Here is a 66,307-nt window from a genome sequence, read left to right as displayed (position 1 = left end):
GGCTCCCTGGGGCTGGGGGGCTATGGCTGGGCAGGGCTGGGCCGGGGGCTCGGCGGGGCTCTGGGACGTGGCAATCTCTTATGCTGAAGCCCGTGCATTGCCTGCCTCTGCTCCAGCACCAGCAGCCTCCACGAAAGCCCTGGAGACAGCCCCGAGAGCGTGGCTGTGCTCTGCAGAGGAGCCGAGCTCCGGCCGCTCCGCCTGCAGGAAGGGGCCTGTGCTGCCCTTCTCTCTCTGCCCAGGAAACCTCTGGCTTCCCTTCTCTTGCTCTGCTTTCCCATCACTTCCCACCTCTTACCCAAGCTTTACTCGGCCTCCAAAATGCATTGCTTAAGTTCTAATCTGTTCCATTTCCCTTTATTATCTCAATAAAGACATCGGGCATCATCTCCGCGAGAGTCATCTTTCTTTGCTCCTTCCCTTTTCCCCAATCCTGACTAGCAGAGTATCCAGAAGCGTTACTCCCTGGTAAAACTATGGCTTTCTCCATAGTTTCTGGCCTTGAAAGAGCCTCCTCTTTTGCTCTTGTCATCCGCCGGCAATGATGATTGCCTTTCCACAAGTGCAACGAGCTGGATGGCTGGGCGCTCCATGGCTGTAGCAAGAACTGTTCTTGCCTGGCAAAGGTAGAGTGCAGCACTCAGGGATCTGGATGGTTGGGAACTCCCTGCCTGTACCCAGAGCACTTCTGGGCTGAGCAGGCATTTCCTGACAGCCTGGAACAGAACTGTTGTGGAACACACACACCACTGAGGTCAGCATGGAACTGATGCCCAAAGCCAATCCTCTTATGACCCTGTAAGTCATTGTCCCAGCCGAGAGACACTTTGGGCTCTCCTGGACTGCAGTGAGCTGCAACCAGGTCGCTTCCTCTGAGTGGGGCACCCCTCAGAGTTCATAAACTCTCAAGGTTACATTCCACTGCACGCACCGTTGGCCAAGTCTGAGACTAAGATAGGAGCCAGTTCTGAATGTTGTCACTTAGGGGAGGGTTCCCCTTACCCTTGTCCCCTTCAGTGTTCATACAAATCATCCTAGATTGGTTCTACCTTGATTTTTCTTTATGCATTCCATGAGACCCAAATTGTTGAACAAGTCTCAGAATTAAGACAAGATCCAACCACATCCAGGCTCTGTCAGGAGTTTAGAAAGGAGGGGGAATCTGTTCTGAACCTCATGACTCAGCAGCAGGGTCTCCCTTGTATCTTTATGACTTCAAGCCCTATACCAATCCCCTTTAGCTCGGTTTTACCTCGATTTCCCTCTCTACAGTTCATCTATGTAATAAGTAGTAGAGTGAGCCTTGCCATCCAATTCTGTTCAATCATGACTTATTTATAAACTGCTGTTGCTAATATCTTTGATGGTCATTTTTTAAGTGACTCTAAACCAGTCATTTTCCACCACAATCTCCCAGACCAAACAGAATAAAGAGCCAGGAGCAGCCACAGCAGCATCAGGAGGAGGACACTGACGAGGTGGCCGAGTGGTGAAGGCGATGGACTGCTAATCCATTGTGCTCTGCACGCGTGGGTTCGAATCCCATCCTCGTCGGTCAGCTCAGTTGTGCCCCACATAAGGCTTTGTTTTGAGAGGACAGTGGCCTGGAGGGACCTTTTAAGGCTTTCAAGTGGCTCGGCACACACCTCAACCTGTTCTGTGTGCACCTAGGCAAGAGAAACAAGAAGGGAAGCAAGGGAGATCCACAAACTCACAGGAATCTCACTGCCTCCTTGATGCCTGCAATGATGAGAGAGCAGAACACCTGGGAAGTGTTTTACAAGAACAGGTAGCAAAGCATGGTGCTTGGGATTCGGAAGCATGGGTTTATGAAGGAGAAGTCATCCTTACGATGCTGGTAGTTTCTACAGGGAGGTGACTAGCCTGATGGAGAAGGCAAGAGCAGTCGATGTTGTTCACCTTGCCTTCAGAAAAGCTCAACAGGCGATAGGATCGAAGAGGAAAATACAAGTAAAGCACTTTCTGTCACACAACATTTGAAGTAAGATTTTGATGGGAGACATTTCTCTTACCTCTTCACAGAGTCTCAGAATAGCTGGGGGTGGAAGGGACCTCCAGAGATCATTTAGTGCCAGCCAACTGCTCCAGCAGGGTCACCTTGAGCTGCTTGCTTAGCACATAATCCAGTTGGGTTTTCAGCATCTCCGATGATGTTCACCACAGGAACTTTATCCCCCTCTACAGTAAGTAAAAGTTCTGATCGTGCTGGGCCAGCCCTGTTGGCAGATCCCCTCGTGCTGACCAACCCTGTGGCTTATTGGTAAATGTGTATCCCCATGTCTGAAAGTCCCACCACTCATTGCTTTTAGTGTAGGTTTTAACAACTCCATTATAGTGTTCGATTTTCCCAGAGGCTGTTGCATGGTACAGGATGTGATATACCCACTCAGTGCTGTGCTCTTTGGCCCAGATGTATGAGGTTGCTCTGGAAATGAGTCCCATTGTGTGACTCAGTTCTCTCTGGGGTGCGGTATCGCCTCAAAATCTGTTTCTCAAGGCCCAGGATAATATTCTGGGCAGTGGTGGGAGTGTGATATAATCGATCTGCCAGGCCTCCCCATAGTTGTTCTTCAGCCATTGTTCTCCATACCAAAGAGGCTTTAACCAATTGGCTTGCTCAAATGCAGCACAGGTTTCACACTTGTGAATAACCTGGGAAATAGTGTCCATTGTTAAGTCCATCCCTCGATCACGGGCCCATCTGTATGTTGCATCTCTGCCCTGATGGCCTGAAGTGTCATGGGCCCACCAGGCCAAAAATAATTCACCCTTATGTTGCCAGGGCTAAGAATAATTCCCCCTTACATTGCCAATCTAAATCCGTCTGAGCCACTTCAGTCTTAGCAGCGTGATCTACCTGTTGATTGTTCTGGTGTTCCCCAGTGGCCCGACTCCTGGGTACATGAGCATCTCCATGGCGTACCTTCACCACCAGGGTTTGCACCCAGGCAGCAGTATCTTGCCACAGTGCAGAAGGCCAGATGGGCTTACCTCTGTGTTGCCAGTTGCTCTGCTTCTATTGCTGCAACCACCACCACAGGGCATTTGCCACCACCACCTTGCCACAGTGCACGATACCCACAACCTCTTGGAACAACCTGATCCAATCTTTGACCAGCCTCAGAGTGCTGCTGATCCCACCCCCAACCGCCTGCCCGTGCAGCCTCCCCCAGCTAAATGGGAGCACTGCCCACACTGCCCTGGCTCTGAGGGATAGTGCGGGGGAAATTAGATGCTTCATCAGCACCTTCATCGAAGTGGCCAGGCTCAGGGAGGAGCAGGAGAGCAGAACTCTCTCTCAGAGATGAGCTGGCACCATGGAGCCATGGGGCACCCAGCCATCCAGATCGTTGCACTTGTGGAATGGCAATCTCCATTGTCATGGGATGTCAAAGGCAAAAGAGGAGGCTCTCTCAAGGCCAGAAACTATGGAGAAAGCCATAGTTTTACCAGGGAGTAACGCTTCTGGATACTCTGCTGGTTGGGACTGGGGAAGAGGGAAGGAGCAAAGAAAGATGACTCTCGTGGACCTGATGCCCGATGTCTTTATTGAGATAATCAAGGAAAATGGAACAGATGAGAACTTAAGCAATGCATTTTGGAGGCCGAGTAAAGCTTGGGTAAGAGGTGGGAAGTGATGGGAAAGCAGAGCAAGAGAAGGGAAGCCAGAGGTTTCCTGGGCAGAGAGAGAAGGGCAGCACAGGCCCCTTCTTGCAGGCAGAGCGGCCGGAGCTCGGCTCCTCTGCAGAGCACAGCCACGCTCTCGGGGCTGTCTCCAGGGCTTTCGTGGAGGCTGCTGGTGCTGGAGCAGAGGCAGGCAATGCACGGGCTTCAGCATAAGAGATTGCCACGTCCCAGAGCCCCGCTGAGCCCCCGGCCCAGCCCTGCCCAGCCATAGCCCCCCAGCCCCAGGGAGCCCCCAGAAGCGATGGGCACGCTGGCAGCGCTAAGAGAGCTGCCCACGGCAGCCGAGGCGCTGGATCCCACGGCTGTGCTCTGCGGGAAGGAGCTGATCGGGCCCGGCAGCGTCACCAGCACTGGCGAGGGCTGGATGGCAACGCTGGAGTCGGCGCAGCGCAGGACGCACGGCTCGTTGCAGCTGTTGGCAAGCGGGGTTGGGCCGCAGGCAGCGGGCAGGCACGGGCTGTAGCACGACATGGCTGCTGGAGGGAGGAGAGCCTGCGGGACCCAGACAGGGAGCAGAGGCCATGAGCTGCCGGGCCCTGTCAGGCACCAGCTGCGCGCCTCTGGCAACGGGCACTGCCTGGCCAGGGCCAGGGAAAAGCCTTCCCTCTTCCCGCACCGTCCCAGCTCCCAGCAGAGGGGAGCACAGGGCATTTTCCAGCCTGGAGCCCTGCATCAGAACCACCCCGCACAGGACACAAGCAGCCCCCTCCAGCTGCCCTGCTGCCTCTGGGTGCTCCTTCACCACGGGACTGGCTGCTGGCACTGAGGGCATTTCATTGCAATCCCCCTGCTTGCTCTTGAAGGCTTGGTAGGTAAGGTCCCCAGAAAGACTCCTCATTTAGCCCCTATAAGACCTGAGCCCTGGAAAGAACCACGGCTGGCAGAGACCAACCCATGTCCTGATCCACATCCCAGCCCATTCACCAGGGAGGCCCTCACCACAAAAACCTGTTCTGCCAACCTGGGAGACAAGAGGCAAACTGAACTGAGACTTACCAACTTCGCGGAGCAGAGGAAGGCACGAGGAGAGGATGGAGGAGCTGGCAGTTGGGCCGCTTTTATACTGCAGCCCAGAGCCCCAGGGGAGCTGAAAAATGACCCAAACACGAAGCATGTTGAGAAACGGCAATTTTGGCTTCCCAGAGCTCAGCTGGAAGATGAAAGACATGCCTCCTCTGCCTGAAATGCTTGGTCCCTTTTCATCCTGGAAAAATCACTCATGTCACTGTGTTGATAGCAATTGTGGTTCTCCCGCAGACCAGCGCTCCTTTGAGGTCCCATTCCAGGTGCTGGTGAGGCCTTGGGGCAGATTGAGGCCATGACTGGGTGTTGTGCAGGTCCTGCCCTTCCTGGGCAACGTGGCCACTGCTTACTTAGCACTCTGCCTGTGCAGCAAGGCTGAAGGGCACTCAGAAGGGTCTCTCTTTGGTGGGCTCTGGCTGGCCCTGAGCAAGACCAGTGCCTGCAGGCTGTGGAGATGCTCAGAGCCCAGCCAAGCCCCTAGGATGGCTGCTCTGCTGAGGGCATTGGGAACACCGGGGTGGTTGGGAGGTGATGGTTAGACAGAAAGCCCTCCTGGGCTCGGGAGGCAAACCCTCTTCTGAGTAGAAGCAGTGGCTCAGCACATCCTGGAGAGCCATGAAGGAGCTGTTGACTCATGCCTGAGTGAGACAGCACCAGTGAACCTGTTGGCTTCAGCACCTCTCCAAAGAACAAGGCCTCTCTTGCATCACTGGAGGGTGGCTTGTGCAGGTCACTTGACCCGGAGGGTCCGGCTTGTTTTGCCCAGCTCAGGGACAGATGGGCACCTTTAGGGCCCATTAATTGCAAGGGGGCAGGAGCAGCCACCAGAAAGAGCTGAGCCACTCGGAGAGACCTCAGCTCCACCTCAGGGTGAATCACCCATGACCTGGCCCCAGGGGCTCTGGGGCAAATGACCTCAGCTATGCAGAGGTGCAGCTTCACAACCACATGCGTTCCTGCAGACATGCAGCTTTTTGCACAGTGTTGTCAGGACTGTCAGCGTCTTGCCCAAGCACATGGGGACTCCTTGGAACCCTGTCGTGCTCCTGGGTGAAACAGCAGCCAAAGGAGGACAGCACAGACGTGCCCTGACACTCCCACTCCGAGACGTTTCCGCAGCGCACACCAAGGGGAGGCAGGCAGTGAGCACCGTGCCTGGGCTGCTCTCCTCCTTGGCCTGCCCCTGCCCTGCTGCTGGATGCAGAAGGCTGGGAGCCATTCCTGTGCCATGGGGAGCCCGGCCTTGGCTGTGCCTGAGCAGAGCTGAGGCAGCTGGAGAGGGCACACACATCCACTGCCTCAGCAGCTGTGTGGGAACGCCCGAGGGCAGGAAGCGGACACCACAGGCCCGCACTTGCTCCCCGGGAAGCCTTCTGCTTTGAACTGCAGGCACCAGAGGACACGTCCTTGCCAGGCCGGCCAAGGACACCCAAAGTGGAAGCACCCTCAGGCAAATGCCCACGGGTTTGCTCCTCTGCCCCTTTGAGCTGGCACCCCTGCGGCTGATGATGCACTTTGGGAATGAGAATTTGGGGACTGAGAAATGACACAGTGCCCTGCAGCAAGACCTTTCCCCCTTCAGCCTTTTTATCCCTGCTTTGAGGCCACCTCTAGGAATACTCCCAGTGCCCCCTTCATTCACACAGTGGTGCTTCTCTCCATCCCACAAAGGGTCCTTCTTTGGCCTTCACCTTCCAACCACCCCTGGGGATCTGAGTCCCCTTCTTTCTGTGTCCTTCCTCCAGAAAGGCATCCGGCCGGGTCTTGGCTGCTTACTGAGCCCTTCCGTGGCCCTGCAGGACCTGTGCTCCTCAGCCTCAGCCCTTCCACAGGTGACCCAGGCAAGTGCCCTTCATCAGCAGCACTCCACAGGTCAAGGCCAGGCTGAGAGGGGCCCTCACGCTCCCCAGCAAGGATGTGCACAACCCTCACACAGGGCCTGGAGCTGCTGAAACCCTTTCTGGAAGCTGGCTGGGACCTCCAAGGCCGTTGCTTACAGGAGCAGCATCGCATGCATCACCGCTGCACTCTCACCCAATGGGGAAATGCAAATCAGACCTTTCAGATGAAAGAGATGATTCTCCATCTCACGGCTGTGCTCTGCAAACCTCAAATTGCTGTTTGTTACCGTGCTTCACAAACACACACGTGTTCCACGTCTCCCGAGGCGCTGGCTCACTGTATAAAAGGCCGTGCTACTCCAGGCCCTTCCATCCACAGCTCTTCCCTTCCTCTCCTTGGTGACCTCGGTACGTCTGAACTCCCTTCTTGTCTCCTTCGGGTATGGGGGCAAATGCTCAGGTCCTGTGCGGGGTGGTTCTGATGCAGGGCTCCAGGCTGGAAAATGCCCTGTGCTCCCCTCTGCTGGGAGCTGGGACGGTGCGGGAAGAGGGAAGGCTTTTCCCAGGCCCTGGCCAGGCAGTGCCCGTTGCCAGAGGCGCGCAGCTGGTGCCTGACAGGGCCCGGCAGCTCATGGCCTCTGCTCCCTGTCTGGGTCCCGCAGGCTCTCCTCCCTCCAGCAGCCATGTCGTGCTACAGCCCGTGCCTGCCCGCTGCCTGCGGCCCAACCCCGCTTGCCAACAGCTGCAACGAGCCGTGCGTCCTGCGCTGCGCCGACTCCAGCGTTGCCATCCAGCCCTCGCCAGTGCTAGTGACGCTGCCGGGCCCGATCCTCAGCTCCTTCCCGCAGAGCACAGCCGTGGGATCCAGCGCCTCGGCTGCCGTGGGCAGCTCTCTCAGCGCTGCCAGCGTGCCCATCGCTTCTGGGGGCTCCCTGGGGCTGGGGGGCTATGGCTGGGCAGGGCTGGGCCGGGGGCTCGGCGGGGCTCTGGGACGTGGCAATCTCTTATGCTGAAGCCCGTGCATTGCCTGCCCCTGCTCCAGCACCAGCAGCCTCCACGAAAGCCCTGGAGACAGCCCCGAGAGCGTGGCTGTGCTCTGCAGAGGAGCCGAGCTCCGGCCGCTCCGCCTGCAGGAAGGGGCCTGTGCTGCCCTTCTCCCTGCCCAGGAAACCTCTGGCTTCCCTTCTCTTGCTCTGCTTTCCCATCACTTCCCACCTCTTACCCAAGCTTTACTCGGCCTCCAAAATGCATTGCTTAAGTTCTAATCTGTTCCATTTCCCTTTATTATCTCAATAAAGACATCGAGCATCATCTCCGCGAGAGTCATCTTTCTTTGCTCCTTCCCTTTTCCCCAGTCCTGACTAGCAGAGTATCCAGAAGCGTTACTCCCTGGTAAAACTATGGCTTTCTCCATAGTTTCTGGCCTTGAGAGAGCCTCCTCTTTTGCTCTTGTCATCCGCCGGCAATGATGATTGCCTTTCCACAAGTGCAACGAGCTGGATGGCTGGGCGCTCCATGGCTGTAGCAAGAACTGTTCTTGCCTGGCAAAGGTAGAGTGCAGCACTCAGGGATCTGGATGGTTGGGAACTCCCTGCCTGTACCCAGAGCACTTCTGGGCTGAGCAGGCATTTCCTGACAGCCTGGAACAGAACTGTTGTGGAACACACACACCACTGAGGTCAGCATGGAACTGATGCCCAAAGCCAATCCTCTTATGACCCTGTAAGTTGTTGTCCCAGCCGAGAGACACTTTGGGCTCTCCTGGACTGCAGTGAGCTGCAACCAGGTCGCTTCCTCTGAGTGGGGCACCCCTCAGAGTTCATAAACTCTCAAGGTTACATTCCACTGCACGCAGCGTTGGCCAAGTCTGAGACTAAGATAGGAGCCAGTTCTGAATGTTGTCACTTAGGGGAGGGTCCCCCTTACCCTTGTCACTTTCAGTCTTGAGATAAATCATTTTAGCTTGGTTCTACCTTGATTTTCCTTTATGCATTCCTTTGGACACAAATTGTTAACCAAGACAAGATCCAGCTGCACCCAGGCTTTCTCAGGAGTTTGAAAAGCAGGGAGCGTTTGTTCTGAAGCTCATGACTCAGTAGCAGGGTCTCCCTTGTATCTTTATGCCTTCAGGCACTGTACCAATACCTTTAGCTCAGTTTCACCTTGATTTCCCCCTCTACACTTCATCTATGTACTAAGTAGTAGAGTCAGCCTTGCCATCCAATTCTGTTCAATCATGTTTTATTTATAAACTGCTCTTTCTAATATGTGTAATGGTAATTTTTTGAGTGACCCTAAGCCAGTCAAAGTTTTCAACTGGCTCAACACACACCTCAACTTCTTCTATCTGCACCTAGGCAAGAGGAACAAGAAGGGAAACAAGGGAGATCCATAAACTCACAGAAATCTCACTGCCTCCTTGATGCCTGCAATGATGAGAGAGCAGAACACCTGGGAAGTGTTATACAAGAACAGGTAGCAAAGCATGGTGCTTGGGATTCGGAGGTATGGGTTTATGAAGAAGTCATCCTTACGATGCTGGTAGTTTCTACAGGGAGGTGACCAGCCTGATGGAGAAGGCAAGAGCAGTGGATGTTGTTCACCTTGACTTCAGAAAAGCAAAATGTTCTGGTGTTCCTCAGTGGCCCGACTCCTGGGTACATGAGCATCTCCATGGCGTACCTTCACCACAAGGGTTTGCACCCCGGCAGCGATATCTTGCCACAGTGCAGAAGGCCAGATGGGCTTACCTCTGTGTTGCCAGTTGCTCTGCTTCCATTGCTGCAACCACCACCACAGGGCATTTGCCACCGCCACCTTGCCACAGTGCACGATACCCACAACCTCTCGGAACAACCTGATCCAATCTTTGACCAGCCTCAGAGTGCTGCTCATCCCATCCCCCACTGCTTCCCTCTGCAGCCTCCCCAAGCTAAATGGGAGCACTGCCCACACTGCCCCGGCTCTGAGGGACAGTGCATGGCAGATGAGATGCTTCATCAGCACCTTCATCGAAGTGGCCAGGCTCAGGGAGGAGCAGGAGAGCAGAACTCTCTCTCAGAGATGAGCTGGCACCTCGGGCAGCCCTGGAAGTTCCCTCTCTTCTGGATGCTCCTGCACACAGCGCCCAGCAGACCTTCGGCTGCCCCAGCTCCAGCCTGTCGTGGATCAAACCCAGCCAGTACCTCAGCACCACACACTCTCCTCCCAGCCCAGCCTGGATGAGGAGAATCAAAGGGACGGAAAACCACGGGGTGTGATAACAGCAGTTTAATAACCAAAATAAAGTATGATATTGTAATGATAACAATACTATACTACTAATAAATGAGAACAACAATAAATATTAACATAGAATTAATTATAATGATAATAAAGTACTACACAATGATAAAGTACAATTATGATAATACAATAATGATGGTAATGATAATAAAGATTTTAATAAGGGTGATGATACTAATGAGAATAATAAAGATAATAGTAATAAATATAATGATAATGAGGATAATAATGACAAGAATGATGATAATGAGAATTATGAGAATAGCAATAATAATGCTATAATAATGAAAATAATAATAGTAATAGTAGTAGTAGTAATAAGAATAATAATAGTAATAATGGATATAACAAGGGGAGAGAATCTGAAGCTACAAAGGGGACAGACAAAACCCAGCACTGCTGCACAACACAATTGGTCAGCACCCACCAACACATACCCAGCCCAACCTGAGTAGTGATTGGTCCCTTCCAGGGATTCCCCCCCAGTTTCTATACTGGGCATGATTTGCTTTGGAATGGAATGGCCCTTTGGCTAGTGGGGATCAGGTGTCCTGTCTCTGCTTCCTCTCAGCTTTTAGGAGGAACAAGAACTTTATCCCAGGTGAAACCAGGACAGTATTGGGCAGCTTATTCTCCAAAGGGGACGGTGATTTAAACTTTGCTTGTGTATGGCCAACCTCTTCCTTCTGTTTTTCCACATGCTTTCAATTGTTCTTGCTTTACTGAGTTTTGTTTCTCAGCCTGTGTTGTTTTCTTTGCCTTGGTATCAGGCTGATTGGTCACATTCAGTGGAAGTCCCTCCGTGAGCTTCTCCTCAGCATGAGAAGAATGGTGAGCCAGCCTATGATGGGCTGCCAGGGACTGCAGCTGTAGCTGAATCGCAACAGAACTCGCTCCATTTTATTGAGTTCCTGAAGTCAGTGGGGCTTAGGAGCTTCATTAGTCCCCCTAGGAAACGTCTCCCATTTGGATTTTAATTAAAATGCCCCATGGCCTGTATGGATGTGAGATACCTTGCATTCTTTTCTTACAAGAAAGGTAGTGCGAAGGCTCTTTTCTTGGGGAGGGTCCTTATAGCTCGTGCTTTGTGTCACACAGACACTCAAATACAGGAGTTAGCGGGCTGATCTTACATCTCTGGAGTGCCTCTGATTCGGATCTCCTTGGTATAAAACCCCACTGCAAGAAGAGAAGAGCTAAAATGGTTTAAAGATGAGGCCTGATCTGCTTGTAACCACTCTCTCCTTTTACAGGTTCACGAGTCTTTCCACAAACACCTGAAGCCAATGCAAGCCAAGCTGTGAAACCTGCTGAGTTTTTTTCCTGAGCTGAAAACTGTGTTCTTCCTTCAGGCACCTCAATCAAATCTCTCAAACCCTGGTAGCTGTAGGACAGTGAATAACTGTAGCCTTTCTTTCCACTTTCCTAAGTCGAGGAGGTGTTTGGGGAGAGTGCACAGGGATCCATGCCTGTTTTTAAAGTGCAATTCTAATGGTAAGATTAACCTTTTAGAAATCTGGGAAAGCTTTATCTATTCACACAAGGATTGCTTTTGTGAAGCTGCTAACTGGAGACCAGTTGCTGTCAACTGGAATGGTAGCAGGATTTTACTACTAGGTGGTTAACATCCCTAAGGCCATGGCTTCTAAAGAGCAGTTATGTCCTCCCCCCAAAAAAGCATCAATGTCTTGATTTTGGTTTTATTTTTATGATTAGCACCACCTCTCTCCTTGTTTAGCAAATATTTGTGCAGCCTGAAGCCTCCTGCATAGCTTTGTGCACATCAGTCTGCATGGGCACTCCTTTCCTGAGGTAGCTGGGAAGGAAATACTCATCCTTCTGGGAAGTAAATACCTGTCCTCCTCTGGAGCTCTGCTTCCTTCATCCTTCCAGAAAACATCCTCATGTTTTCCAGTGCATCCTCTCACTGCCCTGCAGCAACAGCTTTTGCTGTGTGCCTTCTCCATTGCTGGCACCAGACTCTGAGTGAGAAGGCAAAGGAGGATATAGCGATGCTGATCTGAAGGGAAAAAAAGAAATGTCGTAATAGTAAGCAGATAGGTGCTGCTAAGAGATATTTTGCCCTTCCTCTAACTTAGTGTTTTCATGGAACTATCTCAAAGCACTTTACAAATGTTACGCAATGGATATTTGATGTGAAAAACTACGTGGAGTGCTAGAAACTGCCAATTTGACCTGGAATGGTGAAGCCAGTATCTGAGAGCAGAACTCAGTTGACCAACATCCTTGGTTCCTCAGGGAGGTCCTTCTGGTTTTTAAAGACATTCTTGAAGAAATGGACAATCCCAAGTGTCCAGATTTTTTCCTGCCTGTGCATCTTCAAGGAGCTTTTATGATTTGATTAATTTTAGTTTTGTATTGACTTGGGATTCAGGCAGTGCTGTCTGGATTTAATGGGACTAAGACTGAACTTGGAACAGAACCTCCTGATGCCCTGGGACATCAGCGCAACTGCCACTGAGCAAACACATTGCTATTCCTCAACACCACTAACTCTGTCCAGTAACAATAAAAGCTCTCTTCATGCAGAGAAGAGCATCTCTGAGCTTCAAATGGTAAAAAGTTTTCAGTGTAGACTGAAATCCTGCAGTTGTGAGGAGCTGGTGCTCTGACAGCCTTGGTACCTGGGAGTCTCTCGTGTTGGATCAGTTTTTGGGATGACTTTTTCCTGGCACTATTAGTGATCAGACCCAATGTTTGCCTCCACCTGCAGTAGGTGGACAGAAAGAGATGTTAAATAAAATGATTAAACTTGCCTTTTGGATGGAGCGTCTTTTGGGTTGAATGGGTACCAAAGGAGGCAAAGGGGCTTTGCCTTTTGTTCAGCTGATAGACTGCGGAGAGGTGATGGAGCAGGTTAAAATTACATTGCTGAGAAGGGTATTGGCGAGCTATGTACAGATTTAATAAACGACCAAACTGTTTTCAGACAAAATGTGTCTGTTTAGTGCACTGCCTTCAGGACCTCATGTAAAGAAGCAGAGGTGTGATGGTGGTGTTGGGCAGGAGCAGCTTCAATTCACAGAGCTGTTGATTCATTGTTTCAGCCGTGTTTCTGGATAGGGATACGTGTGTTAATGCTGTGCTGCCCTGCGGCGGGGCAGGGCACTGGTCACTTGGTTCATGTTGCCGCTGGTGGCGGTGGTACCCGAGTGCCCCCCGCCGGACCGTGTCTTGCCGGGCGCCCCGGCCAATAGCGGCGGTTTGCGCTGCCAAGCGGTGCCCGTGCTCTGTCTGTCGGCGCTGCAGGCTCATTCCTCTCTGCACAGGGTGTGCAGCGCTGCGGGAAGGGCAGCGGCCGGTCCCGGCTGCCGGAGCCGGCGTTTCCCATCGCCCGCGGGGGAGGGCAGCGGTGGGAAGGGAAGGGAAGGGGAGGGAAGGGGAAGGCGGCGCTGGCAGGAGTGGGACCGAGCTTGAATTTGTCTCGTTTCAGGCCCCCTTCATTCCACAATGTCTCTGGGTTTCCTGGAGTGCCCAGCCGGGCCGAGGCAGGAGAAGGAGAGCCCTGGGCACCAGCTCGCAGGGCAGTGAGAAGTGAGTACATTTCAGACACAGCCTCTCCCACCTGGAGATCCCTCTTGGCTGCCCAAGTCCAACGTGGCCTTGAACACTGCCAGGGATGGGGCAGCCGTCTTGTTGACCTCTGGGGGAACAGAGCCAGTAGGGTTGCATTTAAGATACATCTGTCCCCAAAGTGTCCTGCTCTTCCCCAGGCTCTGTTCTGGAGATGATTCCTGGGGGCATTTGCATTTTCACGTGTGCTTCGGTTGTTAATGCCCGTCTGTAACACTTGGGAGCCCTGTGTCAGGGGGATTCTGCCCAACTTCCACACTCGGGCAAGGTTTTCCTGGCACGGGTGAGATCTGGTTGTCAAAGCCTGTGCTTTAGCCAAGATCAGCATCTCTTAAACCTCGAATGTGCTTTAGGTGATTTAGGTGGGCTTTCTTCTCCCCCCTTGCTTTGCCTAACAATGTCCAAGCATTAAAGCCCCCAACGTGGGAGTTCTTTTCTTCTAGGAGAAAGAAAATGTGGAAAAGGTGAACAGGAGTGTGATTCTTGACTGTTTGAGGTACGTTGTACATGTCATTGCTTGTATGTGTAGTTGTCATTGCTTGTCTGCTGCTTTTTGACAATTGAGTACATTCAGGGTGAAGTACGGTACAATCCTAGAATGGTTTGGGTTGGAAAGGACCTTAAGATCATGGAGTTCCAACCCCCTGCCACGGTCAGGGAGACCTTTTACTAGAGCAGTTTGCTGCAACTGATGATAATGCTGATGATGATCCTGGCTTTTTATTCTGCTGATGTGGGAGAGTGTGGTGGAAAATCACTGGTTTAGGGTCACTCAAAAAATGACCATCAAAGGTATTAGCAAAAGCAGTTTATAAATAAGGCATGATTGAACAGAATTTGATGGCAAGGCTCACTCTACTACTTATTATATAGATGAAGTGTAGAGAGGGAAATCAAGGTGAAACCAAGCTAAAGGGCACTGGTATAGGGCTTGAAGGCATAAAGATACAAGGGAGACCCTGCTGCTGAGTCATGAGGTTCAGAACAGATTCCCCCTCCTTTCTAAACTCCTGACAGAGCCTGGGTGCGGCTGGATCTTGTCTTAGTCTCAGACTTGGTCAACAATTTGGGTGTCATGGAATGCATAAAGGAAAATCAAGGTAGAACCAATCTGGGATGGTTTGTATGAACACTGAAGGGGACAAGGGTAAGGGGGACCCTCCCCTAAGTGACAACATTCAGAACTGGCTCCTATCTTAGTCTCAGACTTGGCCAACGGTGCGTGCAGTGGAATGTAACCTTGAGAGTTTATGAACTCTGAGGGGTGCCCCACTCAGAGGGAGCGACCTGGTTGCAGCTCACTGCAGTCCAGGAGAGCCCAAAGTGTCTCTCGGCTGGGACAATGACTTACAGGGTCATAAGAGGATTGGCTTTGGGCATCAGTTCCATGCTGACCTCAGTGGTGTGTGTGTTCCACAACAGTTCTGTTCCAGGCTGTCAGGAAATGCCTGCTCAGCCCAGAAGTGCTCCGGGTACAGAGGGGGAGTTCCCAACCATCCAGATCCCTGAGTGCTGCACTCTACCTTTGCCAGGCAAGAACAGTTCTTGCTACAGCCATGGAGCGCTCACCTATCCAGCTCGTTGCACTTGTGGAACGGCAATCTTCATTGATATGAGATGTGAAGGGCAAAAGAGGAGGCTCTTTCAAGGCCAGAAACTATGGAGAAAGCCACAGTTTTACCAGGGAGTAACGCTTCTGGATACTCTGCTAGTCAGGATTGGGGAAAAGGGAAGGAGCAAAGAAAGATGACTCTCGCAGAGATGATGCTCGATGTCTTTATTGAGATAATAAAGGGAAAATGGAACAGACGAAAACTTAAGCAATGCATTTTGGAGGCCAAGTAAAGCTTGGGTAAGAGGTGGGAAGTGATGGGAAAGCAGAGCAAGAGAAGGGAAGCCAGAGGTTTCCTGGGCAGAGAGAGAAGGGCAGCACAGGCCCCTTCTTGCAGGCGGAGCGGCCGGAGCTCGGCTCCTCTGCAGAGCACAGCCACGCTCTCGGGGCTGTCTCCAGGGCTTTCGTGGAGGCTGCTGGTGCTGGAGCAGAGGCAGGCAATGCACGGGCTTCAGCATAAGAGATTGCCACGTCCCAGAGCCCCGCCGAGCCCCCGGCCCAGCCCTGCCCAGCCATAGCCCCCCAGCCCCAGGGAGCCCCCAGAAGCGATGGGCACGCTGGCAGCGCTGAGAGAGCTGCCCACGGCAGCCGAGGCGCTGGATCCCACGGCTGTGCTCTGCGGGAAGGAGCTGAGGATCGGGCCCGGCAGCGTCACCAGCACTGGCAAGGGCTGGATGGCAACGCTGGAGTCGGCGCAGCGCAGGACGCACGGCTCGTTGCAGCTGTTGGCAAGCGGGGTTGGGCCGCAGGCAGCGGGCAGGCACGGGCTGTAGCACGACATGGCTGCTGGAGGGAGGAGAGCCTGCGGGACCCAGACAGGGAGCAGAGGCCATGAGCTGCCGGGCCCTGTCAGGCACCAGCTGCGCGCCTCTGGCAACGGGCACTGCCTGGCCAGGGCCTGGGAAAAGCCTTCCCTCTTCCCGCACCGTCCCAGCTCCCAGCAGAGGGGAGCACAGGGCATTTTCCAGCCTGGAGCCCTGCATCAGAACCACCCCGCACAGGACCTGAGCATTTGCCCCCATACCCGAAGGAGACAAGAAGGGAGTTCAGACGTACCGAGGTCACCAAGGAGAGGAAGGGAAGAGCTGTGGATGGAAGGGCCTGGAGTAGCACGGCCTTTTATACAGTGAGCCAGCGCCTCGGGAGACGTGGAACACGTGTGTGTTTGTGAAGCACGGTAACAAACAGCAATTTGAGGTTTGCAGAGCACAGCCGTGAGATGGAGAATCATCTCTTTCATCTGAAAGGTCTGATTTGCATTTCCCCATTGGGTGAGAGTGCAGCAGTGATGCATGCGATGCTGCTCCTGAATGCAAAGGCCATGGAGGTCCCGGCCAGCTTCCAGAAAGGGTTTCAGCAGCTCCAGGCCCTGTGTGAGGGTTGTGCACATCCTTGCTGGGGAGCGTGAGGGCCCCTCTCAGCCTGGCCTTGACCTGCGGAGCGCTGCTGAGGAAGGGCACTTGCCTGGGTCACCTGTGGAAGGGCTGAGGCTGAGGAGCACAGGTCCTGCAGGGCCACGGAAGGGCTCAGTAAGCAGCCAAGACCCGGCCGGATGCCTTTCTGGAGGAAGGACACAGAAAGAAGGGGACTCAGATCCCCAGGGGTGGTTGGAAGGTGAAGGCCAAAGAAGGACTCTTTGTGGGATGGAGAGAAGCACCACTGTGTGAATGAAGGGGGCACTGGGAGTATTCCTAGAGGTGGCCTCAAAGCAGGGATAAAAAGGCTGAAGGGGGAAAGGTCTTGCTGCAGGGCACTGTGTCATTTCTCAGTCCCCAAATTCTCATTCCCAAAGTGCATCATCAGCCGCAGGGGTGCCAGCTCAAAGGGGCAGAGGAGCAAACCCGTGGGCATTTGCCTGAGGGTGCTTCCACTTTGGGTGTCCTTGGCCGGCCTGGCAAGGACGTGTCCTCTGGTGCCTGCAGTTCAAAGCAGAAGGCTTCCCGGGGAGCAAGTGCGGGCCTGTGGTGTCCGCTTCCTGCCCTCGGGCGTTCCCACACAGCTGCTGAGGCAGTGGATGTGTGTGCCCTCTCCAGCTGCCTCAGCTCTGCTCAGGCACAGCCAAGGCCGGGCTCCCCATGGCACAGGAATGGCTCCCAGCCTTCTGCATCCAGCAGCAGGGCAGGGGCAGGCCAAGGAGGAGAGCAGCCCAGGCACGGTGCTCACTGCCTGCCTCCCCTTGGTGTGCGCTGCGGAAACGTCTCGGAGTGGGAGCGTCAGGGCACGTCTGTGCTGTCCTCCTTTGGCTGCTGTTTCACCCAGGAGCACGACAGGGTTCCAAGGAGTCCCCATGTGCTTGGGCAAGACGCTGACAGTCCTGACAACACTGTGCAAAAAGCTGCATGTCTGCAGGAACGCATGTGGTTGTGAAGCTGCACCTCTGCATAGCTGAGGTCATTTGCCCCAGAGCCCCTGGGGCCAGGTCATGGGTGATTCACCCTGAGGTGGAGCTGAGGTCTCTCCGAGTGGCTCAGCTCTTTCTGGTGGCTGCTCCTGCCCCCTTGCAATTAATGGGCCCTAAAGGTGCCCATCTGTCCCTGAGCTGGGCAAAACAAGCCGGACCCTCCGGGTCAAGTGACCTGCACAAGCCACCCTCCAGTGATGCAAGAGGAGCGTTGTTTTCTTCGGGAAGAGGGTGCTGAAGCCAACAGGTTCACTTGGTGCTGTCTCACACTCAGGCATGAGTCAACAGCTCCTTCATGGCTCTCCAGGATGTGCTGAGCCACTGCTTCTACTCAGAAGAGGGTTTGCCTCCCGAGCTCAGGAGGGCTTTGTTTGACCATCACCTCCCAACCACCCCGGTGTTCCCAATGCCCTCAGCAGAGCAGCCATCCTGCAGGGGCTTGGCTGGGCTCTGAGCATCTCCACAGCCTGCAGGCACTGGTCTTGCTCAGGGCCAGCCAGAGCCCACCAAAGAGAGACCCTTCTGAGTGCCCTTCAGCCTTGCTGCACAGGCAGAGTGCTAAGTAAGCAGTGGCCACGTTGCCCAGGAAGGGCAGGACCTGCACAACACCCAGTCATGGCCTCAATCTGCCCCAAGGCCTCACCAGCACCTGGAATGGGACCTCAAAGGAGCGCTGGTCTGCGGGAGAACCACAATTGCTATCAACACAGTGACATGAGTGATTTTTCCAGGATGAAAAGGGACCAAGCATTTCAGGCAGAGGAGGCATGTCTTTCATCTTCCAGCTGAGCTCTGGGAAGCCAAAATTGCTGTTTCTCAACATGCTTCGTGTTTGGGTCATTTTTCAGCTCCCCTGGGGCTCTGGGCTGCAGTATAAAAGCGGCCCAACTGCCAGCTCCTCCATCCTCTCCTCGTGCCTTCCTCTGCTCCGCGAAGTTGGTAAGTCTCAGTTCAGTTTGCCTCTTGTCTCCCAGGTTGGCAGAACAGGTTTTTGTGGTGAGGGCCTCCCTGGTGAATGGGCTGGGATGTGGATCAGGACATGGGTTGGTCTCTGCCAGCCGTGGTTCTTTCCAGGGCTCAGGTCTTATGGGGGCTAAATGAGGAGTCTTTCTGGGGACCTTACCTACCAAGCCTTCAAGAGCAAGCAGGGGGATTGCAATGAAATGCCCTCAGTGCCAGCAGCCAGTCCCGTGGTGAAGGAGCACCCAGAGGCAGCAGGGCAGCTGGAGGGGGGCTGCTTGTGTCCTGTGCGGGGTGGTTCTGATGCAGGGCTCCAGGCTGGAAAATGCCCTGTGCTCCCCTCTGCTGGGAGCTGGGACGGTGCGGGAAGAGGGAAGGCTTTTCCCTGGCCCTGGCCAGGCAGTGCCCGTTGCCAGAGGCGCGCAGCTGGTGCCTGACAGGGCCCGGCAGCTCATGGCCTCTGCTCCCTGTCTGGGTCCCGCAGGCTCTCCTCCCTCCAGCAGCCATGTCGTGCTACAGCCCGTGCCTGCCCGCTGCCTGCGGCCCAACCCCGCTTGCCAACAGCTGCAACGAGCCGTGCGTCCTGCGCTGCGCCGACTCCAGCGTTGCCATCCAGCCCTCGCCAGTGCTGGTGACGCTGCCGGGCCCGATCCTCAGCTCCTTCCCGCAGAGCACAGCCGTGGGATCCAGCGCCTCGGCTGCCGTGGGCAGCTCTCTCAGCGCTGCCAGCGTGCCCATCGCTTCTGGGGGCTCCCTGGGGCTGGGGGGCTATGGCTGGGCAGGGCTGGGCCGGGGGCTCGGCGGGGCTCTGGGACGTGGCAATCTCTTATGCTGAAGCCTGTGCATTGCCTGCCTCTGCTCCAGCACCAGCAGCCTCCACGAAAGCCCTGGAGACAGCCCCGAGAGCGTGGCTGTGCTCTGCAGAGGAGCCGAGCTCCGGCCGCTCTGCCTGCAGGAAGGGGCCTGTGCTGCCCTTCTCTCTCTGCCCAGGAAACCTCTGGCTTCCCTTCTCTTGCTCTGCTTTCCCATCACTTCCCACCTCTTACCCAAGCTTTACTCGGCCTCCAAAATGCATTGCTTAAGTTCTCATCTGTTCCATTTTCCTTGATTATCTCAATAAAGACATCGGGCATCAGGTCCACGAGAGTCATCTTTCTTTGCTCCTTCCCTCTTCCCCAGTCCCAACCAGCAGAGTATCCAGAAGCGTTACTCCCTGGTAAAACTATGGCTTTCTCCATAGTTTCTGGCCTTGAGAGAGCCTCCTCTTTTGCCTTTGACATCCCATGACAATGGAGATTGCCATTCCACAAGTGCAACGATCTGGATGGCTGGGTGCCCCATGGCTCCATGGTGCCAGCTCATCTCTGAGAGAGAGTTCTGCTCTCCTGCTCCTCCCTGAGCCTGGCCACTTCGATGAAGGTGCTGATGAAGCATCTAATTTCCCACGCACTATCCCTCAGAGCCAGGGCAGTGTGGGCAGTGCTCCCATTTAGCTGGGGGAGGCTGCACGGGCAGGCGGTTGGGGGTGGGATCAGCAGCACTCTGAGGCTGGTCAAAGATTGGATCAGGTTGTTCCAAGAGGTTGTGGGTATCGTGCACTGTGGCAAGGTGGTGGTGGCAAATGCCCTGTGGTGGTGGTTGCAGCAATAGAAGCAGAGCAACTGGCAACACAGAGGTAAGCCCATCTGGCCTTCTGCACTGTGGCAAGATACTGCTGCCTGGGTGCAAACCCTGGTGGTGAAGGTACGCCATGGAGATGCTCATGTACCCAGGAGTCGGGCCACTGGGGAACACCAGAACAATCAACAGGTAGATCACGCTGCTAAGACTGAAGTGGCTCAGACGGATTTAGATTGGCAATGTAAGGGGGAATTATTCTTAGCCCTGGCAACATAAGGGTGAATTATTTTTGGCCTGGTGGGCCCATGACACTTCAGGCCATCAGGGCAGAGATGCAACATACAGATGGGCCCGTGATCGAGGGATGGACTTAACAATGGACACTATTTCCCAGGTTATTCACAAGTGTGAAACCTGTGCTGCATTTGAGCAAGCCAATTGGTTAAAGCCTCTTTGGTATGGAGAACAATGGCTGAAGAACAACTATGGGGAGGCCTGGCAGATCGATTATATCACACTCCCACCACTGCCCAGAATATTATCCTGGGCCTTGAGAAACAGATTTTGAGGCGATACCGCACCCCAGAGAGAACTGAGTCACACAATGGGACTCATTTCCAGAGCAACCTCATACATCTGGGCCAAAGAGCACAGCACTGAGTGGGTATATCACATCCTGTACCATGCAACAGCCTCTGGGAAAATCGAACACTATAATGGAGTTGTTAAAACCTACACTAAAAGCAATGAGTGGTGGGACTTTCAGACATGGGGATACACATTTACCAATAAGCCACAGGGTTGGTCAGCACGAGGGGATCTGCCAACAGGGCTGGCCCAGCACGATCAGAACTTTTACTTACTGTAGAGGGGGATAAAGTTCCTGTGGTGAACATCATCGGAGATGCTGAAAACCCAACTGGATTATGTGCTAAGCAAGCAGCTCAAGGTGACCCTGCTGGAGCAGTTGGCTGGCACTAAATGATCTCTGGAGGTCCCTTCCACCCCCAGCTATTCTGAGACTCTGTGAAGAGGTAAGAGAAATGTCTCCCATCAAAATCTTACTTCAAATGTTGTGTGACAGAAAGTGCTTTACTTGTATTTTCCTCTTCGATCCTATCGCCTGTTGAGCTTTTCTGAAGGCAAGGTGAACAACATCGACTGCTCTTGCCTTCTCCATCAGGCTAGTCACCTCCCTGTAGAAACTACCAGCATCGTAAGGATGACTTCTCCTTCATAAACCCATGCTTCCGAATCCCAAGCACCATGCTTTGCTACCTGTTCTTGTAAAACACTTCCCAGGTGTTCTGCTCTCTCATCATTGCAGGCATCAAGGAGGCAGTGAGATTCCTGTGAGTTTGTGGATCTCCCTTGCTTCCCTTCTTGTTTCTCTTGCCTAGGTGCACACAGAACAGGTTGAGGTGTGTGCCGAGCCACTTGAAAGCCTTAAAAGGTCCCTCCAGGCCACTGTCCTCTCAAAACAAAGCCTTATGTGGGGCACAACTGAGCTGACCGACGAGGATGGGATTCGAACCCACGCGTGCAGAGCACAATGGATTAGCAGTCCATCGCCTTCACCACTCGGCCACCTCGTCAGTGTCCTCCTCCTGATGCTGCTGTGGCTGCTCCTGGCTCTTTATTCTGTTTGGTCTGGGAGATTGTGGTGGAAAATGACTGGTTTAGAGTCACTTAAAAAATGACCATCAAAGATATTAGCAACAGCAGTTTATAAATAAGTCATGATTGAACAGAATTGATGATTGAACAGAATTGGATGGCAAGGCTCACTCTACTACTTATTACATAGATGAACTGTAGAGAGGGAAATCGAGGTAAAACCGAGCTAAAGGGGATTGGTATAGGGCTTGAAGTCATAAAGATACAAGGGAGACCCTGCTGCTGAGTCATGAGGTTCAGAACAGATTCCCCCTCCTTTCTAAACTCCTGACAGAGCCTGGATGTGGTTGGATCTTGTCTTAATTCTGAGACTTGTTCAACAATTTGGGTCTCATGGAATGCATAAAGAAAAATCAAGGTAGAACCAATCTAGGATGATTTGTATGAACACTGAAGGGGACAAGGGTAAGGGGAACCCTCCCCTAAGTGACAACATTCAGAACTGGCTCCTATCTTAGTCTCAGACTTGGCCAACGGTGCGTGCAGTGGAATGTAACCTTGAGAGTTTATGAACTCTGAGGGGTGCCCCACTCAGAGGAAGCGACCTGGTTGCAGCTCACTGCAGTCCAGGAGAGCCCAAAGTGTCTCTCGGCTGGGACAATGACTTACAGGGTCATAAGAGGATTGGCTTTGGGCATCAGTTCCATGCTGACCTCAGTGGTGTGTGTGTTCCACAACAGTTCTGTTCCAGGCTGTCAGGAAATGCCTGCTCAGCCCAGAAGTGCTCTGGGTACAGGCAGGGAGTTCCCAACCATCCAGATCCCTGAGTGCTGCACTCTACCTTTGCCAGGCAAGAACAGTTCTTGCTACAGCCATGGAGCGCCCAGCCATCCAGCTCGTTGCACTTGTGGAAAGGCAATCATCATTGCCGGCGGATGACAAGAGCAAAAGAGGAGGCTCTTTCAAGGCCAGAAACTATGGAGAAAGCCATAGTTTTACCAGGGAGTAACGCTTCTGGATACTCTGCTAGTCAGGATTGGGGAAAAGGGAAGGAGCAAAGAAAGATGACTCTCGCGGAGATGATGCCCGATGTCTTTATTGAGATAATAAAGGGAAATGGAACAGATTAGAACTTAAGCAATGCATTTTGGAGGCCGAGTAAAGCTTGGGTAAGAGGTGGGAAGTGATGGGAAAGCAGAGCAAGAGAAGGGAAGCCAGAGGTTTCCTGGGCAGAGAGAGAAGGGCAGCACAGGCCCCTTCCTGCAGGCGGAGCGGCCGGAGCTCGGCTCCTCTGCAGAGCACAGCCACGCTCTCGGGGCTGTCTCCAGGGCTTTCGTGGAGGCTGCTGGTGCTGGAGCAGAGGCAGGCAATGCACGGGCTTCAGCATAAGAGATTGCCACGTCCCAGAGCCCCGCCGAGCCCCCGGCCCAGCCCTGCCCAGCCATAGCCCCCCAGCCCCAGGGAGCCCCCAGAAGCGATGGGCACGCTGGCAGCGCTGAGAGAGCTGCCCACGGCAGCCGAGGCGCTGGATCCCACGGCTGTGCTCTGCGGGAAGGAGCTGAGGATCGGGCCCGGCAGCGTCACCAGCACTGGCGAGGGCTGGATGGCAACGCTGGAGTCGGCGCAGCGCAGGACGCACGGCTCGTTGCAGCTGTTGGCAAGCGGGGTTGGGCCGCAGGCAGCGGGCAGGCACGGGCTGTAGCACGACATGGCTGCTGGAGGGAGGAGAGCCTGCGGGACCCAGACAGGGAGCAGAGGCCATGAGCTGCCGGGCCCTGTCAGGCACCAGCTGCGCGCCTCTGGCAACGGGCACTGCCTGGCCAGGGCCAGGGAAAAGCCTTCCCTCTTCCCGCACCGTCCCAGCTCCCAGCAGAGGGGAGCACAGGGCATTTTCCAGCCTGGAGCCCTGCATCAGAACCACCCCGCACAGGACCTGAGCATTTGCCCCCATACCCAAAGGAGACAAGAAGGGAGTTCAGACGTACCGAGGTCACCAAGGAGAGGAAGGGAAGAGCTGTGGATGGAAGGGCCTGGAGTAGCACGGCCTTTTATACAGTGAGCCAGCGCCTCGGGAGACGTGGAACACGTGTGTGTTTGTGAAGCACGGTAACAAACAGCAATTTGAGGTTTGCAGAGCACAGCCGTGAGATGGAGAATCATCTCTTTCATCTGAAAGGTCTGATTTGCATTTCCCCATTGGGTGAGAGTGCAGCGGTGATGCATGCGATGCTGCTCCTGTAAGCAACGGCCTTGGAGGTCCCAGCCAGCTTCCAGAAAGGGTTTCAGCAGCTCCAGGCCCTGTGTGAGGGTTGTGCACATCCTTGCTGGGGAGCGTGAGGGCCCCTCTCAGCCTGGCCTTGACCTGCGGAGCGCTGCTGATGAAGGGCACTTGCCTGGGTCACCTGTGGAAGGGCTGAGGCTGAGGAGCACAGGTCCTGCAGGGCCACGGAAGGGCTCAGTAAGCAGCCAAGACCCGGCCGGATGCCTTTCTGGAGGAAGGACACAGAAAGAAGGGGACTCAGATCCCCAGGGGTGGTTGGAAGGTGAAGGCCAAAGAAGGACCCTTTGTGGGATGGAGAGAAGCACCACTGTGTGAATGAAGGGGGCACTGGGAGTATTCCTAGAGGTGGCCTCAAAGCAGGGATAAAAAGGCTGAAGGGGGAAAGGTCTTGCTGCAGGGCACTGTGTCATTTCTCAGTCCCCAAATTCTCATTCCCAAAGTGCATCATCAGCCGCAGGGGTGCCAGCTCAAAGGGGCAGAGGAGCAAACCCGTGGGCATTTGCCTGAGGGTGCTTCCACTTTGGGTGTCCTTGGCCGGCCTGGCAAGGACGTGTCCTCTGGTGCCTGCAGTTCAAAGCAGAAGGCTTCCCGGGGAGCAAGTGCGGGCCTGTGGTGTCCGCTTCCTGCCCTCGGGCGTTCCCACACAGCTGCTGAGGCAGTGGATGTGTGTGCCCTCTCCAGCTGCCTCAGCTCTGCTCAGGCACAGCCAAGGCCGGGCTCCCCATGGCACAGGAATGGCTCCCAGCCTTCTGCATCCAGCAGCAGGGCAGGGGCAGGCCAAGGAGGAGAGCAGCCCAGGCATGGTGCTCACTGCCTGCCTCCCCTTGGTGTGCGCTGCGGAAACGTCTTGGAGTGGGAGCGTCAGGGCACGTCTGTGCTGTCCTCCTTTGGCTGCTGTTTCACCCAGGAGCACGACAGGGTTCCAAGGAGTCCCCATGTGCTTGGGCAAGACGCTGACAGTCCTGACAACACTGTGCAAAAAGCTGCATGTCTGCAGGAACGCATGTGGTTGTGAAGCTGCACCTCTGCATAGCTGAGGTCATTTGCCCCAGAGCCCCTGGGGCCAGGTCATGGGTGATTCACCCTGAGGTGGAGCTGAGGTCTCTCCGAGTGGCTCAGCTCTTTCTGGTGGCTGCTCCTGCCCCCTTGCAATTAATGGGCCCTAAAGGTGCCCATCTGTCCCTGAGCTGGGCAAAACAAGCCGGACCCTCCGGGTCAAGTGACCTGCACAAGCCACCCTCCAGTGATGCAAGAGGAGCGTTGTTTTCTTCGGGAAGAGGGTGCTGAAGCCAACAGGTTCACTTGGTGCTGTCTCACACTCAGGCATGAGTCAACAGCTCCTTCATGGCTCTCCAGGATGTGCTGAGCCACTGCTTCTACTCAGAAGAGGGTTTGCCTCCCGAGCTCAGGAGGGCTTTGTTTGACCATCACCTCCCAACCACCCCGGTGTTCCCAATGCCCTCAGCAGAGCAGCCATCCTGCAGGGGCTTGGCTGGGCTCTGAGCATCTCCACAGCCTGCAGGCACTGGTCTTGCTCAGGGCCAGCCAGAGCCCACCAAAGAGAGACCCTTCTGAGTGCCCTTCAGCCTTGCTGCACAGGCAGAGTGCTAAGTAAGCAGTGGCCACGTTGCCCAGGAAGGGCAGGACCTGCACAACACCCAGTCATGGCCTCAATCTGCCCCAAGGCCTCACCAGCACCTGGAATGGGACCTCAAAGGAGCGCTGGTCTGCGGGAGAACCACAATTGCTATCAACACAGTGACATGAGTGATTTTTCCAGGATGAAAAGGGACCAAGCATTTCAGGCAGAGGAGGCATGTCTTTCATCTTCCAGCTGAGCTCTGGGAAGCCAAAATTGCCGTTTCTCAACATGCTTCGTGTTTGGGTCATTTTTCAGCTCCCCTGGGGCTCTGGGCTGCAGTATAAAAGCGGCCCAACTGCCAGCTCCTCCATCCTCTCCTCGTGCCTTCCTCTGCTCCGCGAAGTTGGTAAGTCTCAGTTCAGTTTGCCTCTTGTCTCCCTGGTTGGCAGAACAGGTTTTTGTGATGAGGGCCTCCCTGGATCTTGGTGAATAGGCTGGGATGTGGATCAGGACATGGGTTGGTCTCTGCCAGCCGTGGTTCTTTCCAGGGCTCAGGTCCTATGGCCAGCACTGTCTATCCGATGACTGGGCACTTCCTCCACCATCCACAGTTCAGCGATGCTGCTTTTGCACTAATGGCAGGATGAGGAGCTCCCCCGGGAGAGGTGGTCCCACCATTCACACCTTCCTCCATAGTGGCTGCTGTCTTCAGGAGCCTGTTGCGCTGTGCTCAGCCATGTGCCCTCCTGAGAGCAGGGCGAGAGGAGCCCGACCTGGCAAGACCAGGGCGCTCAAGGGCAGGGCGTTCGGCTGTGTGAACAAATGGGTGCTGGTAGAAGGGCTGATGGCCAGGAAGTGCAGAGCCGATTCCAAGGAGAGGGATCCTCCTGATCTGCCACAGAAAATCTTTCCCTGTCTAAGGCTCTCCTCCCTCCAGCAGCCATGTCGTGCTACAGCCCGTGCCTGCCCGCTGCCTGCGGCCCAACCCCGCTTGCCAACAGCTGCAACGAGCCGTGCGTCCTGCGCTGCGCCGACTCCAGCGTTGCCATCCAGCCCTCGCCAGTGCTGGTGACGCTGCCGGGCCCGATCCTCAGCTCCTTCCCGCAGAGCACAGCCGTGGGATCCAGCGCCTCGGCTGCCGTGGGCAGCTCTCTCAGCGCTGCCAGCGTGCCCATCGCTTCTGGGGGCTCCCTGGGGCTGGGGGGCTATGGCTGGGCAGGGCTGGGCCGGGGGCTCGGCGGGGCTCTGGGACGTGGCAATCTCTTATGCTGAAGCCTGTGCATTGCCTGCCTCTGCTCCAGCACCAGCAGCCCTCCACGAAAGCCCTGGAGACAGCCCCGAGAGCCGAGAAGCGTGGCTGTGCTCTGCAGAGGAGCCGAGCTCCGGCCGCTCCGCCTGCAAGAAGGGGCCTGTGCTGCCCTTCTCTCTCTGCCCAGGAAACCTCTGGCTTCCCTTCTCTTGCTCTGCTTTCCCATCACTTCCCACCTCTTACCCAAGCTTTACTCGGCCTCCAAAACGCATTGCTTAAGTTCTCATCTGTTCCATTTCCCTTTATTATCTCAATAAAGACATCGAGCATCATCTCCGCGAGAGTCATCTTTCTTTGCTCCTTCCCTTTTCCCCAGTCCTGACTAGCAGAGTATCCAGAAGCGTTACTCCCTGGTAAAACTATGGCTTTCTCCATAGTTTCTGGCCTTGAGAGAGCCTCCTCTTTTGCTCTTGTCATCCGCCGGCAATGATGATTGCCTTTCCACAAGTGCAACGAGCTGGATGGCTGGGCGCTCCATGGCTGTAGCAAGAACTGTTCTTGCCTGGCAAAGGTAGAGTGCAGCACTCAGGGATCTGGATGGTTGGGAACTCCCTGCCTGTACCCAGAGCACTTCTGGGCTGAGCAGGCATTTCCTGACAGCCTGGAACAGAACTGTTGTGGAACACACACACCACTGAGGTCAGCATGGAACTGATGCCCAAAGCCAATCCTCTTATGACCCTGTAAGTCATTGTCCCAGCCGAGAGACACTTTGGGCTCTCCTGGACTGCAGTGAGCTGCAACCAGGTCGCTCCCTCTGAGTGGGGCACCCCTCAGAGTTCATAAACTCTCAAGGTTACATTCCACTGCACGCACCGTTGGCCAAGTCTGAGACTAAGATAGGAGCCAGTTCTGAATGTTGTCACTTAGGGGAGGGTCCCCTTTACCCTTGTCCCCTTCAGTGTTCATACAAACCATCCCAGATTGGTTCTACCTTGATTTTCCTTTATGCATTCCATGAGACCCAAATTGTTGACCAAGTCTGAGACTAAGACAAGATCCAGCCGCACCCAGGCTCTGTCAGGAGTTTAGAAAGGAGGGGGCATCTGTTCTGAACATCATGACTCAGCAGCAGGGTCTCCCTTGTATCTTTATGCCTTCAGGCACTATACCAATGCCCTTTAGCTCTTCCCTCTCTACACTTCATCTATATAATAAGTAGTAGAGTGAGCCTTGCCATCAAATTCTGTTCAATCATGCCTTATTTATAAACTGCTTTTGTTAATACCTTTGATGGTCATTTTCTGAGTGACCCTAAACCAGTGATTTTCCACCACACTCTCCCACATCAGCAGAATAAAAAGCCAGCATCATCATCAGCATTATCATCAGTTGCAGCAAACTGCTCTAGTAAAAAGTCTCCCTGACCGTGGCAGGGGGTTGGAAGTCTTAAGGTCCTTTCCAACCCAAACCATTCTAGGATTGTACCGTACTTCACCCTGAATGTACTCAATTGTCAAAAAGCAGCAGACAAGCAATGACAACTACACATACAAGCAATGACATGTACAACGTACCTCAAACAGTCAAGAATCACACTCCTGTTCACCTTTTCCACATTTTCTTTCTCCTAGAAGATAAGAACTCCCACGTTGGGGGCTTTAATGCTTGGACATTGTTAGGCAAAGCAAGGTGGGAGAAGAAAGCCCACCTAAATCACCTAAAGCACATTCGAGGTTTAAGAGATGCTGATCTTGGCTAAAGCACAGGCTTTGACAACCAGATCTCACCCGTGCCAGGAAAACCTTGCCCGAGTGTGGAAGTTGGGCAGAATCCCCCTGACACAGGGCTCCCAAGTGTTACAGACGGGCATTAACAACCGAAGCACACGTGAAAATGCAAATGCCCCCAGGAATCATCTCCAGAACAGAGCCTGGGGAAGAGCAGGACTCTTTGAGGACAGACATATCTTAAATGCAACCCCTCTGGCTCTCTTCCCACAGAGATCAACAGGATCTCAAAGGAACACTTTGTAGCGGGAACAGCCACACGGTGTTTGGAGGGGGCAGCAGCACGGCTGCTCTTACTGCTGATGCTAGTGTTGTAATCACAGCCTGGTAGGACACCAGCGATCTCCCAGGGGACAACACATGGCCAGAACAACGCTCCCCCAGAAGGGACGAGCAAAAGGATGTTCAGGAACAAGAGCATTTCTTGTTCCCTGTCCTACACAAAACATGCCCTGCTCATTTGCACGCAGGCTGTGAAAAGGAAAGGCGAATCTCCTTGTTAACTTTCTCAGGAGCTAGGTGCTTCCCTGCGATTTCTACACCTCCTCCCAGGGAGACACATTTCCCAGCACCTTTCACAGGTGTCTCCCATGGCCGGCGACTCATTTTCAGCATTGCCAGGATCAAACCTTCGTGGTCTTTCATGGACTGAGAAGCAGGAGGACGAGGATGGGAGGGGGGCGGGTGTTGCTCATGTGGCTGCATATAATGCATACAATGCATGTAATTGCTCACGGCTGCAGCGTATGTGGGGCTGAGATGGGGGGTATTTATGCACATATGGGCCCGGTTTGCAGCAGCTCTGTGTCAGGAGAACGGGATCCCTGCATGGCAGGGAGGGGAAACACCAGAGAGGAGCGTGTGTTGGAAACTCCGCAGCTCTTCAGACAAACTTCACCATTCACCCCGGATACCCCACTGCTGACCTGCATGGCGCCATACCAGGGGCAATCCTGGCCCTGCTCAGCCCCAGCCCTCGGGACATCCAAGCTCTCTCCTGAAATTTGGGCTCACCTCTGCAGCTCCCATGTTCTCTGCATGGCGCCTGCTGAAGAAATCATCCTCCAGAAAGGACCTGTGATACAAGCAGGGGCTCAGCAGCACCACACGGGAGGCCAGGCTGTGGGAGGTGGTGGTGGTGGTGGCAGCCGGTACAACACAGAAATGCTGAAAGAGCTAAACCAGCAGTGGGATAAAAGTCAGTAGTGCTGGGACTGCTGGGTTTATACAAGGACCTGTTGTAAGGGAGATTTACACAAGATGCACCCCGCTGGGGCACCCAGCATTTGCTGGAAACTTCTGTTATCTCTCAGGAAGAAGCTCTTCCCTGTGAGGGTGCTGAGGCGCTGGCACAGGGTGCCCAGAGAAGCTGTGGCTGCCCCATCCCTGGCAGTGTTCAAGGCCACTCTGGACTTGGGCAGCCCAGAGGGATCTCCCGGTGGGAGAGGCTGTGTCTGAAACGCACTCACTTCTCACTGCCCTGCGAGCTGGTGCCCAGGGCTCTCCTTCTCCTGCCTCGGCCCGGCTGGGCACTCCAGGAAACCCAGAGACATTGTGGAATGAAGGGGGCCTGAAACGAGACAAATTCAAGCTCGGTCCCACTCCTGCCAGCGCCGCCTTCCCCTTCCCTCCCCTTCCCTTCCCTTCCCACCGCTGCCCTCCCCCGCGGGCGATGGGAAACGCCGGCTCCGGCAGCCGGGACCGGCCGCTGCCCTTCCCGCAGCGCTGCACACCCTGTGCAGAGAGGATTGAGCCTGCAGCGCCGACAGACAGAGCACGGGCACCGCTCGGCAGCGCAAACCGCCGCTATTGGCCGGGGCGCCCGGCAAGACACGGTCCGGCGGGGGGCACTCGGGTACCACCGCCACCAGCGGCAACATGAACCAAGTGACCAGTGCCCTGCCCCGCCGCAGGGCAGCACAGCATTAACACACGTATCCCTATCCAGAAACACGGCTGAAACAATGAATCAACAGCTCTGTGAATTGAAGCTGCTCCTGCCCAACACCACCATCACACCTCTGCTTCTTTACATGAGGTCCTGAAGGCAGTGCACTAAACAGACACATTTTGTCTGAAAACAGTTTGGTCGTTTATTAAATCTGTACATAGCTCGCCAATACCCTTCTCAGCAATGTAATTTTAACCTGCTCCTCCATCACCTCTCCGCAGTCTATCAGCTGAACAAAAGGCAAAGCCCCTTTGCCTCCTTTGGTATCCATTCAACCCAAAAGACGCTGCATCCAAAAGGCAAGTTTAATCATTTTATTTAACATCTCTTTCTGTCCACCTACTGCAGGTGGAGGCAAACATTGGGTCTGATCACTAATAGTGCCAGGAAAAAATCATCCCAAAAACTGATCCAACACGAGAGACTCCCAGGTACCAAAGCTGTCAGAGCACCAGCTCCTCACAACTGCAGGATTTCAGTCTACACTGAAAACTTTTTACCATTTGAAGCTCAGAGATGCTCTTCTCTGCATGAAGAGAGCTTTTATTGTTACTGGACAGAGTTAGTGGTGTTGAGGAATAGCAATGTGTTTGCTCAGTGGCAGTTGCGCTGATGTCCCAGGGCATCAGGAGGTTCTGTTCCAAGTTCAGTCTTAGTCCCATTAAATCCAGACAGCACTGCCTGAATCCCAAGTCAATACAAAACTAAAATTAATCAAATCATAAAAGCTCCTTGAAAATGCACAGGCAGGAAAAAATCTGGACACTTGGGATTGTCCATTTCTTCAAGAATGTCTTTAAAAACCAGAAGGACCTCCCTGAGGAACCAAGGACGTTGGTCAACTGAGTTCTGCTCTCAGATACTGGCTTCACCATTCCAGGTCAAATTGGCAGTTTCTAGCACTCCACGTAGTTTTTCACATCAAATATCCATTGCGTAACATTTGTAAAGTGCTTTGAGATAGTTCCATGAAAACACTAAGTTAGAGGAAGGGCAAAATATCTCTTAGCAGCACCTATCTGCTTACTATTACGACATTTCTTTTTTTCCCTTCAGATCAGCATCGCTATATCCTCCTTTGCCTTCTCACTCAGAGTCTGGTGCCAGCAATGGAGAAGGCACACAGCAAAAGCTGTTGCTGCAGGGCAGTGAGAGGATGCACTGGAAAACATGAGGATGTTTTCTGGAAGGATGAAGGAAGCAGAGCTCCAGAGGAGGACAGGTATTTACTTCCCAGAAGGATGAGTATTTCCTTCCCAGCTACCTCAGGAAAGGAGTGCCCATGCAGACTGATGTGCACAAAGCTATGCAGGAGGCTTCAGGCTGCACAAATATTTGCTAAACAAGGAGAGAGGTGGTGCTAATCATAAAAATAAAACCAAAATCAAGACATTGATGCTTTTTTGGGGGGAGGTCATAACTGCTCTTTAGAAGCCATGGCCTTAGGGATGTTAACCACCTAGTAGTAAAATCCTGCTACCATTCCAGTTGACAGCAACTGGTCTCCAGTTAGCAGCTTCACAAAAGCAATCCTTGTGTGAATAGATAAAGCTTTCCCAGATTTCTAAAAGGTTAATCTTACCATTAGAATTGCACTTTAAAAACAGGCATGGATCCCTGTGCACTCTCCCCAAACACCTCCTCGACTTAGGAAAGTGGAAAGAAAGGCTACAGTTATTCACTGTCCTACAGCTACCAGGGTTTGAGAGATTTGATTGAGGTGCCTGAAGGAAGAACACAGTTTTCAGCTCAGGAAAAAAACTCAGCAGGTTTCACAGCTTGGCTTGCATTGGCTTCAGGTGTTTGTGGAAAGACTCGTGAACCTGTAAAAGGAGACAGTGGTTACAAGCAGATCAGGCCTCATCTTTAAACCATTTTAGCTCTTCTCTTCTTGCAGTGGGGTTTTATACCAAGGAGATCCGAATCAGAGGCACTCCAGAGATGTAAGATCAGCCCGCTAACTCCTGTATTTGAGTGTCTGTGTGACACAAAGCACGAGCTATAAGGACCCTCCCCAAGAAAAGAGCCTTCGCACTACCTTTCTTGTAAGAAAAGAATGCAAGGTATCTCACATCCATACAGGCCATGGGGCATTTTAATTAAAATCCAAATGGGAGACGTTTCCTAGGGGGACTAATGAAGCTCCTAAGCCCCACTGACTTCAGGAACTCAATAAAATGGAGCGAGTTCTGCTGCGATTCAACTACAGCTGCAGTCCCTGGCAGCCCATCATAGGCTGGCTCACCATTCTTCTCATGCTGAGGAGAAGCTCACGGGGGGACTTCCACTGAATGTGACCAATCAGCCTGATACCAAGGCAAAGAAAACAACACAGGCTGAGAAACAAAACTCAGTAAAGCAAGAACAATTGAAAGCATGTGGAAAAACAGAAGGAAGAGGTTGGCCAGACACAAGCAAAGTTTAAATCACCGTCCCCTTTGGAGAATAAGCTGCCCAATACTGTCCTGGTTTCACCTGGGATAAAGTTCTTGTTCCTCCTAAAAGCTGAGAGGAAGCAGAGACAGGACACCTGATCCCCACTAGCCAAAGGGCCATTCCATTCCAAAGCAAATCATGCCCAGTATAGAAACTGGGGGGGAATCCCTGGAAGGGACCAATCACTACTCAGGTTGGGCTGGGTATGTGTTGGTGGGTGCTGACCAATTGTGTTGTGCAGCAGTGCTGGGTTTTGTCTGTCCCCTTTGTAGCTTCAGATTCTCTCCCCTTGTTATATCCATTATTACTATTATTATTCTTATTACTACTACTACTATTACTATTATTATTTTCATTATTATAGCATTATTATTGCTATTCTCATAATTCTCATTATCATCATTCTTGTCATTATTATCCTCATTATCATTATATTTATTACTATTATCTTTATTATTCTCATTAGTATCATCACCCTTATTAAAATCTTTATTTTAATTTTTTTTATTTATTGGGTTTTATACCAAGGAGATCTGAATCAGAAGCACTCTGGAGATGTAAGATCAGCCAGCTAACTCCTGTATTTGAGTGTCTGTGTGACAAGAGAATATAAAGACCCTCCCCAAAATACAGCCTCCTCACTGCCTTTCTTGTAAGAAAAGAATGCAAGTTATCTCACATCCTTACAGACCATGGGGCATTTGAATTAAAATAGAAATAGGAGATGTCTCCTATGGGACTACCGAAGCTCCTAAGCCCCACTGACTTCAGGAACTCAATAAAATGGAGCGAGTTCTGCTGGGACTCAACTACAGCTGCAGTCTCTGGCAGCCCATCATAGGAGATACTGTCTGTCCAAATCAAATAAAGGCAGCAAAGGCCATTGAGACAAGATTTAGAGTTCTGCTTTGGCTGATAGAAAAAGCACACCGCCTCTTCTCAGCTCAGTTTATTAGCTCAGATGCAGGCATGAAACACCTGACACTGAAGTACTGCAGAGGAGCAATTTATCTTCTCCTGTCTTTAGTGTTGTCTGAAGGCACTGGCAGATTTGCCAGGAAGTAGGTAGGACTTTCACAGCTCCAGTCACTAAGCAGAATTAACAGCAAGTGATAACTGCTTTTAAATTCCATGAGATGACTCCACTGTTTCTCTGTGGAGCATATGATTTCCTCCCTCTTAACTGAGAAGGTCTGAAGTGCCCCACAGGGTGCATGTGAAGTACACAAAGCAGAGGAATTCTCAGCATTGTATGCTGAAAGCAGAGGAGCAGTAGCCAGGTTGCTAATTTTGGTCTATTACCACCAGTGACTTTTCTCCCCCCCTTCATCAATTCACTTTGATCCAATGGTCTCAGCAGAGAACTCTAAACTGAGTTACTTCTGTAGGCACACAATGGCCCAAGACAAAGAACTAAGGTTTCTTTACCTCTGTTTTGTTCAGTGGGGATTTCTTTGCCCACTCAAACATGTTCTCATAGACATTGCCATCATAGCGGCCAAGCACCGATCCCAGGTGACTGTCATGAAAGTCAAAGGAGTCCACCAGGGCCACAGCATTGGGACGAATCACAGCCAAGAGCTCTTTCACACGCTGCTTCACTTGAGTAATTTGGGCATCAGTCAAGATACCCGCCTTGGGGGGTGAAAAACAGAGATTAGCAGAAGAGAATCCAGGCCACAAGAACCCTCCCCTCCTGTGTTCTAACACAGGTCAACCTTTCCCCCAAACGCAGCAGTTCACAGAACAGGATTTTGGTGTTCTTTCCCAAGTGCTAAGTAATCAAATTTGCCATTGTGCACAAGCAAAAGGAGCTGCCTAGCATTACCCACCACACTGCCCAGCTATTTAACCCAGGGTAGGAGACTCAGAGTGCCTGAACTTACTTTAGTAGCAAGCATCCTGAAGAATATGCGTAAGTGTATATTAAATTCAGCCTGGTTTCAGGGAACTAAAAGCAGCAAAGAGGAAAATGGGAAGACAAAATATACTGTGCCTGCCTGAAGACAAAGTAAAACAGTGCTGCACAAATACATTCTCAAACAGAGAGAATGAAGTAATGCTTGACAACATAAACCCATTCACGGAAGTCTAACATGAGTCTCCTTTACTGACTCCTTGGTTTCGAACATACAGCACCTGGTCACCAACTGCACAACACTCAAGCTAACTGATGCCACGTTACCATTTATTATCCAACTCTGCTTCTGCAGCAGATCGCCCTTAAAACTTGACAAGAGCCTTCCACTAGACCTGCACTGCTAATGGCCTTCTGGAAGTCAACAGAACTTACCCTAAGTACTCGTGCAACTCCACGTTTAAAGCACCTTTGCAAACAATGAATCTGGCTTTAAAAGATTTAAAGTGTTGGAGGAAGGCACCAACCTGCAGAAAGTCCCCTGTGTTCTTGCTGATTCCACAGAGAGAATACAGGAGACACAACTCAGTCAGGACAGCACGGACTGCTGCATTACTGATCTCAGCCAGCTTTGCTGTGAAAAGCTTCACTATCACATAGTGACAGTGTGCCTACAAGAAACAAAAAGGAAAGTGAATCAGGTTCATGAGGAGGTGAGAAGTTCTTCTAGTGTCTTCCTTTATCAGACACATAATTCACCTCAGACGCTTGCACAAGATCAACGGAAGTTTTATTCCAAGCATCCTCCTTGCTCCTCCGGTGGTTCAGTTCAGCTTCCAAATTCTTTGCTGCAGCTTCTACAAGCCTGTTTCATAAAAGGAAGAAAACCAGATTACACAGTAACACTACAGTAACAGGATTACACAGACTGAAATTCATGTGAATTCAGTGTAACACATCTGAACTACTCTGACATCATGTGCCACAACTGAATAAACTGAGTGAAAAGTTGTGGCTCTAAATCACCAGCCATCACTGCTGCACCTAGAACACAGCTAGAGGGCAAGAGGACATTGGATACCACATCTGTGGTGCCTGAATACCTACTCCGTGTAGGCATCTATTCTACTCTCACACTTCCTTCACAACAGGCTTTAGTATCAGGATTGCTTCTCTCCAGATAGAGCTCTCAGCAGTTTGAACAATGTATTTGTATGCGTAAATATACTTTACATGCAAATAAGAGATACTTCAAAATGGGACAGAAAACAGAGGAGCTAAGGAGCCTCTTTAATCTCAAAACCACTTGACACTGTCCCTAATCTGATAAAGCGTGTCACTACCTGACAGCAACACACGGAGCAAAGCTTTGCAAACTACAACACTGACAGGGCAGCACATCACCATCCCCACCCAAGACACACAGTTTGACTGGTGCTTGGCTCAGCCTGGGAAGCATGAACTCACCAGGCAGCACGTGCTTTGTAGGCCTCTACCAAGCTGACTGGATCATTAAGACGCACAGTCACAGTCCTGGCAGCCACATGCTGCGGCTGGATACGTTGCCTGGAGAGATCATTAAGGTAGGACACCATGCCAGTAACCCGCTGCCCAGAACTAACTTGCGTGTAGCTTTTGACAAGGAATCTGGAAATAAAGACAACAAACAGCAACTCTTACACAGGAGTTGTTGGAATGAAGTCAGCTTACCTAGGCTCAGACTAGCAAGGAACAGCTGCAGGCTTATTTTCTGTCAAAAACAGGGCAAGGGACAGAAACAGGAGATAAGAGAAGGATCATAATGTCAAGGCAAGAATGCCTCTGGATAGAGCTATCATACCTAGCTGTCTGCAGCATCATGACTGTGTTTTCTCCTTCGTAGGTGCAGGATGGGGTGAACGTGACGTAGATGTCAGGAATGCCGCTGCAGCGAGAGTAGCCATGCCCACCACATGCCATCCGACATTCCTCAATACCAGCATTGGCAGTCCAGGAAGTGAACGCCTTCAGCCCTGCTGTCAGTGCATGGAGCTGATGGACAAAACCAAAGCCAGTTTACATATTTATTTTCCAGTTTTAGCTTGTCCACATGCCCAGTACTGGGGCTCCCAGAAAAAGCAGAGTCAACATCACCCTGCCACTGTCCCACAGGTTCTGGCTCATCTTCTAAGAACTCTTCCCTGAGGAAGACTTTATGAATACCTCTGTTACATGTAAAGACTTCTTTTGAGTAGCCCATCCTTTCTGTCTCTACACATTGTATATACAAAACTCTCTTCAATTGCTTGTTGTCACAACATTAGGCTCTCAGACAGAATCCCTAACTGAAAACTACCATTATACAACCCTAACCCCTCAGTATAGTAGTGATACCTTGGATCAACACCCTAGTCATTCGGAAGGACAATCAAGGAGCTTCAGCACAAGCCTAAGACCAGTCTTAACCCTGCTCTCAAGCAATATGTAATCATTCCTGAAAGTCACCTTTTAAAAGAATATATTCCCAGTAGCTTTCTCACTGTGCATTAATTCATATATTTTAATAATAGGCTGCTAAATGAATAGTGCAAATAAAGAGGTCACAAGCACATAATGGGCTTGGGATCTACAAATCTCAAGCAGTACAAGTCATCTCAGGAGTGAAAGCCATAAGGGCTTGAGGCCTTTTATTCCATGCTACGAAGAAACCTTAGGTAAGATCCAAAACCAACCCTCTGATAGCAGAGGACACAGTACCTCTGGGAGCTCACTCAGATCTCCTTCGTTGATGTCTCCACTAATACGACGATAGGTGTCTTTTATGTAGGCCCCCACGAAATGAAAAGCATATGCTGTTGCCAGGAGAGGAAAGAGTTTGTATTGCTGGGTCTGATAATCCAAGATCTGGGGTTCGGGCTCCCTAGAGCAAAATACAGATGAGTTAGTAAGCCAGCAGCTAACAAACTGCTGCAGGAATTCCTATTGAACTCTCAATAGGTTCTGGAGTACAAGCTGCAGCCGTATCAAGCCAGACTATCTAAGAGTCTACAGTAAAGCCTCTGGCAGGGGGAAGACATTTGTCAAGAATGAAAGATGAAACAGTGTTCTGAAACTATCAAGGGCTAAAGCAAACATCAGCCACAGTCCTTCTTCCCCCCAATACTTCAGGTTTTTCTCTCAGCACTTAAGGCCACTCTTACTTCACTGCACTCACCCTGGCTTTAACTCAGACTGGTGTCTCACCGCGCTGTAGCGGATGGCAATGGTACAAGCCCGAGACAGTGAGCGAGCAGAATCACCTACAATGAGTGACCGGATGAACACCATGGTCCCATAGGTTAGCTTGTCACTGAGTGGCTTCACATAGGTGCCATCTGGTTCAACCTACCAAGAAAAAAGGAAACAAACCACAGCCTATTGGTTTCTAACATGTCCTCCCTTTTACATGTTCACATGTCAAGCTCTAAACTCACCAAGCAGCACTTAGAAGCAACCTACAGTCTTTTTGGTACACAATTCAACCACACAAGAGCATTTGAAGTGTCCATTTCTAACAGCATACACTGGAATGCACTGGTTTACCTGGGCATACTTCATCAGCATGTTTTCCCGAGGAATTCTGAAGTTGTCCATTTTCAGGTAGCCATTATCCATTTCATCATAACCAAACTTTGGCCCTATGTCACCCACTGTAATACCTGCCACAGACAAAGCCGTGTTAGGAAATGGGAACTAAACATCACACAAGAGGTTCGAGCTTTCTCCAGAAAAGAGACTGGTTTTATAGCCAGTCCTGGGATTGTCAGAAGTCACAGCCAACAACGACATTCATCCCTTTGATGAGAAAGCATTGCCCTGATTTTGGCTGGGACAGAGTAATTTTCTAGTAGCTGGTGCAGTGCTGTGCTTTGGATTCAGGATGAGAACAATGCTGATAACACACTGGAGTTCTGGCTGTTGCTGAACTGTGCTTACACCAAGTCAAGGACTTGTCAGCTACCCACACTGCCCTGCCAGCAAGCAGGCTGGGGATGCACAACAAACTGGGAGGGGACACACCCAGGACAGGTGACCTTGACTGGCCAAAGGGAGATTCCAGACCATAAGGGTTCACACTGAACAATAAAACCGGGGGGAGCTGACCAGGGGTGGTGGCTTCTGCTCAGGGACTGGCTGGGATCAGCCAGCAGGTGGCTAGAAACTGCACCCTGCATCACTTTCTTTCTGTATTCTTTTATCATTATTATTATTAGTGTTATTTTCCCCTTCCTTTTCTGTCCTATTAAACTGTCTTTATCTCAACCTACAAATGTTACATTTTTCCAATTCTATGAGGGAATGGCTGTGTGGTATTTAGCTGCTGCCAGGTTGAACCACAGGGAGTGGACATCAAAACACGGGGATCTTCATATATGCAGTCCTCCCACCGGGGCAGTTACCTCTGAAGGTCATCCACAGCTCACCTCTAGCTAGATGATGATGAAAGTTACTCTTTCCCTTTCAGAAAGTGGGACATGCTGCCTCACAGAATGCAGATCTGGGAAACACTGGGATCAAATTCCAAACTAACCTTCCCATTGAAAGCCTGAGATGAAAAATGACTCCGTGGTAGTTCAGTCATAAGAAAGACTCTTTTAAGCCTTGTGACCTACCAACTACTTACTGAAATCAGCTGCTGAAAGAAGCCACATACGTCAAGAAGACACACACAGCTGTATATAGGTGGAGAGGAACAGATCAATCGTATTCCAGGTGTATTTCTTAAGTTTTACCTGGCAAAGGTTCATGGGTGCCCAGCTGCCGTATGGGAACAATGAAGGCATGCAGCCCTTTGCACTGGCCCTGGGTATAGAGCTGAGCCAGAACGATGGCATGGTTTGATGTCTTTCCAACTGCAAAAGGAGTGGGAGTCAGAAGGAAAAAAAACAAACATAATTCCATACATAGAGTGTCTTTCTTTAAAGCAGGATCTGAGATTACCTTAAGCATATCATGCATTAGAGAACTGGACTTACAACATCAGTTATCAGCCAAATTCTACAGCTAGAAAATGTTGCTCGAGTCAGTGAAAGCTGCACAATATGATTCTCTTGACTATACAATACCAAGTCCTTGGCAAACCTGTCAGTGAAGCTGAAGGAAGTCTAAACTCTGATACAACCAGTCAAAAATTACACCAAATCCATGGAGTGTGAATGATTCCGGGAAACAAACCAGAGCACACAGACAATGCAAAGTTTTAGTAGGCTCTGCCAAGTCTGTTATTTGTTGCGCAAGAGGAACTGCCTTTCACCCAACTCTTTGGATTGTCTTTCAACCACCATCCTGTAGACAGAACACACAGGACATCGCCTCCCTAAGCTTGCCATACATATTCCAGATTTAGGCACACAGTGATGCACTTACGTCCACCAGGCCACCACTTAATTGAAGTCACAGTGGGGCTGTTGAGGATGAATTCCTGGGTAGCAGGGTCGTAAGTAGCTGTAGTTTCTAGACCTCGAAGATGAGTTCCTAAAAATAAGCAAAACACAATGTTTTGGCACAAAGTCAGTCACAAGAGCGACAAAGACAGAACTGGACAAACGGAAGCTGAACTCCAGTAGTAATGTACAAATTTGAAGTTTTGTTTTAGGCTACATAAAGGATTAGTTATCAACCAATTCAGGAAGAACAAGTGAGAGTCAGACCATATTCTGGGACCTGAAGCAGGAAACATGTTCTTGTTGGTTTGTGGCTTTTTTTCCCCCAGTGGTCTAAGATGAGTTTTCCAAGTACCTCCAAACTGACACCTTTCTTCTCTCACACCCCAAAAGCTCAGTTCAAAAGGTCCAAGAAAATGTGCTCACCTGGATGTCACTAGAACTGCAATTTGATTAAATGGCAAAACAAAAATCATCTACATTTCAGGCACAAGATGAAAGAATCAGAGCCCCTCATCTCTTTCTTCCCTCAGCAGGCTACATTTTCCTCACTTGATTGAGCAGTTTCTCCCAAACAAGATCATCCATAGCTCCAAGACAGCACATATAACATGAATATGCTAGGATACTGATGCAGGTAGATGAAGAGACTGCGAAAAGATGAAGGTAACCAATCCAGGAAAGGTCTTCGTGCTGTGCTCCCAACTCCTTACACTTCACACACACCTACCTCAGCAGTGGCACTGTTCCTACACATGCAAATCCAAAATCACTGGGCCTACTTGCTTGAACTAGAAAGCTGTGAACACTCCTGAGTCTGGACTGATAGAGCCAGTGACTCTACGTGAAAGCTTCAACATGAAAAATTTTATCACCTTGATGCAACCACATTTCCAAAGCATGGAGTTCATGGTAGACTTCCACAGGCAGCTTAACACAGACTTACTTTGCTGGTAAAGGATCTTCAAACCTCACTAAGTTGCAGGAGATTCTCCACAGGCTTGCAGTTAATTTGTGCTTCATTCAGTCTCTACATTTCACTTCAGCACAAAGATGAATCCTGCTCATTTTTAGAAAATGATTCTCAATCTGCAACTCTCAGATGTCAAAAATCAAGGTCCCCAAAGCATAGTATCATCCCTTTGAAACTTGCATTAAAAGTGTTGCGATCACAATACTGCTGGAGTTATCAAAATCCACTTCAAGCTTGAAAGCAAAGGAAAAGCAGTAGAGAACAAAGTCTACTTGAGACAGATAATTAAAAACAACATTTTGTGGTCCAATTAAAAAGAACACATGGGAGTGAACTAAAGAACTGGGGGAATAAAGCTCCCCACAAAACATGAGCTTTGGAATCAAGTCATCCACGTGTTCTCTGGTCCAAGGTCAGTCCCAGGGTGACAAGCAACTCAATACCTTTCTTTTTAGCATCTGTTTCAGTACATTAAAGCTCTTTTGTCTTCACATTAAGCAGAGAAAAACAGAAATCGCACTGGAAAGAATGGTAAGTGTAGAAATTAACAGATGTCATCAAACTGACATTACCACAGCCACATGTGATAGTCTATACTGGTTTGAATGGCACAACAGGAGCATTCAGTATGGTCATCTATAGAGCTACAGACACTAAACTCTCCCATAGGAGATAAAAAGACAAACAGCATGTGGCACAATGATCCATTAAAAATTCCAGCAGTCCACTTTTCCCTACAGCCCCAGCTGCACATGTGAAGACTGGGGGGAAACACACACCATTTTTCCCAGGCAGGGGACTCCTTTGAACACCAACCATTCTTAGAAAGAGCATTTAGTGAATGTACTGTACCATGGCCCATTTCAGTCTGGGCATAAGTGCCAATGATCTCCAGGTTCCAGGCAGGCATGAAGAAGCGATCCTGCTGCTCTGGGGTTGCCTGGGTGAGAAGGGTGGGGAGGAACATGCCCAGATGAAGGTCCAGAGGCTCAGGCCGTCCACGATGAACAAAGCTGTGAAGAAGTGCCATGGGACGGGAGTGTGAAGGGAATGTTATGGGAAGGAAGCAAGCAGGAAGATTATGGTGCAGGTTTAGGAAGAGACAAAAAGAGAAAAAAAGAAAGATTCAGGTGTAAATCAGAATTCAGCAAATGTATTACAGAAACCAGAGCACTGTCCTTTCTCAGGCTGGATAACTTACCCTTGCTCTGAAATAAACATCCTGCAGTGCAATTTCCTGCTAATGCTACATAAAAAGCATTTGCAGCATTCCTGTATTTTTGGTGCACCACACTTCACAGATATAAAGAAAGATATGAAGTCCACTTTTTCCTCAGGGCAGAATGAGGTAGAACTCTCAGTTTATCCAGCTGAGTGAGCAAAGTTTCAACTGAGCTTGCTTTTCTTATTTTAAAAAGGCGCATCCTAGCTGCCTATGCTATGTACCTTCTCCTTTTATTAAAGATCAGATGCAACTAGAGTACACTCAATTCCAACTCCTTCAACTTTAGCTATGTTTAAAAGCTCTCTTAAAAGGACAGTGCTCTGCATGGGTAAGTTGTGAACACAAACAATTTGGCAAGAAAGCCAATGTTTTTCAACCAGCACAGTCTCTCCAATTAAATATGTTTCATTAGAGCTACTCTTCCTCCAAGCTCTCCCAAACACCTTATTAGTAAGTGGTCTATTAAGGTTTTCTGATATACAGAATTAAATGCATGTTAAACCTTTAAATGTTGATAGGTTTGAGTATTAAAAGAGCAGGGATATAGATGGAGGATCAGTACCTTCTGTACAGAGGTTGTCCATCTGGTTCATTTATGTATGAAATAATTAAATAGGTCTAACAGAAATACATAGATTTAAATAAGAGGTACATTATGGAAAGAGCGCTGATCTGAGCTTAGCTCAAACTCAGCTGACATTCTTAGCAAAGTGGGAAGAACACATCCTCAGGTTACCTGTAAACACATATTAATAGGAACTAGCTCTAACTCTACAGCTTCCTAAGAACTGTAGTGTTTCTCTCTGATATCTCAGACACCTACAAATAAATTCAACCATCTAGTAAACCCAGTAGCAATGCTTCCTAAGCTTTCTGACTGAGCAGTGACCAAGCTCAACAGAGAGCTAATGGCTTATCAGGAATAACAGAGTTCAGTACTGGTAAGAAGTACACAGCTGACAGTCAGTGACTGAAAGAAAACCCTCTTTACTAGCAAAAGCTATGATCCAGGTAGAAACAGTAGTGTCAATACTCCTTTTGGTTTCTTTTACAGCCCTGTGCCATTTGTGCTTTTTCTTTCTTTAGTTTTTTTTCCAAGAGACTAATTCATTATGGATTAAAATCAGTTCATTAAGATAAAACTGAGTAACCCATCCAGGCTAGGATTCAACTCAATAATGCAGAGGTCTGTTTCCACATCACCAGTTTCTAACTATCAGGATTAAATTAAGGACAGCTCAGTGACAATTGCTACAGCAGCTTTACTGATAAAATAGTTCAGATACTCAACATTCACCACAGGAATGCCAAACAGGTGCATTTGCATTATTCAGCATGGAGAGATTTTACCACAGTATCACCGTATCAGCCCTATTAAGTGTCAAAGTACTAATTTTACCATCAAACAACATGAGAACTATGAACTATAAGCAAACCAGACCATCACCAGGCAAAGAAGTGCAACAATCTGATGTGAAATAGCGAGCAGAACAAATCACTTTGGTGTGAATGTGTGTCTGATTTAAAGAAGTTGGTGAGATAAAGCAAAGAGGGTCAACAGGACTTTATCGGTGCCACCCAGGTGTGCCTCAGCTACTGGTGCTAAGCCAGATTTGCTCACTCCATCTCTCCCAAGCAGAACAGACTCAGGATTCCCTCTGTTGCATTTTCTACAAACATTTCAGCTACCACAAGTAGCTGTAAGTGAACAGCAACTGGCATCACCAGCTAACTTCTGCAGTTGTCCAGACTTGTACGTATCCCACTTTCCGAGTTTAGATGCCAGCACAAGCACTGGAGTCTTTACTTTGAACTACTCTTGCACATATTTAACAGCCATAATTCCAGGTTCAGGGCTGAAAGACTGTTTTCTCATCCATTAAATGTTCTTCCAGTTGAAGAATGAGTCATTTTCAACAACAGCAGGAATCAGATGTTTTTCTTCTTTGAAACCAAGATCTTTCCATGAAGTTGTACAGTGGCAATCAAGTAGGATCTGGAAGAAAAGTGCCTGGGGCAAAGCATATCTTACTCTCAAAAACAAAACTGTACAACCTCACCATGCTGCACTGCATCTGAAGGTGTACTTCTGACCTGTTTAAGAAGGGCAGTCATGCACTGAGCTGAGATATATGTGACCCATATTCAGGCAAAAATAAAAACCACAGTACTGTTGACTAACATGTTCCAACCAGTTCAAGTGAAATTCAGACTCCCACAGATCAGAACCACCTCTTCACCTTAAAGCAAAAGTAAACAGCTACAAAGTCAGTGATCAGCTAAGACATGCATTCTGGAAAAGACCAAAATTAACTCTGTGATTGTCAGGATGTGAAATGAAGCAGCTGTCTAGCTACCGGACAGGAAATATCTACAGTTAACCAACCCATTTTACTTTCCCCTTTTTAGCGTTACCTAGGAAGCATCATTCATTTCCAAAGGGGAGTTACAGAACAGAGGTTACCCATTGATCCCTGCAGGGAACTAACCATGTCCCATTTCGGTTTGGGCGTAGGTGCCAATTATCTTGACTCCATGGACCAGGGGCAGCCATTTCTCCTTCTGAGCATCAGTCGTTTGGGTCTCTAAGGTTTTTTGAAACATGCTGAAGTGGAGACCGAAAGGTTCAGGAAAATTGCCCAAGCATGTTCTACAGGAGAGAAATAGAGGGATCTGGAGCTCAGTCTGAAAGGCTTTTTGCCAACCCTACAATAAGATAATTTCTTTACCTATTTCAACCTCTTCTTTTGTCCCACAGTCAGCCTCCAAATCAGGAGGCATCAGGATCATAGAATGGTTTGGGCTGGAAAGGACCTTAAAATCATCCAGTTCCAACCCCCTGCAATGGGCAGGGTCACCTCACACTAGACCATGTCACCCAAAGCTCTGTCCAACCTGGCCTTGAGCACTGCCAGGGATGGGGCAGCTACAGCTTCTCTGGGCACCCTGTGCCAGCATCTCAGCATCCTCACAGGGAAGAATTTCTTCTTCCTGTTTCAGTTTAAACTCATCAGCCCTTACTCTATCGTTACAGTCCCTGATGAAGAGTTGTTCCCCAGCATCTTTGTAGCTCCCTTCAGAAGCAATGCTGATGGGGAAATAATTTTCTTCACCAGGAATCCTGCTGTTACTGCACAACTGGGAAAACAAAAAAATAATCTTCTACAAAGATTCAAGGCAAACCCTAAACTGAGGACATGAAAATCAAGTTATCTTCTCCCTCAAATCTCAGGCTTGGTGGGAATAAATCCCACTGCTGCTGGTAGCCTAAAACTAGGCCATTATTAGCTACAAGCACTATGTATTGAAAAGGAAAAAGCTTCTTGGGTGACCAAGTGCTTCTCAGAAGAGTTCTGTGTTCCATGTAGCTGCCTCTACCCGATACGGAACTCGCCTTCAATTAAAATTACTGTTACAGGCTGGTGCTGGAGGGGATGGAAGGAAGTCAGACATTTTAGGTGTGCCTCATCAAAATAGAAGTTATTTCATGAGAGAACTCTAGTAATTTAGTTACCACAATGGCAGGCAAAGTACATTCCTAATTACAGGCAGCTCTGTAACACAAACATGCTAGAAAGTTTCACTGTGCAGAATCTGTGTAGTAAATGGCAACAACATCTTCCCTTCAACACTCTGCAGTCTGAACAGCTTTTTCACCTTCAATCAAACAAACAAAAAAATCAAACACAAACGTGTTCCATTCTAACTCTAAGCTGGAGAAGGAAAAAAATGAGTGCTCTGCAGGAACAGAACTCCCCACTTACTCAAAGATATATCCTTCCATCCCAAGGTACTAATAACTGCCCAGGGAGCACATTAAAGAGCCTGCTGCCAACACAGATCCACATTACATAACAGATGCTATGCATAGTTTGTCAAATTACAGCAGCATTTGTGATTGACATTTTACACCAGGACTGGAATAAGTGCTTGGGAGCAGAGAGCACATGCTAATTCAAAACCACATCCCTTACACAAGCTGTGGAGCTCAGCCTTAGGGTAAGAGAAAGCAGGACAAAGCTTCTTCAAGCACCACTGAATTGCACACTGAAGATGCTCGTTTTAAATGGAACAGTTTTCAAATAGACAAGACTGAAAAAGTGATGGATTTTTCCAGAAGCAAAACCAATCATATAATCTAAAGCTGGCTCTCAACATGTCAACTATGCTTCAAGCCGGTGTCTAGAATGGTCGCAATCAAAGCAATGCTCTTACCAGAAAATATTCTGTTGCCTACAGGAGCACATGGTTACAAAGTCAAACTTAGGGTGACCAAGGCCTTAAAAATGCTACAAGGACAGCCAGCTAGAGTATTTTTCAGCATTTCTGTGGTTTCCTACATGGGTTATTTACTCTCAGACCCATATACAAGAGAAGCACCCTTCACTTCCTCACTGCTTACAGCACAATTACTTTATATCTAGTCCTCGGGCCCAAAAAGGACAAACCCACAGAGGGAAACCAAGTGTTGACTATGAAATACACTGCTTCAGGACAGCTTGGGAAGAGCTTGTGCAGTTGTCTGCATGTTTTCAAAAGCCATCAAAAGAACTTGTGGAAAAGGTGCAGCACATGCTTTGCTGTCAGAGAAAGCAGGTCAGACACTGCTCCTTTGAAGGTAATACCCAGAAAAATCTTGAGGGTCCCACCAGCAGCCGTCATTGCCTATCACTAAAGCTTAATCACAACTGCCAGATGTTTCATGCTTAACTAGCACCTCCTCTGATAGCAGTAAGAAGAATGACATTTTGGGAGTGAATACTTTAACATCCCTGTGCCAGAAGGTCATGCTATTTCACTGACTAAACACACAGCATTCTTGCATTAACGAGGCTTAAAGCAGAACTGAAAGCTAATATACAGCAGAAACTTCTCATCTCTGCATACACCACATGGAATGTTTAGGATTTCCTTAATGTGTCTTTTAACAATTTGAATGACAGAGAGAATCCCATTTTCCTCGTGACTCAAGGCAAACAAGAGGTATTTGCTGTGAAGGGAGGAACAACAGGTTTTCTTTCCTTCTTTGTTCTCTCTCAAATGCTTACTCCTTCCCCTTCCAATTTCTACATTCCCACTACTTACACAGCTTGTTCCCCAAAAGCTGCATTGTGTAACTGTTCAAGGACTGAATGTGGCACAAGCCATTTGACCAATGAGCAATGGCTCTGTCAGTCTGAAGTCAGGCCTGTCATGACAATCAGCAAGTCAAGAGGAGGGCTGCAGCTCCAAACCCACTTATGGGAGAAGGATACACTAGTTCGGCAATAACAGATCTTCGTAGATTTCACTGCGGGCCAACACCACCCACATAGTAAAAGACAGTTGTGTTGGATAGATGAGTGTGACAGTGTATCTATCAGTGAACAGAGTACAACAGAAACAAAGTCTATGTTTTCAGAGACTCCAAAGCTAAATGAAAAACTGCAAAGATTCTCAGGCTGCAGAACTAGGTCACAGAATGAGGCCATTTACTTTAAAGCACAATCTGGAAGCAAGCTCTTCTAGCTTTCTGTGGTTCTTGAGGTAACCCTCTCAAAGAAGACCATGAAGGGCTTCGGTGTTAATAGGTATTATGGTAATAAACCCCTTTTCCAGCTGTGTCAAAAAGACTCATCCAATTCCAAATTAAGCTGCTCCAGGTCCTAACACTAGATTCAAAATAAGAAGTACAAATTCTCACAGGGAAGTCCACATTCATGCAATGCTTCTGAACACAGGAATCATCTGTTGATTTGCAGCTCTCAGATCTTCTCTGACCCAGTTTCTCCCAACTGTTTTTCTCTTCTTCATTTAGTCCCCTTTTCCTCAGTGAAGGTTAAACTTGAAGGTGAATTAAAACTGACTACATTGCTCTCTTCAGAGCTGTGCAGCACAGAACAATTCCCATTTTCCATGCTGACTTAACACTTTCCTGCAGCCAGACTGTGAAGAAAATCTTAACTATTGGCACTTTTAGGCTGCTGGCCTTCAAAAGCTGTAGCCACAGCAGCAACTGCAGTGTTGCCACATGTTAAGACATGAAGAACTAGCTGAAAAGCAATAAAAATGACGTCTCATTGTATTTGATAGATCTTCTTATACTTTGGAATGCAAAGCCCTTTGGAAACAGGAAGGAGGAGCTTTCAGTTGGACATGTCACAGCAGCAACAACTGTTCATCTCCAGGACAGTTGAAGGAAGAAGCATTTCTCCTCTCTTCATAAATTAAGCTATAAACTCAGTCAGTCAGACACAAAGCTCCCTGGAGAAGCTCTGGCAGTACGGAAAAGCCACAGGAAAGAAACTAGCTCAAAATTCCCAATTTGTGTATGTGAATAAATCTGTCCCTGCTGTTTGGGGATAATCCAAGCCACAGGGAATTGGTAACAAAATATCTTAAGCTTCCATATGTAAAAATCTGATGGTCAATCACAATAAATACAATTTGACATATGAACCAAGGACATCCATCCATTTCAATAACTTTGTCTAAGGCATGTCCATGTCACACCATTATACCCATTCAATTTTCCAGTTTGGAAAACAAAACCCCAGTTTCTCTAAGTCAGCTTTTACACAAATAAAGTCCCTTATAAAAAAAGTCCCAAATAAAGTTTTGCAAGTTGGGTGAGGTTCACTAAATTTAAAGTGTTTGGCACTCAGCAGGCGAGAAAGTGGGGACAGATACTGAAATGGAAATGAAATCAAAGGATGGAAAACTAATCCATTCATTTCTTCCCTTTTCTATGCAGCACAAAGCAAACAGCCTCCTTTGCAAACACCAGGTATTAAGGAAATCAGGAAGATGAACAGAATACAGTTTTCAGAACAAACATATTCCACTTGCAGGCAAGAAGTGTATGTGCTGCTCTTCCTTGTGTTATTACAGAAGATACTGGAAAATGCAGTCTGTAGTAACACAATTGTCTCTTGAAATCCTCAATGTCCACAATTAGAACTGACCCTGAAAGAAGTAATCCTTCCTCATGGTTTCAGTTGATTTTGGATCATGAGCTCTGATTAGTCACACCTAACTGTTCACAGCACATAACATTTGGATGTGATATTTGGTACCTACATGAAACACTAAGCTTTCATACATTTAATGTTAAGCATTGATGGCTTCTAAATTAGTTTATGGAAGGACAAAAGTAGAATCTAACATTTGACTACTTCAGAAAGTCCTGTCTTCATAAAGTATTGTCAGTAATGCTACCAGAAGACAGCACTGATAGTGTAAGCTTTGTTGAAGTCTGCCAGCTGCCATGCTGGATAGGCTGCTCTAAGTTTTCTCCATAAAAATAACTAAAAATCTTCCCTATCAACTCCAATAATCCTCATATAGGAAAAATTTTAATGATTAACTTCTGCCACGCAGTACCAGAATAACCCAATGCAGTTACTGAACTTCCTTCTTCTTGTCACTGTCCACCAGTGCCAATTTTCAAATAACATTTCCATTACTGCCATGAGAGCTTTCATGAAGCAGGTCAGTGTAGACCAAGTTCTTTGAAATTCAAACTCCATCGGACAAGTTTGATTCCAACTCACTACTCCCAATATTCATGCCCTGAGGCTAACAACAGCTTTTCCACAAATCCAGTCAGCAGGGGCTTGTGATGCTACCACTGCATTATTTCATTTGCAATGCTCATTTAATGTGCTAGAGTATTCATGGTATGTCCAGATGTGTCTAGAGCTGTGCAATCTCTCTCTGTTAAGCAGTTTCTCTCCGATTATATGAGAATGAGTTTAACGGAACTCAGGGGAGAAATATGTCAAAGTCAGGAACTAAGTTCCCTGCAAGGAATCAAATTCGGATGTTAAGGACAGTTTTATAAATTTAATCCAAGGGTAATACTATCAGATAAAGGTCAGATACAACAAAAAGCCTCTAGGTGAAAGGGAAACACTACAACACCAGGAGCCTGAAGCAGGGAGATAGGAGAGACAGTTATAAACAAAAAACATGTAAGCTATCCTGGCACATTTTCAACTATGCCTGTAATGCAACTTTATTAGGTCTAAGTGCAAAGTGAAGTAATCAGTTTTAAGAGACTTCATTAGAAGCTGCAACCTCATCAGATCTGTCCAGATTCAAAATATTTTGGTATAATTTTTATTTCTTTTTGGAAAAGAATAAACAATCACACTAAGAGTCCTATTTTTTACTTTCTGCACCATATATAATAAACAGAGTATGATTATTAATGGTGCATTTCTAGTCAAAAATCTAAGATAACACAATATTCAGGGTTTCAGCTGCAATGTACTGAAGCCAAATCTTCAGGAGGCTTTTGTACAGGTCTTGAGCTTCCTTAGACAGCAAACACAGCAAAAAAGCCCAACTCTAACACCCTTGGTGATGATCCAAGCAGCAAACTCCATAGTGAGGTACCTTTTAAACCAGTAGATCTCCTCTGGGTCTGCAATCCCATATTCTCTTAACTTCATCACCATCAAAGAGCTCTTCCTGATGGCTTGCTCATAGCGCTGGCTGCGGGACAGGAAGTTCAAATCCTCATGCTGGAAGTCAGGGTCATTAATAACTAAGGCCTCTGGGGACAGAAGAGGAAAACAAACTCAGCTTCCACAAACCTCAACAGGCAGCAGGAGAGAAATGATTCAGCCTTTCACTTGCTGGACCTCCAGATACAGATAACAGAACATTCAGGACAACAGCTAATGCAACTAGAAAGACATCAGAGCTCTTGGAGAATGGGACTCTAGCAACAGGGCATTCTCCCATTCCACACATAAAACACATCTTAAGTTCAAACCACACCTGGCAGGAGGTTAATTCACTAATGAGGCCCTCAGTTTACCTGCAAGGCCCCTCAATAACCATTGCAAAGCCTCAGATAATCACCCTTACTGCCAAAAAAGCTGCTTCATGAACTTTGATCCTTTCAAAAGGGCACATCTATTACTCCAACCATGCCAACCAGAAACCAAGATACCCAGAAGCCACAGTCCCCTTTGGCACTGAAGTTACACAACCCTTTGGGGGCCTCACCCCAGTGTGGGCTGGGAAGAGGATGTCAGTATTCTGTCATTAATCTCACATATCATGGGTATGGCGAGTGACAATCACTTTGTACATGTACTGCTGGGCACAAGTGTACTAGAAAGAAAAAAGGGAAAGGGGCTAAGAAAGATGCCCATGGGAAGTTGCCTCTGGAGGAAGGGATGAGAGGTAGGACATCGTTCTATTAGGGCCACCCTAATACTTTTAGCGGAGGGCAGAAGACAGGGATCAAGGACACAACACTACTCCTGTCTAACCCATCAGACCATCTAACCCTTCCTTCAGGCGGCGCCCTTCCCCTGCAAGCCCTCTCCTCACAGCTTCCCCTCTCCCAGGGTCTCCCTCTCCCCAGAAGTTCCTACCCAGGTTTTCCCTGCCCTGCAGCCGGCCTCCCCACCACCCCCTTCCCCGGTCCCCCTCTCCCCACATCCTCCCACTCTCTCCCCGGGTTTCCCTCTCCTCAGAAGCCCCGTACCGGGCCTCCCTCTCCCCCCACAGCCTCTCGCCTCCCCACACACCCGATGCCCCCTCCTAAAACCTTATCCTCCCCTCACAGCCCTTCCCTAGATATCTCCCCTCCCCACAGGACGTCCTCCCCTCAGCCGTAAGAGGCCACCGGGCCGGGGCCACCCCCACCGAGCTCCTTGCGGCGCCGGGTGCGGTCGGGGCCGCCATCCAGGATGTGCGTGAGGAGTTCGGGCTGGAAGGTGGCGGCGGCGCGTTCCCTCCGCAGGTCCGCGTTCATCATCGTGGTGACAGCAACGGCGACGGCTCCACCCGGCCTCGGCCTCAGCCCCGGCACCCTTCCTTCCGTCCGTCAGCCCTCCAGCTCCAGGCTCCGCTCCCCGGCCACGCCCCCACACTCGTCACGGCCGGCCACGTGATCGTTGCCTCCCGCGGGAAGAGGCGGTGTGAGCGGCGGATGCGGGTCAGTGCTACACTGGGCATTAAATCGCGCTTTAAAGGGGCCCGACCGCGGGCTGCAGGCGGGGTGGGGGTGAGTAGCATGGATGGGTAAAGATAGATAGATAAGATAAGATAAATGGATGGATGGATAGATAGATATCGGTGGGTGGGTAGGTAGGTGATAGATAGGGCGTTGTAAACCTTGCACACAACATGCTGCGCCTTGGAGCGGGTGCGTAGTGAACTGCACGCAAAGAGCTGTGCTGGACGGACGGTCAGCGGGCTGGGCGTGCATGAAATTGGGCATTACACAGAATCAGCTAGGTTGGAAAAGAGCTTTGAGATCAGTTGCGTAGCACATTGAGACTGCATATAACATCCCGCACCTACCTGCAGCCAGGCTAAGTAGTTCATTAAGAGCACGTGCTGCTCTTGGTCACGTATTAAGTACTGCATTAGGTGTATATGTATCTACATGTAACGTGCTTCACTTGGGGCCAAGTGTGTGGTAAATGCACATGCAGCATCCTTCAGTTGAAGTTGCATGTGCATTAATTCATGCACTGAGTAGGCACATAGGTTGTGCATGTGTTAAAAAGAGCATTAAATGTGCATTGAGCATCCTACATTCCTGGCTGATCCCACCGGGCTGCACAGCTCAAGCAATGTAGGACAGCCTTTGCCCTGTTAGGCAGGTGTAGAATTGAACCTGCTTTTTAAATCTGGGTTAGGTGAGGTGGAGATGAAGGGAGCTGCAGACTTCGTGGAGCAGACCCACCTCCATCACTCCTGGTTGGGATCCTGTCAGAGGGGTTTCATGGCCTTGCACAGGGACACGGGGCAACCAGACCCGGCACCCAGGGGTGTGCAGGGACAGGGTGAGCAGGATCACCGTAGTCTCAGTGGCTTCCCACACCAAGGATGGCAGTGGGGCATTTTGCAAGTTTGCAACCCCTGACCAGTGTATGGGTTGAGCAGGCATTAAAGCCACAGAGTTACAGCTCACTGTGTCGCTGCTGCATAATCAGTATGGGGGATCCTCGAAGCCGCTGGGGTGGCCCCCTGTGTCTGCATTGCAGGATGCATAGGCCATTGTGCAGCTCTTGGGGGTCCCCCCCAGGGGGGCAAAACCCAGGATGAAAAACAGTAAATGGAGATGGAAACATGCCAAACACAGGCCCCCTGCAAGGGAGATCAGAAACCACTTTGGGGCACAGCAATAGCCTAGCTATGGCACTGGCTAGCCTGCATGTGCTCCATACTGGAGCTCACAGGAGACCCTACTTGAGTCTTGTGAATCATTCTAACTCATTGCTGCCTTCTAAAGCCTCCTAGACTCCTGGTGAAGCCAGGTGGGTTTGTATCCAAGTAATTGTTCTCCAGCTGCAGGATCAGACACTGCCAGAATTTCTTATCCTGCAGCATAAGAACAGCCTTGGGATCCTAATCTTGCTGCATGGTACCCCATCACCCCAGCAGCTTGGTCTGTTCCTGCATCCCAGTCCCTCACACTCTCTGAACTTCTCAATCACCATTTTTCCCACTTAACCTTTCTCAACCCATCCATAGACTAGGGGAGACCTGGAGGATCTGGTGGGCTGCCTGTTGCTGTTGATGCTGGACTGTGGGAAGGGGGAAGGTAGGGGAAGGTAACCCCTCTTCATGCCAGGATGCTGGGGGCTTCGCATGTGCACTGAGCTGCCAGCAGGACTCAGCAGAGAAGCTATGAAGCTCCTGCAGTCCTCTGGGTGGAGAGGCCCTGATCAAGGACAGAGTTCTGGGGCAGTGTCACCTGGTATCTAGGTCAGGTACTAGGGTGGCATGAACTCAGATCTTTCACTTTACTGCAGGCCTGACAGAGATGCTGCCAAGTGCTGGTGTCTATTACTTTCCATGGGAGATCAACAGTTCAGTCCCAGAAGGGGAGGCACTAAGAACGTTTGGCAGGTGAGAAGGGTACACTGCCCTCCTTGCAGGCCAAGCTTTTCCTTCACTGGCTGACCCCAATCCCTTTGTAACTGTTGTATCTCCGCACTGCTGAGCTTCCCAAATCAATCATTCCCAGGTTATGCTGCTATGACCTTGCCCGCTCTGAAGCTGTTCTCACCGCTCAGCACAGCTCAGCTCAGTACCAGGTTTGTGTCGACACCAAGTTTGTGGAGCCATTCCAAGCCCAGCTGGGATCTCGCTACATGGTCCTGGGAGAGGCTGAACATAGGGAAGGTAAATGCTTCAGGCACCAGTGCCCTTTCCTGTTTGCTGTTCAACAGCTTCTTCATGGCTCCCTGTGTGCACAGTGAGACATGCTGTCACTGAGGTTGGCGTTGGCCGAGGCAAGCTCTGGTCACACAAGCGTGTGATTTAGGGCAGGAGCAGCCTGTCTCTCCCCATTGACCATGAGAAGAGCCGCCACCATTATTCTGGTGAAAATCCAATGCTCTGGCACAGATTCTGTTCTAAAAAAGAAGCACCTCAGCAGCATTGCTGAGTTGGTGAAAGCTGCAGTGGAACCTCCTGGCATCACTGCCAGCCACCATATCATCTTCACTCCAAACATGGCTGATTGCAGCAATACCTCACTGTGAGCTGGGGGCTGATCTTTGCCATCCTTGAAAGGCTCTAATTATATCCCTGCCCTCAGACATGGGGCGTGAGGAATGCAGCAGGCTCTGTTGTGTAACAGGGCACCCTGTTATGTCCTTTCCTGGGTGCCCTGAGCATTACTCCAGCTGCACAGCTCTTTGCCTGGGGACTTGATCTGGGCTGGGCTGTGCGGTTGGGAAGCAAATCCCAAGTGTTGTCTTGCCCACACCTGGCAACAAGCATTCACATTCATGCCATTGAAACCCTCAGTGGCATGTGGAACACCACACTGCACATGGCATTGAGTGAGTAACCAACTAAGCCACTGCTGCAGAATTCCTTTAGAAAGACATACTGCTTTGTTTATGACAGCTTAGGAGTGAGTTGTCCCCATTTTGCAGGGGTAGAAGGGGAGCAGGCTGAGATGGTGGCTGTGTCACCAGGGTTTGGCCTCTTTTGTGCATCTCTCTTACCATTTGAATGCTACCAACGAACTGTCAGTTATAGTCAACATTGAGCCTGTTCTAAGACCAGCTTTGTTCTGTCCTTGTCTGCATGGAGGCATTCAGAAATGAGCTTAGAACCCATCCCTGGTGCTTTTCAGACAGGGAAATCCAAACTTCATCCAGTCACAAAGTATACAGGTGCTGCATGGTAGGCATTGGCATGTCCTAGGCTCAATGTTCCCCAGTGCCCGGAGAGCACGGTGTCAGCATTTTGTAGCCAACAGAAGGAAAGCACATCACTAAATTACCCTGCTCCTGGGCCTGCTGCTCATGTTGGTGGCTGGTCCAGTCTCCTGCAAGTTCTCAGGCTATGATTATTTGGCCAGCTGGAGCCATATGCTGCCTGTAGGAACCTCTCTGTTTGCCTCCGAGCTGCTCCATCTGGTTTTCTTTATACAGAAACTTATTATTTTTCCCAGGTGAGGGTCCCGTGGTAAAGGCACGAATATTGACCTGCGTGGAAGGGCTGAACGTGCCCTTGCTGGAACAAGCCATACAGGAGCAGAGGAAATACTTCAGCAAGAGGCAGGAGAAGATGGGAAAGAGCACGTCCTGACAGCAGCTCTGAGACCAGCCATATGCTGGTCCTTGCACTGCCATTTGCAACAGCTATGTTAAAAGTAAATTTAGAAGGTGGGTTTGTGACATACTGAGGTTTGCTGTGGTAAATAGCAAAGTCAAGTCACGATGAGGGAAACACTTGAAGACTGTGTGAGTCAGTATGTGCCTGTGGGTTGTCCGTTCATGCAGGTGTCATCACTGAAAATAACCTCTGGGAAGCAGGTTGGTTTGTTTAAAAAGGGCGGTTAAGGAAAGGGAGCACTTGGGTTATACTGGTCCTTTTGTAATGCAAGGCTTGGAGAGATCAGAAACAGGGGAAGTCTCTGAACCTGGAGTTGAGCAACTTACTCTCAAAGCTCAGCAGCTTATGGGCTGTTGGCAGACAGAGGGTGAAGGGCATTAGCACAAAGTTCATGAGCCCTGTGTGGCTGCAGGTCCATGATTCCATGTGTTCGGTTACCATGACTCAGCTTCCATACAGGAGCGTTCCTGGCAAAACACTCACGGATCTGGGCTGAGCAGCAAAGAAACAAGAAAAACAAAGAGTTACTATGTCCAGCAGCACTGCCTCTTCAACTTGACTTTCTTCCTTGACACAACTAAGTTTAGGAGACCTTAAATCACTTTGTTGAAGCTTTTGATTGATATGTTCCTAAATAAAGATTTAAAAAGAAGGCAGCCCGTTTGTTATTGATTGAAACCCTCTTTCTTGCTAAGGCAAATGCATAATGCAAAGGCCTTGCAGAAACCCCTGGATTTGCTGAATGGATGATGTAAGAAAACTTGGCGATGTGCAGTTTTTCTCCTCCTCAGTGCTGGGTGTGTAAGGAAGGGCTTGGCTTTGAAAAAGTTGCAAGAAGAGGAGATGAAGTTACATCAGAGCCACTCTGGTTTAAGAACATGGTGCCAAGCCCACCTGGCAGAATTAAACCATCAACAAAAAGACCAAAAATCACTAATATGAGATGAGAATAAGTTGGTGCAAAAGAGGAGACTCCTGTGCTATAGGAATCCCCAGACCTGGAGGTAGCTGGGACTGTGGTTTGCAGGCAGAATTTAGCCTTTTCTGCTTTTTGCTGGTGAAATGTTCAGAAAATAGGGACTGAAGCAGTACAATGCACAGCAGCAGAGCAAAACACAACAGGTATTGGCAAAGTCCACACAACAGGTATTGGCAAAGTCCACTGTTACCAGCAGGCTTGATTCAAGGGCCTGAGATAGCTCAGTAATTACAGTGCTTTCTGTAATCTTTAATCTTAGTTTAGCCTTACGTTTTTCATTCACACAGTTACAGAAATACAAAAACCCTGCCTCAGCACACTTTGTTCTGCCCAAGTCCACAAACATGAACTCAGGAGCCAAGATTTTAACCTGGTTAAGAGACAGTGATGAGCCTGTCATGATGGCTTTATGTATACACCTCATCTCCTGTCTCTTCTCCCACCTTCCTCCCCATGCTTAAATTTTACCCAAATGGCCAGGTTTGCCAGAGAGTTGGGAATAGCCACGATGCCAGGGCTGGGAACAGCCAAAATACCAGATTCCTACAAGTGTTATGAAAACTCCAACCAGAAAATCAACCAACCATGAAGCAGAGAGCAGATTTAGCAGTGACTCCAAGTGGAGACCTGACAACAAATTCAACCTTCACAAGTCACTTGGGGAACGCACACTGGAGTTGGCCATAGCCATGTGGGTCCCTCTGCAGCCACAGAGCAACTGGCCTTTGGTTCTTTCACATTGGCAGAAATCGGGATCAGTTGCACAAGAATGTTAAGCTGGCTCAGCAATGGATTAAAGCAGTCCTTAGGGGGTCACCTAAAAGTTGGGGTCTGCACTGTGGACCCATGCACCCATGTCCTGCTGTGCACACCCAGAGACATGGAACTCCCAAGCTTTGGCCCAATGGCTCTGTCTGTCTGCATGCCACGATGCAGAATATTTATAATGGGTTTTTAATCATGCTGCCTGCCAGCTATGGAGTCAATGATTAACCCCCGCCAAGGACATCTCCAGAAAGGCTGACTGAGCGGCACAGCCCACAGTGGGAAGCTTCAAGGGACAATTGCGCAAGAGAGAACAAACAGATGAAACAAGAAGAAAAAAAGACATTTCTGCTGTACGTTTGACCTGAGCATCCCCAGGGAACCTCCATTCTTCACTGCATCGCCTTGGTGCCAGGCAAGGTAAAAGGGCTGAAGAGCCTCCCTCGGCACTGCGCAGTCCCTGTGCCTGTGCCACAGGCCCAAAGCACCCTTTTGCCTCCATCTTGCCCTAGTTTTGCTCTAGCTAGCACACTGTGGGTCACACTGCAGCCAGTACTGGTTGCTGCACAGTGTGTTGGGCTTTTTGGGTGGGCTTGAAGACCCCCAAACACCCCCCAGAGCCCCACCAGGCTCTGTCTGCCTGCTGCTGCCTCAGCCGAAGGTAGGTCCCTGCGCTGGGGGAGCAGCAAGAGGGGACCCAGACCCCAAGAGCAGCTCAGGGGAAGAACAAACCCTTTCCACACACATTTGGCTGTAGGTTTTCCCCCCGTTTCCTTTTCCTCCTCAGAAAGCAGCACCAGCCACCCCCACTGCCATCGCGAGGCAGCGGCCGCATCATGGACCCCTGCCAGGAGGTGTTTCAGAAGCTGGAGAAGATCGGGGAGGGCACCTATGGCGTGGTGTACAAGGCTCGCAACAAGCGCACGGGGCAGCTGGTGGCCCTCAAGAAGATCCGCTTGGACTCGTGAGTGGGGAGAAGCCCAGGGCCCAGGAATGCCATGCACAGGGTGCTGAGGAGAGAGGGGGGTGAGGAAGGCAAATGGCTCCTCTGGGACCTAAGGCTGAAGGCCTGCCATGGGGGTGAGCAGTAGGGTCCTGAGCCCTGCAAGGGGCAAGAGGCTCAAAAAAGCCTGACCTGAGGGAAAGAAATGTCTCTTATCAGCTTATGCAAGCACCTAGGGCCTGACCCAGCCCTGCGTGGCTCTGGCTTCACAGCACAGGGCAGGGGGAAGCAGCCACCATTTTGGGAGGTGTCCTGTTCCTCAGGGGCATGGTGCCTGCAAGGCTCCGTCTCCCTCAGAGACAACTTCAAGGCTCAGGCCTTGAACTTGTCACTTCAGCCACTGTTGCTTCTCCAAGTGTGCCCTCAGGTGCTCCAAAACCAGCTCTGCCTCAGAGTTTGCACTGAGTCCACCCCTTCCTTCTCCTTCCCCACGGCTCCATTTCCCCCGCCTCACACACGGCTCCATCCCAGAGCCAGGGCGCTCGGTGTGAGACACGCTGGCCCACACAGGGTGATGGGGTACAGAGGGAGGGAGAAGGGACACAGGCTGTGGGATCCTGGGGGATGATGGGTGCTATGCAGCCTGTCTCTGCCACAGGGATACGGAGGGTGTCCCCAGCACTGCAATCCGAGAAATCTCACTGCTGAAGGAGCTGAAGCACCCCAACATAGTAAGGTAAGACCTGGATGAACCCTCCCCAGCAGCTCACCGGTGAGCTCCTGCTCTGGGAGCTCTGGGTACAGACAGCAAGAGAGGTTTTCCTGTCCTTCCTAACTGCAGGACAGGAGCCAAATAAAGAGGAAAATGCAGGAACCATTTACACTTCCCTGGTTCTCAGCAATAGCTCACAGCACTGCTACTTCACTCCAGCAACACAGGCTGGTCCAAGCTGCTGCTGTCCTATGCTAGATTCTGCTTTTGTATCTGCTTCTCTGTGCTCCAAAGGACTCCCAGAGCAGAGCAATCTGTGGGAGCAGGGATTTCTGGGTCTGGAGGAGGTGCTGAAAGGTACTGAAGGGAGCACTTGCATTTCTTTTGCAGGCTTCTGGATGTCATACACAACCAGAAGAAGCTCTATCTGGTGTTTGAGTATCTGAATCAGGACCTGAAGAAATACATGGACTCATCCCAAACCAGAGAGCTTCCTTTAAGCTTGGTCAAGGTAGAGTGTGGAAGGAATGCTAACAGGCAGGGCAGAAGGCATGTGTCCTTGCTGCCTTCTGCTGGGCAGAGCCAGCACTGAGCTGCTAATATGCAGACTGCATCTGAAGAGACTCATCCTTGGCTGAGGCATTCAACTTCTCAGATCTCAAACATTCCAGCTGGGAAACCCTCATGACACTATTGCTCAGTGCTTTTATTTCCCAGCTGTTTCCAGGCTCTCCAGCCCATCTCACTGCAGCACAAACTGCTCCTAAGAGGACAGCTGAGGGATCTATTACTAATTGCCTTGTTATGGAGCAATAGATGTGTGGAAGGAACTGCCACTGGACTGGAATCTACCTGTCTCCATGTAGGGTGGGAGCAGTTTGTGTGGGTCTCTGAGTAGTGGCCCACCAGCCTAGTGTTGCATTATAACAAGGTCTTTTTTCCCCTTCAGGTCTATAAATGAGATCCAGCCTTCAAAGCAGTTTCACTGTGGCCTTGTCTGAAATCTTTTCTCTCCATAGAACTACCTTTTCCAGCTGCTGCAGGGTGTGAGCTTCTGCCACTCACATAGAGTCATCCACAGGGACTTGAAGCCACAGAACTTGCTCATTAACGAAGCAGGAGTAATCAAGCTGGCTGATTTTGGGCTGGCAAGAGCTTTCGGTGTCCCCCTGCGCACGTACACTCATGAGGTACTGTTGAGGCTCTCTGCTACCTGAGAGTGGGGTACACAATCCATAGTGCATGAACAAAAGCAGCATCATAAGTTACTCATCCATAATGGAGGCACAGGCCTGCCCAGGCACGTGGTCTTAGCATCATCTGCAGCTACAGGGCTACCTCATGTCCCACAGAGTGTGCCGACTGCTTCTACCCTAGCCTGCCTGCAACCTGGGTTCCCACCTTCTCTGCATTGGGTATGTTTATTTGTTGCAGAGGCTCCTGTTGAAGGATGATCTGTTAATCCCAATCTTGCTGTCACTAAGGTATTTATTAATTCAGCAGGGCCTTGGCATGCTCTGATTTGTACAGTAACTGCATTACAGCTGAGCAGAGAGGATCCCATGCCTCTGGTTTCATCCAGGGAAACAATCAAAGCTTGTTTCTTTGTTCCTTACCAGGTAGTGACTCTGTGGTACCGAGCCCCTGAAATACTGTTGGGATGCAAATATTACTCAACCCCTGTGGATATCTGGAGCATCGGCTGCATCTTTGCAGAAATGGTAGAATGGGTTTAAATAGCCTTTTTAATGAGCAGGGAGGGTGCAGCTGCAATGGGAAGTGGGGAAGAAGGGGCAAGACATAGAGCATCTGTGATAGTGTGGTCCCACCCTATACTGGGGTGTGTTTTATGGGAAGTACACAAAATATGATCTTAATGTCCTTTCCAACTCAAACCTTTTATGATTCTGTGAGGGTTAGCTGATCTTTAACTGTGGGTTCAGAAGGAAATCTGCCACCCTCATGGGCCTGGCAGAAGGCAAAGCCTCTGTAGCCCAGCTGCAGTTCCAGGTATGTGGGAACTTGGTGCCTCCCCTTGCAGAAGGGGCAATTTCAATCTTTTTGCTGCAGCATTTTGATCCTGGGAGGAGATGCCTCTTGCAGATGTCCTCATAATAGGCTGCAGAGAACTAACACTCTCATAGCATGGCAGAGTGAATCTCCTTGGGGTTCATACACCACTTTGAAGAGCTCTTGTTATCCCTGCAGTGTAATAGCACTATCCCTAGCTCCTGAAGCTGCTGGAGCTGCCAAGCAGCAGATCCTGGGCAAGTAAGAGGGGAAGGAGCTAACCTGCAAGAATGGGTGTTAGGAAACTGGAGACAAAGAAGGATAAGGAACTGGCTGAAAGGGGAGCAGCCTCAGGGGAGCATGGGTCCATGGGTCCATGGAGAGGAGCTGGAGACAAGCAGCCAGACATCTGTGACTTTCCCAACCACTGACCTGTCTGTGCAGTTGTTTGCATCTGCTGGGACATAGGGCTGCTTACAGCAGGAAATAGAGCTGATAGAAAGGTAGGAATTGTCTTTCCCCCGCAGGTGACCAGGAAGGCCCTGTTTCCAGGGGACTCTGAGATCGATCAGCTCTTCCGGATCTTTCGCACTCTGGGCACTCCCACTGAGGAGACCTGGCCTGGAGCGACCCAGCTGCCTGAATACAAGGAGAACTTTCCCCGGTGGGCAGGGAAGGAGATGACAGAAATTGTTCCCAGCTTAGATCGAGATGGTAGAGACTTACTGGTGGTGAGTAACAAGTGCACTATTTTTAGGGACTCTGTTCTGACCAGAGTTGTCCGAACAAGACCCTGGGACATGCAGGACCTTTTCAAACTGGGAAAAGAACAGGAACATTTGGGACTGATCTGCCTGGATGTGCATTAGCTGACCTGGCTCTAATGCTCATCTCTGCCATTGCAAAAACAACAGATTATCAAACAGGGCTGAGTCCTGGCTGTAAAGCAGGACTGTCATTGCAGGTTCCTCTAGGAAACCACTGCATTGAGGGTCAAGAAACCACATAATTCCCATGGTAACCCCAGCTGTGGGTTACCCCCCCAAAGCTTGGAGAGGAGGAAAAGCAGGACCAACATCTCCATCTAGGACCACCACATGCAGGTACAATCAATCGTTTTGTTTTTAAACTGTTAATTCTTCTGGGTTTCCTCTTGGCAGCAATTGCTCCTGTATGACCCCAGCAAGCGCATCTCAGCCAAGGCAGCCCTCAGTCACCAGTACTTCTTCCAGAGAAGCCCTCGGAAGCCTGAAGAGCAACGTGTGCTGCAGAAACACTGCAGATGAGAAAATACATTTGGGATCCCTTCTCCTGAGGGGACATTCTTGCATTTAGAGACTCTCATCCTGTTTTCCTGGGGGAAAGTTTGAGTTATAGCCTGTAGAACCCTTTTAAATAGGTCACGTCCAAAAGTAGAGGGTTATTTATCCGTGTAAAACACTGAAATGCAAGAGATCATCGTTCAGAGGTTTGTCCTTGTGTTGGTGAGCTAAGGTGATGCAGTGATGTCTGCCAGCACTGGAGTCATCCCCACATCCCCAGCACCGGCACATCCCCAGGACTGCCAGTGGCAGTTTCTGACAGCAGGGTGTGCGGGGCTCCACTGTGGGGAGGAGAACACTTCTCTGCTCTGCTGCTGTTACCAAAGCCTTGGCTTGTCAGCACTAGACAAGTTGTTTAATCTGAGCTGTTTAACAAAGCTGGCATTCTGCTCTTTCACAAGCTTAATTCCACTGTATGATGTCTTAATTTGTACCTTAGCTGGGACCAAGAATCAGAAAGATCCAGTTAACATAAAGCACTTGTTGCATATGGCTGGAAACAGAAACAGTAACAGCTAGAGCACTGGTTGTCCACCATTGGTCCAGACATAATGATGTTTACTTCACTTTATTATCTTGAAATGTTTTTTGTTGTTCAAATGATTTGAGAATTGTCCCTAACTTTTGGTGTGGTTTTTACATCTTTTTCTTTTCAGTACAAAAGAAAAATAAAGGCCTGTCATTTGTTCAGAAGCCTTGTCATTTGTTCTTTGGTTGGGGCAGCCCATCAGCTAGTGAGGCAGCCAGTCTGGCTCATCCTTTTTCCCACCAGAGCTCTTGTCCTTTTCTTATCTCCTGTACTCTTTCTTTTATCCTTTCCAGCCCAAACCCTTGGCAGGTGCAGAGATGTGCTCTCACTTCCACTGTGGACATGGGGCTGATGGTTTCGCAGACCAGTGCTGTCTCAATGGTAAGATGGGCTTGCTTTCCATCAGAGGTTCCCACAAACCAGTTCAGTTACGTTCTACTTTTTAAATACCCAAAAGACAGATTTTTAACGTAGCAAAGACAAACTTCTGTGCTGCTGGTTTTCATTCACTCACACACGTGCCCTCCTAATGACTGTGATCCTCAGCATAAAAATGCTATCCCAAAAGTCATCACATTCATAGACTTTCATGACAGATAAACACTGCAGTAAAGGAGAGGGACACACAGAGCACACAGAGCTGTAGCAACACTCTCCTTCCGCATATACCACATACCAGAGAACTTTCACAGTGGAGGGAAAGCTTTAGAGTGCCTCCTGGAAAGCCCTCTCAACGCAAGACCTGCCTAAAGCCAAGTTCAGCTGTCCTTTGGCATCATAGAATCACAGAACAGTTAGGGTTGGAAAGAACCTTAAGATCATCCAATTCCAACCCCCCTGCCATGGGCAGGGACACCTCACACTAAACAATGTCACCTAAGGCTCTATCCAACCTGGCCTTGAGCACTGCCAGGGATGGAGCATTCACAACTTCCCTGGGCAACCCATTCCAGTGCCTCACTACCCTCACAGTAAAGAACTTCTTCCTTATATCCAATCTAAACTTCCCCTGTTTAAGTTTTAACCTGTTACCCTTTGTCCTATCACTGCAGTCCCTAATAAAAAGTACCTCCCCAGCATCCCTACAGCCCCCTTTCAGACACTGGAGCTGCTCTGAGGTCTCCACGCAGCCTTCTCTTCTCCAGGCTGAACAGCTCCAACTTTCTCAGCCTATCTTCATATGGGAGGTGCTCCAGCCCCTGATCATCCTCTTGGCCTCCTCTGGACTTGTTCCAACAGTTCCATGTCATTTTTATGTTGAGGACATCCTCCATCATTCATTCGTCTTCCCCACCCAACACGAGGCAGTGGGCGGCTCTGCTTTATTCCTGGCATCAAAAAAACCTTTGGAATCCCTATTGCAGCAGCCACACCTCCTGACAGATCCCAGCAACAAAACCCTAGGACAGCTCCTGACACATCCCAACAGTGAAACCCTGGGACAACTCCTGACAGATTCCCACAGCGAAACCCTGGGACATGTTGCTCACCTGCCCCTGGGCTGGGCTCAGCAGCAGCCTCCAGAGCTGTGTGGCAGGAAGGTTGAGAAGCTGTGCTCCTGCAGCATCTCATAACCTCTATGGGACAACATCCAGCTCACAGGGGCACATTTGTGAGACATGGATGAGTTCTGCTATGGGAATCATTTCCCTGCCCTTGCACCTTGCATGTGTTTTTTTAGGTTATCTCATTTCATAGAGACAATACTCTGTTGCTTGCTCTATGCAAGCAAACGCTTGTGTTGTACCAGACAAGCTGTTTTCAGAAAAAGTTGCCCAAGGCTCTGTCAAACCTGGCCTCGAACGCTGCAAGGGACGGAGCGTTTACCACTTTTTAGGCAAGCTGTGCCAGCGCCTCACCCCCCTCACAGGGAAGAACTTCTGCCTTATACCTAACCTGAGCTTCCCCTGCTTCAGTTCGAACCCATCACCCCTTGTCCTATCACTACAGTCCCTAATGAAGAGTCCCTCTCCAGCATCCTTATAGCTCCCTTCAGATACTGGAAGCTGCTCTGAGGTCTCCATACAGCATTCTTCCAGACCAAAAACATAAATAAAAATACTACAGCTCATCTAGCCCAATAAAATGATGCAACAGCCTGAATTTCAAATATTTGTGACCCAACCCCACTGCCAACAAAGGAACCCAACAATAGCTGTGTCGAAACACCCACTCCGGGAAAGCCATGATGTGGCAACATCACCCTTTGCACAGGAAGGGAGGAAAAGCAATACCTGGCTGCTGAGCAACTCACAACCCACCTGGGCTCTGGGGAAGCTCCACGGCTGTGTGGTGCTTCCTACAGACACATCAGGAATACATGATACCAGCTACTTTCTACAGGTGAGGACCACTTGGTACCAAAGAAAAGGGTTTTTATGGGGGTTTTATTCAGAAAGTAAAGGCAGACCAGCCTTGAAGGGAGCCTACTCAGGCACCTGATCATCTCTTAATGCCTTCACCCAGCCCTGGGTGAACACCTCCCACCTCACAGCTGGGGAACACTTTATCCACACTAATTAGCTGCCTGCCTAATTACCAGGACTCCAAGTCCTTCAGTTACAGAGCATTTCCCCAGAACCATTTAATCACTTCAGGAAAGAGTCACCACGTGAACATTGTGCATTAAAAGCAAGCACTGTTCTGTCTCCTTGGCAAGAGGTGCAGTCACACGGAACTGGGCAAGGGAAGGCTGAAGCAAACTCACCTGCTGGGCAGAGGTGAACTGCAGGAAGGCAACAGCCCTGCTGCTGGGATCTTCTCAGTGTCCTTCCCAGTGTTCAGCCAGATAAGGGGAGAAATCTGGAGCAGAGCAAGGCTGCTCCCAGCAGCTTTGAGGAGCTGGGACCCACACTGGTTTTGCTGGGATGTGATCCTCATCTGACTGTATTCCTGTGCTCCAGGGGCCGTTGGGTTTGCCCTGGCAGGAGATCAGGCAAGAATTCCGTTCCTGATGTGTCCCCTGGTCCAGACCAGCCAGGAGGGGAGCACAGTGCTCTACCAAGAGGAAACTGGGAATGCATGGATGCTCTAAGGTGTGTGCATCAGTTTT

The 66,307-nt window shown here is 50.0% G+C and overlaps 10 protein-coding genes, 1 long non-coding RNA gene and 2 other non-coding genes across 18 annotated transcripts in view; 8 read left to right on the top strand and 5 right to left on the bottom strand.

The window, feature by feature from the left end:
* The window catches only part of LOC133212659 (beta-keratin-related protein), a 481-nt gene extending 345 nt beyond the window's left edge, over positions 1 to 136 (top strand). The window contains exon 1 of the mRNA XM_061354327.1: positions 1 to 136. This exon is cut by the window's left edge and continues 345 nt beyond it. Coding sequence (XP_061210311.1) covers positions 1 to 87 — 87 coding nt within the window. The 3' untranslated portion in view covers positions 88 to 136.
* Positions 137 to 1,472: 1,336 nt separating this feature from the next.
* Positions 1,473 to 1,554, top strand: TRNAS-GCU (transfer RNA serine (anticodon GCU)). Its single transcript has one exon. It is a non-coding gene; the product is annotated as a tRNA-Ser (tRNA).
* A 2,249-nt stretch (positions 1,555 to 3,803) lies between these two features.
* LOC133212655 (beta-keratin-related protein-like) lies at positions 3,804 to 4,245 on the bottom strand. Its single transcript, XM_061354313.1, has one exon. It carries the CDS (start codon positions 4,177 to 4,179, stop codon positions 3,853 to 3,855), a length of 327 nt encoding a protein of 108 aa, XP_061210297.1. The 5' UTR covers positions 4,180 to 4,245; the 3' UTR covers positions 3,804 to 3,852.
* A 3,007-nt stretch (positions 4,246 to 7,252) lies between these two features.
* On the top strand, positions 7,253 to 7,634 carry LOC133212650 (beta-keratin-related protein). The gene has a single exon (XM_061354300.1). It carries the CDS (start codon positions 7,256 to 7,258, stop codon positions 7,583 to 7,585), a length of 330 nt encoding a protein of 109 aa, XP_061210284.1. The 5' UTR covers positions 7,253 to 7,255; the 3' UTR covers positions 7,586 to 7,634.
* A 7,867-nt stretch (positions 7,635 to 15,501) lies between these two features.
* Positions 15,502 to 15,847, bottom strand: LOC133212637 (beta-keratin-related protein-like). Its single transcript, XM_061354289.1, has one exon. It carries the CDS (start codon positions 15,842 to 15,844, stop codon positions 15,515 to 15,517), a length of 330 nt encoding a protein of 109 aa, XP_061210273.1. The 5' UTR covers positions 15,845 to 15,847; the 3' UTR covers positions 15,502 to 15,514.
* Positions 15,848 to 18,802: 2,955 nt separating this feature from the next.
* LOC133212629 (beta-keratin-related protein) lies at positions 18,803 to 19,259 on the top strand. Its single transcript, XM_061354280.1, has one exon. It carries the CDS (start codon positions 18,930 to 18,932, stop codon positions 19,257 to 19,259), a length of 330 nt encoding a protein of 109 aa, XP_061210264.1. The 5' UTR covers positions 18,803 to 18,929.
* Positions 19,260 to 21,557: 2,298 nt separating this feature from the next.
* Positions 21,558 to 21,639, bottom strand: TRNAS-GCU (transfer RNA serine (anticodon GCU)). Its single transcript has one exon. It is a non-coding gene; the product is annotated as a tRNA-Ser (tRNA).
* A 1,353-nt stretch (positions 21,640 to 22,992) lies between these two features.
* Positions 22,993 to 23,474, bottom strand: LOC133212618 (beta-keratin-related protein). The gene has a single exon (XM_061354272.1). It carries the CDS (start codon positions 23,369 to 23,371, stop codon positions 23,042 to 23,044), a length of 330 nt encoding a protein of 109 aa, XP_061210256.1. The 5' UTR covers positions 23,372 to 23,474; the 3' UTR covers positions 22,993 to 23,041.
* Positions 23,475 to 23,627: 153 nt separating this feature from the next.
* Positions 23,628 to 26,441, top strand: LOC133212614 (uncharacterized). The gene is made up of 3 exons (XR_009725548.1): positions 23,628 to 23,994; positions 25,840 to 25,930; positions 26,221 to 26,441. It is a non-coding gene; the product is annotated as an uncharacterized LOC133212614 (long non-coding RNA).
* A 21-nt stretch (positions 26,442 to 26,462) lies between these two features.
* LOC133212608 (beta-keratin-related protein) lies at positions 26,463 to 26,796 on the top strand. Its single transcript, XM_061354252.1, has one exon. The coding sequence runs from the start codon at positions 26,467 to 26,469 to the stop codon at positions 26,794 to 26,796; it is 330 nt and encodes a 109-aa protein (XP_061210236.1). The 5' UTR covers positions 26,463 to 26,466.
* A 3,835-nt stretch (positions 26,797 to 30,631) lies between these two features.
* On the bottom strand, positions 30,632 to 52,200 carry ACOX1 (acyl-CoA oxidase 1). Of its 4 annotated transcripts, none has more exons than XM_061354565.1 (14): positions 52,054 to 52,200; positions 50,788 to 50,947; positions 44,898 to 45,058; positions 40,194 to 40,301; positions 39,560 to 39,679; positions 38,370 to 38,485; positions 38,002 to 38,171; positions 37,545 to 37,707; positions 36,649 to 36,839; positions 36,276 to 36,455; positions 35,568 to 35,673; positions 35,336 to 35,479; positions 34,379 to 34,585; positions 30,632 to 32,337 (listed from the first exon to the last, which is right to left on the bottom strand). In XM_061354565.1, exons 1-14 carry the CDS (start codon positions 52,163 to 52,165, stop codon positions 32,287 to 32,289), a joined length of 1,989 nt encoding a protein of 662 aa, XP_061210549.1. In that variant the 5' UTR covers positions 52,166 to 52,200; the 3' UTR covers positions 30,632 to 32,286. The 4 variants fall into 4 exon arrangements, with proteins under 4 accessions (XP_061210549.1, XP_061210540.1, XP_061210550.1 ...); XM_061354556.1 differs by lacking the exon at positions 44,898 to 45,058 and adding an exon at positions 42,036 to 42,196; XM_061354566.1 differs by lacking the exon at positions 52,054 to 52,200 and adding an exon at positions 42,036 to 42,196 and having other exon boundaries at positions 50,788 to 50,927.
* Positions 52,201 to 54,015: 1,815 nt separating this feature from the next.
* TEN1 (TEN1 subunit of CST complex) lies at positions 54,016 to 56,542 on the top strand. The gene is made up of 3 exons (XM_061354542.1): positions 54,016 to 54,270; positions 54,389 to 54,546; positions 55,832 to 56,542. The coding sequence occupies exons 1-3, from the start codon at positions 54,185 to 54,187 to the stop codon at positions 55,966 to 55,968; spliced, it is 381 nt and encodes a 126-aa protein (XP_061210526.1). The 5' UTR covers positions 54,016 to 54,184; the 3' UTR covers positions 55,969 to 56,542.
* Positions 56,543 to 58,151: 1,609 nt separating this feature from the next.
* On the top strand, positions 58,152 to 62,749 carry CDK3 (cyclin dependent kinase 3). 3 transcript variants are annotated; one of them, XM_061354508.1, is made up of 7 exons: positions 58,168 to 58,703; positions 59,341 to 59,418; positions 59,785 to 59,905; positions 60,414 to 60,584; positions 61,014 to 61,115; positions 61,932 to 62,135; positions 62,565 to 62,749. In XM_061354508.1, the coding sequence occupies exons 1-7, from the start codon at positions 58,576 to 58,578 to the stop codon at positions 62,688 to 62,690; spliced, it is 930 nt and encodes a 309-aa protein (XP_061210492.1). In that variant the 5' UTR covers positions 58,168 to 58,575; the 3' UTR covers positions 62,691 to 62,749. The 3 variants fall into 3 exon arrangements, with proteins under 3 accessions (XP_061210503.1, XP_061210511.1, XP_061210492.1); XM_061354519.1 differs by lacking the exon at positions 59,341 to 59,418 and having other exon boundaries at positions 58,152 to 58,703; XM_061354527.1 differs by lacking the exon at positions 60,414 to 60,584 and having other exon boundaries at positions 58,152 to 58,703.
* Positions 62,750 to 66,307: the final 3,558 nt, after the last annotated feature.

The sequence above is a fragment of the Neopsephotus bourkii genome, unplaced genomic scaffold, assembly GCF_033783945.1.
Source record: "Neopsephotus bourkii isolate Nb327-2 ecotype Australia unplaced genomic scaffold, CSIRO-AGI_Nbou_v1 NB_72, whole genome shotgun sequence".
NCBI lineage: Eukaryota > Metazoa > Chordata > Aves > Psittaciformes > Psittacidae > Neopsephotus > Neopsephotus bourkii.
Note: the sequence above shows the minus strand (reverse complement) of the source record. Positions and strands in the feature narration are given on the sequence as shown.

Coding starts and splice junctions, on each gene's coding strand:
- LOC133212655 (XM_061354313.1), bottom strand. CDS start 4,179: ATGTCGTGCTACAGCCCGTGCCTGCCCGCTGCCTGCGGCCCAACCCCG.
- LOC133212650 (XM_061354300.1), top strand. CDS start 7,256: ATGTCGTGCTACAGCCCGTGCCTGCCCGCTGCCTGCGGCCCAACCCCG.
- LOC133212637 (XM_061354289.1), bottom strand. CDS start 15,844: ATGTCGTGCTACAGCCCGTGCCTGCCCGCTGCCTGCGGCCCAACCCCG.
- LOC133212629 (XM_061354280.1), top strand. CDS start 18,930: ATGTCGTGCTACAGCCCGTGCCTGCCCGCTGCCTGCGGCCCAACCCCG.
- LOC133212618 (XM_061354272.1), bottom strand. CDS start 23,371: ATGTCGTGCTACAGCCCGTGCCTGCCCGCTGCCTGCGGCCCAACCCCG.
- LOC133212608 (XM_061354252.1), top strand. CDS start 26,467: ATGTCGTGCTACAGCCCGTGCCTGCCCGCTGCCTGCGGCCCAACCCCG.
- ACOX1 (XM_061354565.1), bottom strand. CDS start 52,165: ATGATGAACGCGGACCTGCGGAGGGAACGCGCCGCCGCCACCTTCCAG. Junction 39,680..40,193: donor TAAGTGGTGGCCTGGTGGAC/GTAAGTGCATCA, acceptor CTCCTTTTGCAG/TTGGAAAGACATCAAACCAT. Junction 36,456..36,648: donor ATGATGCTGCAGACAGCTAG/GTATGATAGCTC, acceptor CTTTATTTCCAG/ATTCCTTGTCAAAAGCTACA.
- TEN1 (XM_061354542.1), top strand. CDS start 54,185: ATGCTGCCAAGTGCTGGTGTCTATTACTTTCCATGGGAGATCAACAGT. Junction 54,271..54,388: donor GCACTAAGAACGTTTGGCAG/GTGAGAAGGGTA, acceptor AATCATTCCCAG/GTTATGCTGCTATGACCTTG. Junction 54,547..55,831: donor AGAGGCTGAACATAGGGAAG/GTAAATGCTTCA, acceptor TATTTTTCCCAG/GTGAGGGTCCCGTGGTAAAG.
- CDK3 (XM_061354508.1), top strand. CDS start 58,576: ATGGACCCCTGCCAGGAGGTGTTTCAGAAGCTGGAGAAGATCGGGGAG. Junction 58,704..59,340: donor AAGAAGATCCGCTTGGACTC/GTGAGTGGGGAG, acceptor TCTCTGCCACAG/GGATACGGAGGGTGTCCCCA. Junction 60,585..61,013: donor TGCGCACGTACACTCATGAG/GTACTGTTGAGG, acceptor GTTCCTTACCAG/GTAGTGACTCTGTGGTACCG.